Source organism: Vitis vinifera, chromosome 13 (genome assembly GCF_030704535.1).
Source record: "Vitis vinifera cultivar Pinot Noir 40024 chromosome 13, ASM3070453v1".
Classification (NCBI taxonomy): domain Eukaryota; kingdom Viridiplantae; phylum Streptophyta; class Magnoliopsida; order Vitales; family Vitaceae; genus Vitis; species Vitis vinifera.
Window position 1 is genome coordinate 25329434 of NC_081817.1, and position 60948 is coordinate 25390381.

General features: G+C 33.0%; 3 protein-coding genes and 1 pseudogene across 3 annotated transcripts; 2 read left to right on the forward strand and 2 right to left on the reverse strand.

Annotated features, from left to right (window-relative positions):
- Nucleotides 1–1962: 1962 nt before the first annotated feature.
- On the reverse strand, nucleotides 1963–14515 carry LOC100255058 (annexin D4-like; annotated as a pseudogene).
- An 11788-nt stretch (nucleotides 14516–26303) lies between these two features.
- Nucleotides 26304–32806, forward strand: LOC100853064 (annexin D3). The gene is made up of 4 exons (XM_003634918.1): nucleotides 26304–26405; nucleotides 31789–32001; nucleotides 32093–32182; nucleotides 32600–32806. The coding sequence occupies exons 1-4, from the start codon at nucleotides 26304–26306 to the stop codon at nucleotides 32804–32806; spliced, it is 612 nt and encodes a 203-aa protein (XP_003634966.1).
- A 4990-nt stretch (nucleotides 32807–37796) lies between these two features.
- LOC100244780 (annexin D3) lies at nucleotides 37797–46170 on the forward strand. Its single transcript, XM_019217948.2, has 6 exons — nucleotides 37797–37872; nucleotides 38068–38213; nucleotides 44752–44979; nucleotides 45159–45371; nucleotides 45459–45548; nucleotides 45927–46170. Exons 1-6 carry the CDS (start codon nucleotides 37797–37799, stop codon nucleotides 46134–46136), a joined length of 963 nt encoding a protein of 320 aa, XP_019073493.1. The 3' UTR covers nucleotides 46137–46170.
- A 7894-nt stretch (nucleotides 46171–54064) lies between these two features.
- Nucleotides 54065–60608, reverse strand: LOC104878019 (flavin-containing monooxygenase FMO GS-OX-like 2). The gene is made up of 7 exons (XM_059742003.1): nucleotides 60548–60608; nucleotides 60318–60493; nucleotides 55602–55684; nucleotides 55321–55459; nucleotides 54824–54997; nucleotides 54425–54586; nucleotides 54065–54133 (listed from the first exon to the last, which is right to left on the reverse strand). Exons 1-7 carry the CDS (start codon nucleotides 60606–60608, stop codon nucleotides 54065–54067), a joined length of 864 nt encoding a protein of 287 aa, XP_059597986.1.
- Between the last annotated feature and the right edge of the window lie 340 nt (nucleotides 60609–60948).

Sequence of the window (60948 nt, forward strand, 5' to 3'; positions counted from 1 at the left end):
CTAATAGGTATAAGCTTAATTTAACTGTATCACTATTATACCCCTCACATGCTAAACGATGGTACTAAGTGAAAGCTTGTTACACAGGAAAAGAAAACGAGAAATAGACAAAGGCTTAGAAAAGACATTAATTGTTTGCTCTTTGTATGGAATATAACAAACATCCACTTCATTGTTGAGCACTTTCTCAAGCATGAATTGAATATCAATGTCGATATGTTTAGTTTTGGAATGAAAAATAGGATTTGAAGTAACACAATAACACCAATGTTATCACACCACCACATGAGGGTTTTTCAAGAGAAAGACCCAACTCATGAAATAGAGATTGAATCCAAATCAATTTTGTAGTGGTAGAAGCTGAAGCACAATATAGGAATAGAGACTTTTTTTATTGAAGAATTGACTGACACACTTTGACAACTAGATTGAGAAACACTAGGCTCTTGTAGCAGAGAAAGCAAGGCCTTGAACTTAGAATATGACTTGGACTATGAAGATTGTGATTATGTGAGATCAAGTTGATAGAGACCATTCCTAAGAGCTCGTTCCACCATAATTTTCTTTGAAGCTTTGTCCTTGCTTAGACAATAGTCATGACAGAATTCAATTAAAACATTATTATATTTTGTAAATTAAGAAATATTGAAAAGATTTTTGGTTATGAGTGGAACATGTAAGATGTTATTAAGGAGAACGGGTTTAAAAGAATTTTTGTAAGGTAAAAAGGAATTTCCAAAATGAGAAATGACAAGTTTAGAACCATTACCAACCATAAGCTTCTCATTGCCTATGTAATCTACCTTGATAGTCAGATTGTTCATATCGACAATGATGTGGTTTGTCGCGCTACTATCGACATACCACTCGTGACCTGCAAAGTTAGAGGTGAAAGCAATATTTTCCTGATAACCAGTCAAATCAACACTTGAAAATCTAATATCAAACATTTTGTAGCATTTAGCAACCACATGACCAATCTTGCCACAAAGTTGACAAATTGGCTTGTTGCCATGACTAGAACCACCATTGTCAAGGCCATGATGACCACGGAAATGAGAGTTACCACCATGATTGGCATTACTCAATACAACAAGAAAAGATCTGCAATAAGCAACATTAGTAGAGGGAGAATTTTACAAATCAGTTGGCAAAAAGACCAATTGATGTTGAATCATCATTTCATGAGTCTATATGACAAATTGAACCTCTTGAAGAGTGAGAGCATCATTTCTTGAAGTAAGATTAACAATGATTGACTCATATTCAGGATAAAATCCAACAAGAATATAAAGAATAAGATCTTTATCAATAATGACCTGACCAATAGAGTTAAGATTGTCAGTCAAACCTCACATCTTAAGAATATACTCCTCTACACTAAGAGCTCATTTCTTCAGTGTTTATAGCATCATACAAAGCTGCATCACTTTGGCCTTTGATTGAGACCAAAAAAGTTATTCACGTGTGGACCAAAGTTGAATAGTGGTAGCACAATGATTGACATGATTGAGCATTGATTCGCTCATCAATAAAAGAATCTAGCTTAGAAGAAACTGATCATGCCTCATTCAAATTAGAAAAAGATTTTAAACCCTAGTTGGTGGAGAACTAGGACTATTACAAGGAACTTTGACAAATTGAGGTCGAATTAGAATAGATCCCAATAGAAAGCCTTCAAATCCTTAAGCTCGTATAGTTGAAAGCACTTGAGCTCGCCATTAGTAGCACTTATTGTGATCCAACCAAAGAGAAAAAACATTGAAATTTGGAACAAAAGAGGCAAGAGGCAAATTAGGAGCACCAAAGGAAGTAGAGGAGGTCAAAGACATGTTTCTAGAAAAAATTTCGAGAAAAAAAATGGAAGAATTTAGAAAGAGAAAGAAGAGAGAGAGAGAGAGAGAGAAAATAATTCTCAAATGCAAACTTGCTCTGATACCAACTTAGAGAGAGAAAGGATTTGGTGAGAATGGCGACACTCACTTAAGTCTATTATTGATTATGATATATATAGCTATTACAAGAGGGTTCAGTTAATTACTTACAGTCTGAGCTGGCATAACAAACTCTTAACAAACTTCCTAACAAATACAAGCTTAATTTAATTATATCACTAATATCATCAAATGTGTTTGTACATGTTTACAAGAATGGAAAAGATTGTTAAAATATTGACTAAAGAAATGCAAGTTGTATTCTTATTAGGCCACTCTTCTAATCAAGCTCACTAAGAAATCCTTATAGTTTCCAAGAGCTACATCTTCAATCTTCTGGGTTAAAGGAACTTTATATTGCTTATCAAATTCTTCTATGATTTCCTTCATATCAACATTGCTCCGTGTCACTATTACTCGAGTTAGGGCTTCTTTGGTATTCTCATCTGCATCATCTTTGAATGCATCATTTAAGACCTAAAAGAATTGAAACAATCAATCCAATACATGATTCTACAAACAAATATAAGATCATTTCTAAGATGTTGTTCATGATGAATTAATCTTACCTTACTGAAATATGCTTAGGGATTGCATAGGCACTGAAGTGTCTCCTTCAAACTCATTAAAGTGTCAAGATCCTAAGCAGATTAATGAGAATCATACTAAATTGGTCATTTAAGATGATAAGAAAAGTAAATCAAAGAAACCCTTCATGTGATTTTTCGTTGTTTTTCCTACTTAATTCGTTCACTTTTTAATAAAAAGAAAAAAGAAATAAAATATGAAAATATTAAATTGTTTTCCTTTGCTACATTTCTTTTTTATATATATATTTATAATTTGGTAGGTATGTTATACTCCTTCCCCAAAGATTTAGACTTAATAACTAGAGCTCTCTCGGTAAAAATCTTGGCTCTTACTCACCATGGTTTTTAAAATAGATGACATAATTAAGAAAAGTTTACTATATAAAAAACACCGAAAACCTCTCTTCTAACTAATATGGAATATCATATTACAATTTCAATTTTATTATTATATATCTACTAAGAGGTTTACTTATCATTGTTATTCTTTCAAACAACTATGGTACCTTCCTTTTTTTTCTTTATTTAAAATTTATTTTAATTACAACTGTTGTTGAATTAAAGTTTAAAGAAGAAAAATCAAGGTATATTACACATTTATTATAATATCATTCTCGTTCCTTACCTCATCTATATTTTTGCCATAAATCTCTTTATAGTACTTCACCACTGCCTTGAGATGGAGCTTACTCCTTGTTGTTAGAATCCTCACTATACCATCATCTTCAATTGGGTTCTTCTTATCAACATTCTTAACCGCAATTGCAAGTGTCGTGGCCTCTGATCTAGCAATACCCTCATTAACTTGCGACCCTTCATATCTATATGAACTCACAAGGGCTACTAGGAGCTATCAATTTAGGAAAACAAATTTTCGTTATACCATAATTTACATTAATTATGGAAGTATTTAACCTTTATTAAATACCTTTAAAATCAAAGATTTCAAATAGGGCCTTAATCTATCATAAACAAGTTAGATTTGTGTTCTTTTGCCCTTGTACTAATTCAAATTGGGTCAAACATAAGATGAGGCTAGAGAGGGAAGAACTTTGGTGTTAGCCAACTATATTGTCATGCGTTTGAGGCTTAATTTTTAGGTTATCAACAAAAGAGCCATGCATATTATGGCACAATGATTGGGCCACATTGCTTGGGCTAGCCCAATCTTGAAACATATGAGTTGGCCTAGTTTGAGCACAAAGTGGGCTCTTGTCTTCATATAAAAATCAATCCCACAAACCATAATAAATGCTTTTAATTTTATAAAAATATTATAATATATTTTTAATCATATAAATAAAACCGTTAAGAGGAGTATTTGAAAATTTTAATATTTTACAAGAAGTAATAAAACTATCATGAAATGGATTCTCAAAAGATTATAAAGTATAACAATTGTGTGATAAAACTGTTATTTTTCATATAAAAACTATGCTCATGCTTTGAATATCATTCATTTGATGCGATAACCTGACTGAAGTGGCACTAACCTTGCGTTCGATGCCTTCAAGTCGGGAAGCAACATCCTCGATCGATTGGTTGAAGAGGGATTGATAAGCTTTCCTAGCTCCAAGCAGCTCTTCTGATGATCTTGTGCATGCAATCTCAATGAGCAAGCCATATGCTTGAGGACCCTTAGTAATAGCCTCATGCACCAAACGAGCATCCCTTTCCCAAGGATGCATGATCCATTGCACCACAATATCCTGACCATAAAAAAATTCAAAAGAGTCATAAGATTGCAAAAACTTCAACCATTCATAACTAACATATTATCACATCCTAATATATGTGCCTTGGCAAAATATAATACAATACTCTTAGGAAAATACTAAGATGCTAAATTAATGCCTCTAAAACTTCGAATTTCGATTTCTAGAAATATACGATGAAATTTGGATCATTGAATAAAAGTACAATTATAAAGAAAGAATCATGGTATAAAAACAAATTAAATTAAGGCATAAGGGAACAAAATTAAGGTATAAACAAATGAGACCAAGGTATAATGGGATAGAACCAATATACAGAGTAATGAGACCTTGAAATATGATACAAATGAATGAACTTGGAATACAAAATAATGAGACTTGAATTACATATGCGACACCATTTATTGGTGGTGCCTTTGAATAGGTTCCACAAAAAGTATATTTGGATATTGTACTAAAATGTGTCATCGTGTCAATTAAAAGCACTTAAAAAATAAGTCGATCTAAAAATAAGTCAATTTGATTGATCCATGAGTATAAATTGGGCATGAAACGATGATATGAAAGGGTAAGTGTTAGCAAACAATAACAAGTTTATGAAAAGAAAATTTTATTTCATTTTATTTTTCATTATTTGAAGTAATGGTATTATATCATATATATGATTACTACTCAAAAAGTGCAATTTCATAGCTTATAATTAACTCTTTTAAACACTTTTGAGTAGTAGTTATTGCCTTTTAACCCAATTAACATGTTAAGGACCCTTGCAATCATTTCTAATCAAATTGTGTAAGTTTTGGTGTTTTTGTTAGTAATTTGATCACCAAAACAATCCAAGAATGAGGGAGAATTGTATATAGTTCATGGCAAAGCTATTGGAAGCTCAAATTCATGAAGAACCAAGCTTTGGAGCTCCATAGCCCTTTGCCAAATTCGTTCAAAGTATGCAAGGAGAGAAGCAAGGAGAAGAGGAAAACAGAGTGAAGAAAATAGAGGACAAGCAGCTTCAGTCTTCATGCGCACTTTTGGAGCACTTCCCGAAGTCCATTTTCTACATTCTATATACCATTTCAAAGCTCAGGAAGTCAAGAATCCAATGCTTCAAACGGTGCGCGATTCGGAGTTGAAACGAAGGAGTTACAGCCATTGCAAGCAGATCACTCCAAAGTGTTGCGAAATCAGCCTTTTGTTGCGAGAATTTCGCAGCCTTTTTGTACAGTGCTATGGAATTCCTCCTGAAGCTACCCGATACATGCCGCAAGCTGGAACACTGAGAACCTCAAGGTGGAAGCCAATTTCGCAGCCCTGCGAGTTTAACTTGTTGTTGCGAAAATATTTCGCAGCCCTCTTGAGTGTCTGCGAAATCTCGCAGACACCATTTTCACCTGCGAAATGTCCTTAGTGCTTCCTGATATTTGTGCACCGACTCTTTTAGATCTTTTCTTCAGATATTTTTGTATAAATTTCCATTCTTCTCCTTGTAAGCCACCAACCACAAGATTTCTTAGCTAGGAAGGTTGGAAAAACTCCTCTATATATAAACTCTCTTGCATCCACTGTAAAAAGACGCTCGGAGAAGTATGTAATATATAGAAATATCATATATAGAATATACAGAGCCTTGCTCTGTTTTTCCTTCTCTTTCATTTTTCATTTACTTTTCTTTCTAGCCAACCAAACTCTGAGGATTTTTCCACAGAGGATGAGAGGCTAAGCTTTTTGTCTCTTGGAGTGAGGAAAGCCGGGTAAGTTTCCACATGCATAATTTGGAAGTTTTGTTGTTTTAGTTTTTAATGAAGAGAAAGTGTGACCCGTTAGTGATTTCTATGTTTTTAAGTTAACTTAAAACGCCTTTAAATCACCTGGGCCAACACTTGGTAAGGCAAGTGATTTCCAACCATGGAAATGCACTAGTTTACCCCTTGCGAGCCTTTGGGAGGTGACTTGAAGGTAGGATTTTCTAGAATAGCCAACACTTGGTAAGCTTTTGGACTCCTAGGAGACATCCATTAGTTATCTCTTGCGAGCTTGAGAAGGGAAGTCCAAGGTTAAAGATCACCTTGAATGGTAAGTGCTCGTGAGAGGCATGAACCATTGCAAGTTGCATCAGTGAGAGGGATTTAGTGTTTGAACCCATTGATGGGAAGCATCTGTACAACACCGGTTGGAGAAGGAACTATATGTTAATTCTCTAATGCGAGGAAAATAAACAAGTGACCGGAACTCTCCAGTTTGTATGAGGAACGAGCCTAGTGATCTGAACTCCAAGAAACATCTTTTCTTTGTAGTTAAAATCAGTTACTATTTTTGGTTAGCTTAAAACCAACTTTTTCCATTTAAACAAGTTTATGTTTTCTTTTAAAGCTAACCTTGGAATGAAAAGGCACCAATTCAGCTTTGAATTAATATCATTTGCAAAGTGAAAACCCATCCCAGTGAACGATCCTAGAGCCACTATACTATAGTAGCTTTGTCTTTGCTACCCTAGTATATGGTGTAATAGGTTATAAATTTTGTTGATTACTCCCTCAATCAAGGAGCACCAGCTGGACACGAATCAGCTGAGACACCAATTGGGCACGAATCAAATGGCGCCGTTGCCGGGAATCGAACCCCGAATCAAATGGTGCCATTGCCACTTCAGCTGCTAGGGACGAATCAAATGGCGCCGTTGCCGGGGATGGTGCCACTTTACAGTGATATCACCTTTTCAGAGTACTTGTGATCTTTATCACAAGTTTGGTGACTTTTCTGTTCCTTTTACTAACTCTTTTTATTTCTTTATTGTTCATATTTTAGTATACTTTTTATTTAGTTTTTAGTTTACCTTAATTTTCTTTCTTTGAATTGTTTTTCTTTTGTTTTCTTTTGTGTTCTCTGTTTTTAATTCACAAATTGCTAGTTGTGCATGCCATATTGAATACGAGATAGCAGAGGAAGCCATGAACTTCATGAGTTATGTGGCTGAAGTCTCAAGAGAATGGGATGAACCAAATGCTAGAGATATGGAAAGAATGATGTCTCAACCTAAAGCTAAGGGTGAGATGTATATTTTGAATGACAGCATGAACATGAAGGCAGAAATTGCAGCTATGGAAAGGAGATTGGAAAAGCTAGAAATGACGAATATGCAACCAGTGCAAGCCATCTCTCAAACACCATTGCAAGCTATGCCTTGTGCCATTTGTCTATCATATGAGCACTTGGTGGATGAGTGTCCTACCATTCCAGCCAAGAGGGAAATGTTTGGTGATTGCAACACCTACAATTCCAATTGGAGGGACCATCCAAATTTCTCTTGGAAACCACAGCCACCTCAGTATCAGCAACCTGCTCAAGCACCACAGCAAGCCTCAAACCTTGAACAAGCTATGGTGAATCTTTGCAAGGTCGTGGGAGATTTTGTGGGAAAGCAAGAAGCCACCAATGCTCGAGTGGATCAAAGAATGGACAGAGTGGATCAAAGAATGGACAGAATGGAGAGTATGTTGAACAAAAGAATGGATGAAATGCAAAATGATATGGCCCAAAAGTTAGATATTCTCCAAGATTCAATCTCAAGGTTAGCCAACCTCAACACAATGCAAGAGAAAGAAAACTCTCCTTCTCAACCTTATCAAAATTCCATGAGTATCCATGAAATGGAGGCTAAGGAGGGAGAACCTTCACAAAAGAAGGAAATTGAAGAAGTGATCACTCTGAGGAGTGGTAAAGAGGTTGATCTGCCCACATGCAAGCTAGAGCATAAGGTAGAAAGTGAAACAGAGAAAGAAAAGAGGGAGGAAATCAAAGGAAAGAAAAAGGGGAAAAGCATAGAGAAAGATGGCTATGATGTTAATGTACAAAAAGAATCACAGAGGATAGTCATCAAGGAAGAATTGATGAAAAAACACATGCCTCCACTTTTTCTCCAAGCTTTGTATGAGAAAATCATACAGAGAAAGCCCCAAGTGAGAGATGCAAGCTTCATATGGGATCCGGGCAAGCTAAATCAGGATCAAATTTTTTGATGGACTTAGTTTTTTTTAAAGACTAGCTAGTCCATATCTTTTTGTTTTGTTAATTTCTTGTTTTAATTTTGATTTCAATGCTTTAATTTTGATTTCAATGTTTTAATTCTAATTTGTTTTGATGTAATATAGGTTTTTGGATGATCAAAATCAAGAGGAATTGCAAAGAAATTGAAGAAAAAAAATCGGAGCAAAATCGGAGCAAAATCAGAGTCAAACGGAGCGAAAACAGGGGAGAAACAGGGGAAAAACAGGGGTCTGCGAGATTTCGCAGCCTCTGCGAAATCGAAATTTTGCTGCGAAACCAGTTCGCAGCCCAATTACCCTCTCTGCGAAAATTTTCGCAGCTGCGAAACCAAATTTGGCACACGAGTGCCACTTCGCAGCACAGGAGCCCCCATTTCGCAACTGCGAAAGCGGCTGCGAACCACCAAAGCACGAAATCCTCCATTTCGCAGGGAAAGCTCCATTTGGCAGGGTATTTGGCAGCTGCGAAACCATTTTTGGCACACGAGTGCCACTTCGCAGTACAGTAGCATCCATTTGGCAGCTGCGAAACGCATTGCGAAGTGGTAAAACCTGATTTCGCACCAAAAGTCCCATTCCGCAGGGTATTTCGCGGCTGCGAAAGCACTTTTGGCACACGAGTGCCATTTCGCAGCACAGTGACCCTCATTTCGCAGCTGCGAAATGGCTGCGAAATGGCTGCGAAGTCCCAAACAGTGAAAATTCCCAATTTCACAGCCGCACCCCCATTTCGGCAATTGTTGGACACATTTCAATCACTTCCTGAAGTTCAAATTATGCATGAAATATCTCGTTGGAAAGCTTGGGAAGTCACGAGTCCACAGCTTCAAACGGTGCTCGATTTCGATTTGAAACGGAAAAGTTATGGCCGTTTGAAGATGACTGTGCAAACCATGAACGGAAATGTCGTACCTCCATTTTGCTACTGTTGGACACATTTTTGAAGCACTTTCTGGAGCTCAAATTATGCATATGATATCTCGTTTCAAAGCTTGGGAAGTCAGGAGTCCATAGCTTCAAACGGTACTCGATTTGGATTTGAAATGAAGAAGTTATGGTCGTTTGAAGACAAGAGTGCAAAGCTGAGCGAGAATTTCGCAACCGAAACACCATTTGGAAGGGTGTTTCGCAGCTGCAAACCAATTTTTGGCACACGAGTGCCATTTGCAGCATAGTTCCCTTCATTTTGAAGCTGCGATACACCTGCGAAATCACTTTTGAGCTTTGAAATGGCTATGAAATGATCTCTAAGCTTCGATATGGCTACGAAATCACCTATGAGCTGCGAAATCACTTTTAAGCTACGAAATGGGCTGCGAGAATTCCCCTCCTCTACGAAATCCACCCCCTGCTGCGAAAATGCTCCAAGCTTCAAAAATGGTCTGTGAACATGCCACTTTTCTGCGAAATGATCTCCAAACTTTGAAATGGCTGCAAAATCACCTCCAAGCTTAGGAATGACCTTCAAATTGCAAAAATTGACTTGCGAGATGGAGGAAGGTTTGCAAAAACACTTTGCAAAGCCAAAGGAAGTTGCTAAAATGCCAATAGAGCCCTGCAACCATGCATATGAAGAGGAGAGCCCCGCGCACCCTGGGATCACACACACCAAGCCTCTCACTCCATTTCTGACCTCCTAAAACCATCAAATCCCATAGCTACCAACTGAGAGCTCCAGTTGAGGATACTATGCCACCAAAGGAGATTACCATAACAGAGGTCAAAGTCCTGATCCAACCCATTCAAGAGGCCACCACAGACACATCAGCTCCACAGGACCCTACCATTGCTTGATCATCTCTTTACTTTTTGTCTTTACATATTATATTAGTGTAAATAGCTCCATATTTTGATATCTTCTGGGATTGGATGTATTACTGATGATACATCAAATGTAGACATCATGTTTGTTTAAACTTGGCAATTTTTCTATTTCCTCTACTCACTAACTCTTATGTTTTCTTTGAAACATGTGGTTTCTCCTATATGACTCAAACTCCATGTCACTAAAGAGGTACCACTTCCTCCCTATTTTTTAATCGCTTTTGTCACATTGAGGACAATGTTCAGCTTGGTTGGGGGGAGAGTTGAGGAAGTAAGTATTGTTAATAATGCTAAGTTATTTTGGTAATTTAGTTGTTTTTTGCTTAATTTAAAATTTTTTTTTAGTTTTTATTCTACTCTCCATGGTTATTAAGGAAAAATTTTCAAAATGAAAAGGGAGAAATTGAATTTTTGTCTTTTTACTTGACTTAGATTTTGTATTATGCTTATTAAAGTTGATGAATTGTCGAAACTTCTATTGAAGTCAACCTTAGTTCTTCCACTTTAAGCTATCCACACACTGTGCACAATAGGTTCCGAGTATAAGATGAAAAACTATTTCCCTCTTGACTTAGGAAAGTTTTAGACTTGGTACCTTTGACCTCATTTAATAGTGTTGGGACACCTTATAAAAGGCCAATGAGTCTTTGAAGAAGAAAAAAAGAAATAAAGAAAAAATGTTTGCTTGCCTTGAAACCCGAGCAAGGTCTGAGGGGTATATGATGAAAATCTTTAAAACCTGGTGCCCTAAGCCTTCATTGGTTGGGAGTCACCGACTTCAATGCTCGTTACAAGGGTGAATAGGTGGAGTTTAACATACTGTAGGTGCTTGGGTATTAAAATTCATTCTCAAAAGTCCGGGGTAAAATCCGAGGAGTTAGTGGTTGAAAGATCCTTAAAACTTGATGCCCTAAACCTTAATTGGTTGGGAGTCATCGATGGACCCCCGTTACATGGACAATTTAGAAAAGAATACCTTTAAGCCTTGTACTCCTACAATGAAAAAAAATTGTGAAAAAAGAGGTGTGTTCTTAGTCTATTGGAGGTTGATTAGTTTGCTAAGCTTTGAAAAAGAACTAGGTTGGGGGGAGAGATTAGTTTGACATACTATATTCGGAAACTAATAAGTAACACTTAGACTTTTGTGGAAGAGTAAGGTTTGACCATTTGGGAGTGGAAACTCTTTTAAAGCTTAAATTTGCATAATGCCTTCTCTTTAAGAATTGTGATTAGACAAGTTATTTGATAACTCTTGTTGAAGTTTGAGTTTTATTTCTTTAACGTTCCATGTGAGAGTTAGATCATCATGCCACTTGAAAATTGTTTTTTGATCAGCATGATGTTGTAAATTATAGTAATGTTTATTTTTATTTTTCTCTCCTTCATTGCTAAGGGACTAGCAATATGTCGGTTGGGGGGAGTGATTACTACTCAAAAAGTGCAATTTCATAGCTTATAATTAACTCTTTTAAACACTTTTGAGTAGTAGTTATTGCCTTTTAACCCAATTAACATGTTAAGGACCCTTGCAATCATTTCTAATCAAATTGTGTAAGTTTTGGTGTTTTTGTTAGTAATTTGATCACCAAAACAATCCAAGAATGAGGGAGAATTGTATATAGTTCATGGCAAAGCTATTGGAAGCTCAAATTCATGAAGAACCAAGCTTTGGAGCTCCATAGCCCTTTGCCAAATTCGTTCAAAGTATGCAAGGAGAGAAGCAAGGAGAAGAGGAAAACAGAGTGAAGAAAACAGAGGACAAGCAGCTTCAGTCTTCATGCGCACTTTTGGAGCACTTCCCGAAGTCCATTTTCTACATTCTATATACCATTTCAAAGCTCAGGAAGTCAAGAATCCAATGCTTCAAACGGTGCGCGATTCGGAGTTGAAACGAAGGAGTTACAGCCATTGCAAGCAGATCACTCCAAAGTGTTGCGAAATCAGCCTTTTGTTGCGAGAATTTCGCAGCCTTTTTGTACAGTGCTATGGAATTCCTCCTGAAGCTACCCGATACATGCCGCAAGCTGGAACACTGAGAACCTCAAGGTGGAAGCCAATTTCGCAGCCCTGCGAGTTTAACTTGTTGTTGCGAAAATATTTCGCAGCCCTCTTGAGTGTCTGCGAAATCTCGCAGACACCATTTTCACCTGCGAAATGTCCTTAGTGCTTCCTGATATTTGTGCACCGACTCTTTTAGATCTTTTCTTCAGATATTTTTGTATAAATTTCCATTCTTCTCCTTGTAAGCCACCAACCACAAGATTTCTTAGCTAGGAAGGTTGGAAAAACTCCTCTATATATAAACTCTCTTGCATCCACTGTAAAAAGACGCTCGGAGAAGTATGTAATATATAGAAATATCATATATAGAATATACAGAGCCTTGCTCTGTTTTTCCTTCTCTTTCATTTTTCATTTACTTTTCTTTCTAGCCAACCAAACTCTGAGGATTTTTCCACAGAGGATGAGAGGCTAAGCTTTTTGTCTCTTGGAGTGAGGAAAGCCGGGTAAGTTTCCACATGCATAATTTGGAAGTTTTGTTGTTTTAGTTTTTAATGAAGAGAAAGTGTGACCCGTTAGTGATTTCTATGTTTTTAAGTTAACTTAAAACGCCTTTAAATCACCTGGGCCAACACTTGGTAAGGCAAGTGATTTCCAACCATGGAAATGCACTAGTTTACCCCTTGCGAGCCTTTGGGAGGTGACTTGAAGGTAGGATTTTCTAGAATAGCCAACACTTGGTAAGCTTTTGGACTCCTAGGAGACATCCATTAGTTATCTCTTGCGAGCTTGAGAAGGGAAGTCCAAGGTTAAAGATCACCTTGAATGGTAAGTGCTCGTGAGAGGCATGAACCATTGCAAGTTGCATCAGTGAGAGGGATTTAGTGTTTGAACCCATTGATGGGAAGCATCTGTACAACACCGGTTGGAGAAGGAACTATATGTTAATTCTCTAATGCGAGGAAAATAAACAAGTGACCGGAACTCTCCAGTTTGTATGAGGAACGAGCCTAGTGATCTGAACTCCAAGAAACATCTTTTCTTTGTAGTTAAAATCAGTTACTATTTTTGGTTAGCTTAAAACCAACTTTTTCCATTTAAACAAGTTTATGTTTTCTTTTAAAGCTAACCTTGGAATGAAAAGGCACCAATTCAGCTTTGAATTAATATCATTTGCAAAGTGAAAACCCATCCCAGTGAACGATCCTAGAGCCACTATACTATAGTAGCTTTGTCTTTGCTACCCTAGTATATGGTGTAATAGGTTATAAATTTTGTTGATTACTCCCTCAATCAAGGAGCACCAGCTGGACACGAATCAGCTGAGACACCAATTGGGCACGAATCAAATGGCGCCGTTGCCGGGAATCGAACCCCGAATCAAATGGTGCCATTGCCACTTCAGCTGCTAGGGACGAATCAATATATATATATATATATATATATTAGAATTTTCTCATATTATATTTTGCAATTTTTTTATACAAAAAAGTATTTATAGGCTATATCTAGTACCAAAATACATTAAAACTAGGTTAAAAAGAGAACATTTTTCAACCATTTTCCATGTGATATCTATAATTATGACTTTCAGCTAACATTTCTATTACAAGAGGAAGAACATGAGTACCTTAAACCGCAGAAATTCTTTCGTTAAGCATGCAATATGGTGATCATCCCACCTCTCAAAAAGACGTTCATCCTCCAAGAAGAATTTAGGAGTTCTCTTTCTAAAGGATTCCAAGTGCTGCGAATGCCACTTTCCTAGGATCGATACCATGGAATCCTCATCAACTCCAAATCCTAAAAATTACAAATTAAGGTTGCTTCAAATAGATGGACTACATATAATTCCTAGTAAGCCTGTATAAAATAAAGCAAATAGAAAATAACAAAAGCCTAAAAAAGTTGAATCTCACAATTTAAGACTATTATACCATAATTTAGAGTGTGATAGATTGTGATTTTAAGAAGTATTTTTAATATTTCTTACATTTGAAAATTTCTATCTTTCGAGTATTAAAAATGTTAGAAACACTTCCTAAAATCACTATCAGATACATTCTTAAAGTTCGTTTGGTTGTAATTCTAAAAAATGTTTATAACATATCTAATGTTTGAAAAATTTTATCATTCAAGTACTAAAACAACGAAAATCATTTCTTAAAATAATTGTTAAACACATTCTTAGTGTCCAACTAAAATAAACAAAATTAAATGAAAAAAAATGATAAGAAAAATATAAGGGGCAAACCTGAGAAAGCCTTGGTGAGAGCTTCAAAGTCATTTGGAGGATCCATTTTGGTTGTTTTTCTTTTCCCGAGTCACGCAATAAGATGAAAGGCTTCTCATTCATACATGAATATGAGATGATGATTTAGTAAGCGATCCATCCAAGGGGATGGATGCAGTAGAATAAAATGTACACAAAAAATGGAATGACTTGTGGGAAGAGGAAAGGCATCTGTCCTCAAAGGACTGCAAGTCAATATCATGGAGTCCTTTCACTGATTATGAGATTCCGACTATAGTGTTTGAATTTTGCTTTTAAGACTTGATTTTCTGATCAAGACTTTGACCTAGGTTTGGGTGATTTTAGTTCATGGAATAATGATTTTGAACAATTTGAATATGTTTTGATCTATATCTCTTGTGGGCCGCCGGCATGGGAATTGAATACTAGTACTGGTACAGTGTTGGTCAAAGCTGCTTTAGAATTTTGTCGTGAAAAGATTCATGGAAACTTAGGCACTCATCACGGTGCTTAATGTTCATGTGCCTCTTCTATGGGGGTCAAATTATGATAAATGTATTGTGTGATCAAGTCCTTATGTATATACATGATCCTACACAAAAAAAAAAGGTTGATTAGCATTTAAAGTCCGTTTGATAATGATTCTATGAAACGTTTTTAATCTAAAAATACTAAAAATGTTTTCTAAAATGACTCACAGACGCATTCTTAGACTCCATTTGATAGTGTTTTCGAAAAACACTTTCAACCTACAAAGTATTTCTGAAAAAAATAAATTTTTTGATAAAATTTAATAAACACTTTTAAAAACCATTTATAGTATTAAAAAATAATTAATAAAAACACTTTCAACCTAAAAAGTATTTCTGAAAAAAATAAATTTTTGATAAAATTTAATAAACACTTTTAAAAACCATTTATAGTATTAAAAAATAATTAACAGTGTTTTTTAAAAAAAACATTTGATAATTGATTCTCTTAAAAAACTTTTAGAAAAAAAAAACAATTTCAGTAAAAAAAAAAAAAGGGGTAAAAACACTATCAAATAAACTCTTGAACCTGTTTGATAGTACTTTTAGGCGAAGTGTTTTTATTGAAAATGTTTTCTCTATAATATTTCTATGAAAAACTATCTTATGAGATTATGGAAAAATGATTTTAATAATGTTTTTGACAATATGTTGCATAAGTATAAAAATATTTTAATATTAATAAATTATCAAAAAGGACATATAATTTAATTACAAAAAGTAAATATTATAATAAATCCAAAACTTTTCATTGTAAAAGAATGTATAAACATTTATATTGTTAAAAAAACTAAAACTAATAATTTTTATAATTACAAGAAAATTTTGGAAAATATATATTTTTAAATGAATTAATAAATAAACATCAATCATAATATAACAATTTTTTTAACTAAAAAATGAAACAAACTATTTGATTATATATTAAATTAAAAATAATATAAAAATAATAAATTTTTATTATAAAATGATGGGTGGTAGCTACTTAATATTCAAAAGTTTTCTTAAATTGTATTTGTTTAAAATTAAAAGAGTCAAATATTAATTCTTACCCCGTTGTATTCCTATGTGGAGTGGAGAGTTGGGTTATAAAATATGGTTAAAATTATACCTTTTATGATGCCCACATAATGTCCATTATAAGCATATGCGAGTTTCTTTCCTTTTGTGAGGTAGGAATGCCTAAAAGCATTAATTTCCAATATATATTTGCAATGTACACATTATTCACTTTATAAAACTTGCTCATCTAGAACGGAGAGTACTTTGGAGTAGATTTCAACTATATTGAACGAGAGTGATAAAAGCCTTCGACTGTAGAGTCTCCACTCGGATGGAGAGGGAATGAGGAAGAGAAAAGTGAAAGGGAAATGGAGGGTATCAGAAAACACTTGGAGGTATTTCAGAAATATTTGTAAACTTTTAAATGATTTTAAAAAAAATCACTTCCTAAGTGCTTCTCTAAAAATCGCTTCAAGTATTTTTCTAAATTTTTAAAAGTGTTTTTTTTTAAATATTGTCAAATACCTATTTTTTACCTTAAAAATGCTTTTAAATATTTTTAGGACTAGAAACACTTTTAAGAAGCATTACCAAATGGGCTTTTAATTATTTTTTACATAAAAGTTTAAGACATATTTGGATGTATAGTATTGTTAGACACCTTAAGAGCTATGTGAAGATATAGGATCTAATATTAAAAGCTTCAAAAAGCATCCATCCCTAAAATTGGAAACCCTTTTTATGACCCCCTCATTTTTTAAGCTCTTAAATTTATTAAAAAAAATGGTAAAGATCCTATATCTTCATTTCTAATATTATCGGAAATGATTTTTTTTTTATTATTCTAAAATTATAATTTTTAGAAAAAAAAAATTATTAGAGTTATGAAAAGATTAAGGCAAAAAAAAAAAAAAAAGTGGGACAATGATCTGAATTAATTTGTAAAAAAATTTCAATCTTTTCACAAGTACTTTTATCTTTAAAAAACCTATAATTCTAATGGATATATAGAAAGTTTATCCTTGAAAACTCATAATTCTAATGGATATATAGAAAGTTTGGTAGATGCCAATATAATTTCTCTTTTAACACTTCTAAACAATCCAATAAATTGGTGCTAGCCTACTAAGCCTTGAGGCCCAAAAGAGAGCGGGCTTGAACAGTGAAGGGATACTGCCCAGCCCGTGTAATTACATGGTCATACTATTTGGGTCAGCCTAGTCTTGAGATCTATGGGCCATCATGGTTTTGGCTCACTAAGGTATCTCTTAGGCAAGCTCAACATGCTTGATGCACTTCTCTTCTTGGAATAAGCCCAGAGTTGGGACGACCCAATCTTGGTAAAGCCCATGTAAGAGCATCTAGGGTTACTCAGTGTACTAATGCATGTGGCAAAATTCTAGATGAGTGAGAAAGACATAAATTTTAGTGGGTTCGGGTCACACATAATCACGTTTCTCATTCAATTAGTCATGTTTATGAGAAAAGACATTTATGATTTGTTTCACCCAATTTATTAATTTTAAATATTTAAAAATTCTAAAAATTTAAAGTACCTTTTAATTATGAATAATATCATATAGTTAAAAAACTTAAAGAACTAAAGTATAATTTCATTAAAGATTAAAAATATTTTATAATTTAATAAATAAATAAAATTATAAAGAGTATATAATTAAATTTTTATGTTATAAATGTATTATAACTTAAAATAAAGAATTAAATTAATTAAAAGTTAAAAAATTAAACTTAGAAGTTAAGAACAACTAAAAATATATATTTTAAATTAATATTCTTATGAAATTAAAATTTTAAAAAGGTTAATTAAAATACAATCATATTAATGAGTTTAATGAATTAAAATTATATTAATCAGTTTAATGGGTTATAACCATGTTAATAGCTAGGTTTCATAAGAATTAGTCTCACCCATTTACTTTGAAATTCTTCGATAGCATGCAGTACAATTTGATTTGGGAAAAAAAAAACCAAACATATCATTGTATGATAAGAGTATTATTTTCCATGCAAAAATTATGCTCATATGCTTTGAATGTCTTCTAAGTGGCACTATCTCTTCCATTTGATGTCTTAAATTTGGAAGTCAACATTCTCAGTTGATACGTCAAAGAGAGATTGACAAGCTTTTCCAGGCTTTGTGCATGTGATCCCGATGAGCAAGCCATATGATTGTCGACCCATGCATGGTCATAGCTTCTCAGCATGTCAAATGGGCATCCCTTTCCCAAGTATGTGTGATCCATTGCACCAAAGCATTCTAACCATGACAAAACTCAAATCTACCACAAGATCGCATTGACATCTTGTCACATCCTAATATGAATGTCATTTTTTTTTTTTTAGAGTTGTGCAGTTCTCTCACTAAAGAAGTATAAATACTCTGAATTCCATTTTCCAAATATCATTGTCATTCATTTCTCATCAACTTCAAATCCTATAAAAGCAAATTAAATTAATATAGGAATTAAATTACTTATGATTGGGTCGAGAACTTTCTCTATGTTGCTGCTTATGATGAAAGCTATTAGAGAATTGCTAAATGAGGGGAATGAGGAGATCTATGACATGCCAAAACCTAGAGGTGGGCACTTGTAGGAATCTTCTCTGCATAAGCGTTGTGAGCAGAGAGGGTGTGGGGGCCATTTTGAGAGAAAATAGAGGGAAACTCTATTGAAATTTTCCTAGTCAAACATTGTTTTAAGATTTAAGTTCAGTTAAACTTTTGTTATTAATTTCCTTTTTTAGAAGATGTTTGGTAAATCAATTTGGTGAATTAATGATTTAATGACTTAATTTAAGTCATTAAATATATTTGGTAAAATAACTTAATATCAAAATTTAAAGTAAAAAATAATTTTAAGTATTAATTCAAAATAATGAATTTATTTTTAATCTTAAATCTCTTTTATAACATTTGTCCATATTTACTAAGAGTATATTTTACAATTATGGCTCTATATTTATAACTCATTTTTTATAGTAAATATTTTTATAGTTAATTTATATATGTACAATATTTTAAATATGAATGTTTAACAAATAAATTTATTATTTAAAATTAGTAAAAATTTAAATATTAATTAAAATTAATAAGGGTAAATATGTCAATTTGATGATTTAGAATCAATTTTAAATTAACCTTATCAAGCAACCTTAATACTTAATGTAAAAAATAAGTGATAAGTTTTAAATTAATAATTTATGAATAATTTAACTTAAAGTCAATTTAAGTCATTATTAAGTAATAAGTATTAAGTTTTTACCAATCACCCACTTACTAAGTTACTTCAATTAAAAGATATTGGAGTCATCATAATTTGTCTTCTTTGGTTCTTGGAATCTAGTAAAAGAATGAGAGTAAGAATGGGAGAGGATGCATTGGGTAAGAATAAGCATTGTAGAAGTTTGGTTACAATAGGAAACCAATAGAAGAGTAATGACTAGGGAAATGAAAGGGAATAAGATATAGGATTGATAATGCACGGGAAAATGGGTAAATGGTAGTGCTATTTACAAAAAAGTGGATTCTATGCTTTTCATTTTTTTTTTCAATTTATTATAACCATTTTTAAATTGGATTGCATATACTAAATGCATACCTAATTGTTAGGATTTTAGCTAGCTCAACCTCAAGTAATCATTGTAGAGAAAGGGGAAGGGTGAATGGGTGAAGGTCAGTTTTAGCAAATTTAAGCTATGTAAGGCAAGTGACAATTATATGTAAATGTATAACAAATTTAAGCTATGCTTCAATTGAGCCTTGATCGAAACTCGGCTAGTCCTTGATTGCTCTCAACTTGTTGAACACTTGCTACTAGAAATCAAGGGTGCATAAAATGCCCCTCGATTGATATAGTCCACTTGGCTCAACCAATTTCCTAGACCCTTAACATGTCACATTGTGAAGTGCTCAAATAATCCGATTTTGAGGTTTGGAACCTCTAAAAACTTGTGTAAGACAACTTAAAACCTTTAAAGCAAGTTTATACAGAATTTGACTTAAGGTTTTGATTAAAAACATGAAATCATCCAAATATAAAATATTTTAAGGCAATTTAACTCTTGGATGATTGTAGGTGCATCAATAAAAATACAACGTATAATCCTAATGTATCAACAACCTTACAAAGAGATCCTAAGGAATGGGTTTTCAGTGATTTCCTCTTTGAGGTCTTCATTTTCTTTTTGAATTTCTTTTGACTTATTTTATCTTTATGATTACCACTTTATAATCTTCTTGCCTAAACACATTTAAGATAAAATATTAGTTTCAAGCTTTATTTTCTTATCATCAAAATGTAGATTAACCAAATCTTGGTTTAACAATCTCCATTTTTTTTATGATGACAAAATCAAGGTTGCTAAAATGTCCCTCCTCAATATATGATCCTTGATTTTAGAAAATATTTAAGTTTAAAAACTTTGAGTATATTAAAAATGTTAAAAATAAATAAATATATATACCCAAATATAAATAACATAAAGGGAAATTAAGAATATGACGAGATATAGACATTAAATATGATGCATGCATATTTGACCAATTATGCACATAACATCAATAATTAAGATTACGAAATACAAGATTGTTATTTTACTACAATGACAACCTAATATTGATATTTCATCGTAATTACATCCACTCATAACTGGGGGGAAAATCAATCATAATACCAACTCTTAAAATTAGCAACCTTTAATTTTTTTTAATTATTAAGAGAAGACATTTTGCTCCTATTTCTCTCTATATGCTTGTGGGCGTTTGAAGCTATCTTGGATATATTTGTGGATAGTAGAGAAGAAATTCGTTAAGCAAAATACAAGGAAAGTAAAAACAACTATTGAAAAAGAGAGCTCCAAAAGTATCGTTTTTAATTAATACGATGTTAATTTTCCTTTTTTTTTATTTTTTTATTTTATGGCATAGAGTTTAGGTGTAAATAAAATATTTTGAATTAAATAGATTGCATTTTGTACCCTTTCCAATTCTTGCCATGAGATATTGGTGATATCTTTACCATGATGATCAATTATATCAATTATATAAGAGGGTTATTGCTTTAATATATACTATAGCACAATGAAATTGGACTTGAGAATAACCAATTTATTTAATTGTATAAATATATAGGTCCTCGGTACAAACAAATACGAGCATGATACAAAAGCAATAGAACTTTAGTACAAAGCTATAAGAATAATGGTTCAATTGCATTGGTCCAAATGCATAAAGAAATGGGTCCAAAATGAAAGGTAATAAGACCAAAGATACAAAGCAATGGGACCATAGTACAGGCTAATTCAACAAATGATTTATAATTCTATCATTGAGAGTGAAATTAGGGATAATAGAAGATGAGTGACTAATTTAGGGGTGGAATGATCAATTTCTAAATTGGAATGACTAATTTCATGAAGACAATTAATAATTATAGGAGCACAATGTGCCTCAACAAAGGGTGAAGGGAGAAGGCAATAGAGTTTTTCATGTACCCTCTCTTTCCATTGATGGTGGAGTGATTTTTCTCTCTAAATTCGTGTGTCTAATATCATTCAATAATGTAAATGTGGTACCTCTTGCATATAGTTGTTAACAAATAATTTTTTTTAAAATTTAATGTTGTTATATTAGCTAGATGTTGAATTTAAAAATTAAGAACAAACCAAGGACATGGTAGGACAAATAAAAAATGAGTCTTCACATTGTGTGATTTGTTAGGGAACATGGGAAATAAAGCTGAACCTTGAAACTTAAGTCACTTGCTTCACTATTAATAAAGAACTAATGGAGCTATTAATTGAAGATTCCCTTAACACATGAAAGCAAGATGCTTAGCTATTATTGGTTCATTTTTAGGACTAAGACAAGGGTTGATTTTGGGAAACAACACATTAAAGGGTGTCTCCACGGTTCTAAAAATTCTACGTTTTAAGTCAGAAAGTTAAGCTTTCTTTGTTGGCTTGGAGGATAGAGCATTTTTAGATGGATACGGTTACATATTAATTTGGTGTTATAATTTTATGTGTTTTTACTTCAATTAAAATTGAAATTGAAGTTGATATCATGATTTCCAAAGAACAATGTTGATATATATTATGAAAGTTCACACTAAACAAAGCATTTGCTTGCATAAATCAAGAAATGGTTTTTCCTAAAATCAATATAGTTGGAAAGCATGATATTATCGGCTCAAATTCTATAAACTTAAACTCTTAGAAAATATGATTGTCCAATATGATATCACAATCTCATTTGATCAGAGATCATGTGTTCAAACATTACTACAAGGACATTTATTTGACCGTACTTAAGAGGTGTTAAAGACTATAATTTACATTATAAACGTAAATTATAAGCATCAAACTCCTTGAAGCAAATTATTCTTATTCAAAGAATTTTATATTCTTAGAGGTTATCTAATTTAGGTCTTACCAAGGATTGAAATTTCAGATTTTATTGGCGATATTTCACCGACATATCAGATATTGGATGACCCCAAAACGATTTTGAGAACTGATTATCGAATGGGAGGAATTTCGGGAAAATGTCAGAAATATCATTGAAATATCAGTGATATATCGGTTTGGAACCAATAAATCGAAGATTAAATCAGCCATGGAGCAGCTCATGGAGCAATGGGAAGAAATGGAAAAAATTGCCGATTTTTTCGAGCGTTTTTTTTTTTGAAAAAATTGAAAATTCATCTAATGATCATATTTGAATTTTTGATGATCCAATGGCCCAGATTTCACCCGTGCTTTTATAAAGGCATCCAATGGTTAGATTTGTGATCCAATGGTGGAAAATCAATATTGACTTGATCCAACGACTACGAAATGTTTCCAATGGTTATTTGAATATCTAATGGCCAAATTTGAACCAAATTTTGATCCAATGGTTAAAATTAATTTATGACGACTATTTAACCATCCAACAACTAGTTTGACAAAAAAAAAATCCTATAAATACTCACAATCCACTCCATTTCATACATAAAAATTTAATTTTATTCTATTGCTTCAAATTTTTATTTTTTTGATCTCTACCAAAATTTTTAAATTTTGAAAATTTGGTGGTGAAGGGGAATAACTCCAAGTCAATGCTAATTAAGGTATGTTTTACCTTTCATAAAATTTATTTTTATTATGCATAATTCAATTTTATTTTTTATTTATAGTTTAATTGACATTATCTAATTTTAAAATTTATCATATTAACATTAAATTTCATATGGAATGGAAATTGATTTGACATCTATGCATATTTAGTTTCATTTTTTAATAATTTTAAAATTAAATTTCATTCATATGGAAATTTAATTGTAATGTTTATCTATTTCATGCATAATTCAATTTTAATTTCAATTTTTATTAGTAATGATTCTTATCAATTTCATGAATGTGGAAATTTTATTTAATTCAATTTAATGTAATTTAATTTAAATTTAATTCATATGAAAATTTAATTGTAATGTTTATCTATTTCATATATGCATAATTCAATTTTAATTTCAATTTTTATTTGTAATGATTCTTATCAATTTCATGAATAATATTAATATTAAATTTCTTAGATGTTTTATCTTTAATAATTTTAAATTTGATATTAGTTTCATATAGGAATTTAAAATACATGTTTAGAAACTGGCTAGTGGAAGTGGTATCATGGGTCGAGATCCTTGTTGGAAATCTTGTACAATTATGGAAGAGAACAAAAATTGAATAGTATACAATTATGATGGGTTGACAATAAAAAGTCGTGAGATTACTTGTTTTTAATTTTACCTATCACATACAGACCTTCATTCAAATACAAAAAAAAATGTCCTAACGTGCCTCCAGAAGTGAAACAAGAAATAAGATGACTTTTAGAGGGAAAAAAAAGGCAAAATAGAAGAAACTTGTAGATATAGAAGAGATTCGAGCTTAATTGTGAGACACAATGGGAGGAAGACATAGACATATAACTGATGAGGAGGATGACTAGAACCTTGATGATGATGATGATGATGGAGATGATGATGATGTGTATATGTATTCAACCGACATGCACCTTGATGAGCAGCATGCTTATAGAGCAACGGTTTGAACATCAAAAGCTACTGAATGGAATCGCCAACAAGAAAAACATTTTGTAAGAGGCAAAAGAAAAACAAGTATAATATTAATTTGAATTATTACTGTTTCTTATCAACTTTATCAATAATATTAAATTAACATATATGTTTAATTTTAATAATTATAATAGGTGAGTCTTCACATCCAACTAATCCAACAAGGCATATGCGAATATCGCAAAGTGTTCGATATTCGGATCCATCACTACCTAGTGCACCCTCATTGTACAAATCTTTATCAGCAAGACAGAAAAATGTGAAAAATCTTTTCAAAGGTGGTGCCATCAAGGAAACCATGGGAAGTTTGATAAGTAAGTTCTTCATATATGAGATTGTTGTGCCCAATGAAGCAGACTCTCACCATTTCAAGAACATGATTGTTGGTGCACAATAAGCAAGTAATTACTATAATTTTAAAAATTGTATTCATTTTAACAATATCATTATTATTTATAAAGTATGATTGCCACAAATGTTCTTATATGCTTTAATTATATATGGATGATAGGTATGGGTATAAAACCACATCTTCTTATGAAATCAAATACAAGTACTTGGATATGGAGTACAAAGACATGGAAGCTTATGTCAATATTCAAAGAGAAAAGTGGAAGACTTATGGATGCACAATTATGTGTGATAGATGGACTAAGCTAATGAAATTAAGCCTAATTAATTTCATGGTATATTCAAAAGGTAGCACAATCTTCTTCAAATTTGTTGATGCATCAAATTATATAAAGGATAAAAAATACATATATGGTTTATTGAAGGATGTGATCAAGGAAGTTGGCAAACAAAATGTGGTATAAATAGTTATGGATAATGCATTAGCATTCATGAAGGCGGGGAAGCTGTTAATGAAGAAATACAATCTTTATTGCACTCTGTGTGCAGCATATTGCATCGACTTAATGTTCGAAGACATTGGTAAAAGGCCGAGTATTGCAGACATCATTACAAAGGCTTGAAAGATAACCAACTTCATCTATAACCATAGTTGGTTGCTTGCACATATGCAAAAGGTGTGTGGTGGAGACATAGTTGGCCTTGGAGCAACAAGATTTGCAACCAATTATATTGCCCTCGACAGTTTTTTGAAAAAGAAAGTGAGTTTGAAGAAAGTGTTTATCAGTGATGAGCGGGCACAACACAAGTTAAGTCATACTCATAGCCTCAAAGACCCATGAGGGAGCCTCCTTTTACATTTATAATGGGATTCAGACCTGTTCTCATTTCCACCGCCCCCTCTAAGCCCTTTAACACCATTCATCCGTCTTCCCTAAATTCCGAGCTATCCATAATCTAGGTTTTTTTTAAACAAGCCAAGATTTATCGATCGATAAAGAGATTGAAAAACTTATGTTTGACCATGTGTACTAGGAGAGAGTGGGAAAGCTAGTGTCAATCTATGAGTCACTATACATGGTTCTTGGCATTGTCGATTTAGAAGTTATTCCTACAATGCCATTTGTGTGCGAATTGATTCGAGTTATGAAAGAGAACTTCATTGACTTAATGCTAAAGAATGGATGTTAGAAATAATCATAAATTGTTGGGATAGAACTCTTAAACATCATTTTCATGTAGCAGGTAACTAAGTATTATCCATCTTCAAAAGTTACTGGTATTTAATATGTTTCTTTCATAACATTCTAATTCTACATTTCTACTTTACTATTGTACCAATCTTTCTTAATCCAAGGTTTCAATATAAACGTGGAGTTGGTATTAATCCTGGTCTACTTCAAGCAGTTCATGAAGTCTTTGCAAAATTAGATCCTGCAGCAGAAGGTCTTAGTCAATTTGGAAATGAGGTAAATGATTATAGTTATAATATAAATTAAATAATTGAATTTCATTTACTCAATTTTTGACTTTCAATTATTTAATATGTAGCTTATACTATTTCGAGATGCAAAGAGAGGATTCAGTGATCGAGCGACGATTATTTCAAGGTCAAAATTGGTTCTCGATGAGTATTATTTGTGAATTAAGAATACATTACATTAGCATATTATTGTAGCTTTCTAATATAAGTATTGATATCATTTATTTGGTTGTAGTTGAATGGTGGTTCATGTATGGAAACCACACTCCTACATTAAGAAGGTTGGCCATCAAGGTTTTATTGCAAATTGTGTCATCTTCAACTTGTGAAAGAAATTGGAGCACGTTTGCCTTAATTCATACAAAGCAAAGAAATCGATTTGCTTACCTGAGGCTCCAACAATTAGCTTTCTGTTATTATAACATGAAACTAAAGATCCGTGATATGGAGGCAGAAAATGACAAATTTGTGGAGAAAGATTACCTAGATTTACTTGACATTACAACTGAGGCCGGTGAAGAAGAAGATAACCAATTGTTTCAATGGGTTAGACCTCTTCATTTAGATGATGAAGATGGAAATTCTGACCCACGAATTGTTGCACATGTCTAAGAAACAAGTGTTGATGTTGAACGACTGTTATTCGATAAAGTTCATACTAGTAGTTTCAACCAAGACACGAGAGATTCATTTCTATAAGGAACTTCTCAGTCGATAGTCACTTCTCGACCTTCTTTTGACTCCACGAGTGTTGAACATAGTAGCCGACCTAGTGCTACTAGTACTTCTGCTTCCGGTTATGATGGTTCAAGAGGAGAGGAGACCAATGATGGTAGTGACCCTGGAAATGATGGAAGGGATGTTAGACAATAGCAGCAAAGTGAACAACCATTGACATTTACTTATGAAGATGATTTCACACTGTACTTAAGATGAAGACCACGACTCTAGAAGAGTTAGTCTAAGTGTTGGAGCCATTGGAAAGCCATATAGAGGAAGACGACGAAGGATGACGCCATACAACGAGGACTCATTGTCGGCCAATTTTGAGTCAATGAGTATAGAGACTCAATTCAATGACTCGTCAAATGAAGCCAACATTTATGCCCCTTATGCAATGAGTTATGGTCAACTTCCTCCAAATCTTTCAAGTTCCATTAATGGAGAGTATGAAAGATATAACTATCCTTCTTCTACACAAATGTCGTTCTACCTTCCATATCAGATGCATGATTACTACTCAAAAAGTACTATTTGATAGCTTGTAATTAACTCTTTTAAAACACTTTTGAGTAGTAGTTATCACCTTTTAACCCAATTAACATATTAAGGACCCTTGCAATCAATTCTAATCAAATTGTGTTAAGTTTTGGTGTTTTGATAGCTTTTTGATCATCAAAGCAATCCAAGATTGAGGAGAGTTCTTTGGAATCCATGGCAAGGCAATGGAAAGCTTAGAAACATGAAGAACCGAAGCTTTGAAGTCCTTTGCTAATAAGTAAATCCAGAATGCAAGGAGTGTAAGATGTCCGGACAGGACATCCGGACACACCATCAGAGGGCATCCGGACAACATATCCATCCGAACACACCATCGAAGGCCATCCGGACAACATATCCGGATAGGATATGCTGTTGTCCGGGTGTGATAATCGTGAGTGCCGCGTGGGCTGTGGCAGGCTGTCTTTTTCATCCAAACACCCTATCCGGATAGGATATGCTATCATCCGGGACAACCTATTCGGATAGGATATGCTATCATTCGGATATTTCAACTCCGCCGACATTTCCACCCGGATGTCTCACATCCGGAAATATGCTTCGCCGCCATTCCACCCGGATGTCTCACATCCGGAAATCTGCTCCGCCACCATTCCACCCGGATGTCTCACATCCGGAATTCAGCTCCGCCGCCATTCCACCCGGATGTCTCACATCCGGCACATTCCATCCGGAGGCGTTTCAACTTCCCCGGACGGGCATATCCGGATGCTCTGATAGCGTCTACCCGGAGAGTTTCGCAGATATTTTGCACAGTGCCACGGTGTTCTCCTGAAGCTTCCCGATATTTGCGACCGACATTTTGAGATATTTTGCTTTAGATATTTGATGTCGGTGTTCTCCTGAAGCTTCCAGATATTTGCGACCGACACTTTGGGATATTTTGCTCTAGATATTTTATGTCTAAATTCCCAAAGTCTCCTTGTAACCCACCAATTATAGGATTCCTTAGTTATTAAGTTTGGAAAAAATAGGGTAAATAACCTCTTATATATAGTTTGTAATTTCCTTTACAGATGATATCGGATCCTGGGAGCTTGTTCTCAGAATATCTTGGGAGTTTGTTCTCAGAGATCAATCCTTTGTACAGTTTTGGAAGGAAGTAAAATACAGAGCACTTGCTCTGCTTTTGTTTTCTCATTCCTTTTCTTTCTAGCCAATCAAACTCTGAGGATTTTTCCTCAGAGGATGAGAGGCTAGGCTCTTTGTCTCTTGGAGTGAAGAAAGCCGGGTAAATTTCCACATGCATAAATTGGAAGTTTTGTTGTTTTAGTTTTTAATGAAGAGAAAGTGTGACCCGTTAATGGTTTTTATCTTTTTAGTTAACTTAAAACGTCTTTAAATCACCTGGGCCAACACTTGATAAGGCAAGTGATCTCCATCCATCGAGATGCACTAGTTTATCTCCTACGAGCCTTTGGGAGGTGGTTTGAAGGTAGGATTTTCTAGAATAGCCAACACTTGGTAAGCTTTTGGACTCCAAGGAGACATCCATTAGTTATCTCTTGCGAGCTTTTGACGGAAAATCCAAGGTTAAAGATCACCTTGAATGGCAAGTGCTAGGTGAGAAGTATGAGTCATTGCAAGATGCATCAGTGAGAGGGATTTAGTGTTTGAACCCATTAATGGGAAGCATCTGTACAAAACCAGTTTGGGAAATAACTATATGTTAAATCTCCAATGCGAGGAAAATAAACAAGTGACCGGAACTCCCTTTTTGTACAAGGAATCTGAGCCCAGTGATCTAAACTCCAAGAAACACTTTTCTTTGTAATTAAAATCAGTTATTATTTTTGGTTAGCTTAAAACTAACCTTTTCCACTAAAGATTGTGTTTTCTTTTAAAGCTAACCTTGAAATGAAAAGGCACCAATTCAGCTTTGAATTAATATCAATTGTGAAGTGAAAACTCATCCCAGTGAACGATCCTAGAGCCACTATGCTATAGTAGCTTTGTCTTTGTTACCCTAGTACATGGTGTAATAGGTTATAAATTTTGTTGATTACTCCTTGAGGACCAAAATCAAGGGATACCAGCTGGACACGAATCAGCTGAGACACCAATCGGGAACTAATCATGCAACAATAAGAGTTTCAAATGAGCACATGGGAAAACCCTGGATTTCCCATCTATGGACAGGTTTTGGGTAGGACTCAAGAAATTTATGCATGACATGTTCGTACTTACAATCAATACTATCGAAACTCCATGTCCTAGTATGAATATTGTTTTTAACAGGATGGACTCCCTTCATCTAACAATATGATGAAACCACATCGATCTTCATTTTGATATTAAGGATTATTATAATGTCATATGTATTATGTTTATGTATAGATTGTTTTCATTTAATAAAATCAAATATTTCTTAACTCAATTCTAGCTTTCTAAGTGTGCAATTCCAAAATTCATATTTTATATTCTTAAAATCCAAGTATTGAATCTATCGATATATCTCTATTTACTGATTTTTTTTTACCATATTTATTTCAATTACACTTACAAAATAATTTTAACATCTGTATTCTTGCTTATTTTATCATTCTTTGAAGTTTTCCAAGCATTCCCATCAATTTTGAATAATTTTCGTCTCACCAATATTTGTGTAAAAATATCCACTAATATTTATGATATATCCATAAAATCCAAATACCGATATATCCATGTTTACTGATATTTCAAACAATGGGTCTTACTCAACAATGGAAAAATGTATATCGCTCCTATATATGGAACAAAGAAACTTACCATATACGAAAGTAGCCCACTAATATTTTATAAGATAATATTTTATCTCATGACAATGATTGACGGACAGTCTATACTTGTGAATGTAGCATTAAATCAATACCAATACTAATAATTGAGAAAGGATTTAGAAAAGAAATATGGATTGTACTACTGCGTACAGAAGGAGCACTTTTACTTTAAGTCATTTCATCAAATGAAAATTAATCTTAATCAATAAGATTTATAATGATCTTGTGGGAAGCGCGTGAACAAAATTACTTCTCAATGTAATCTAGTTACTTTTCAATTAGATTTAATTATCTTCTTGATTGATCTAATTTAAGGGAAAAAATTACTTCTTTCAACTCCAATTTTCCTTTAGATATATTCTTTTTTCTAGTACTGAAATCTCAAAAGAAGTAATATATATAACAATGATGCTTGTTCACTAAAGGAGTGTGACGTTTGGAATTTATTCAAATATGACTTCTAAGTGGGTCTAGAAAAAGAATAAAGTTACAAAATTATAAAATTGAAAAAGAAGGAACAAAAATTTTACGCACCCAGGTTGTCAGAACAAAGACTTGTAAAATTAACCATAAACATTGCTTTAGATGTTCTCTTATGGGTCCTTAAAGAGGTTTTTTTTTTCAAGCTAAATTAAATATTCCCTTCCAACCCAATGAAGGGAAAAGGAAAATGGAATTATCTTGTCCTCATTGCACCTTTATGATATCCATTCACCTTTTCTTTTTTATAAAGTTGGTGATATAAAATGTTATTTGATGGTTATAAATACTAGATCTTGAAATAGCTTGTGAAATGAGTCTAATACACTTGGAAAGAATCCTCTAGAAGCCCTTTCTTAATTAAAAAATTAATTACAACATAGTTAAAGTGCCTATTCTCATATCTTATTCCGCAAAATTTTGTTATAGTTTGAACATTACTACTTGTCTAGAGAATCTCACATCAACACTAAAAGGTGTTTGATTATTAACATTATAAAATCTTTTATATTTGTAATTGAAGTGTTTTATATATCCAAGTGAATATGATACGGAACCTCTAAGCTAATGAAAGGTAGAGTACCTCCGCAAATAAGGCTCAATCAATGTTAGCGACCAGCCAATATGGGACATTGGACTTTTGTTTGTAAATTGTTGATGCCCAATCTCGCTTTGAAACCAAATGATGCGAGCCCATTTACACTCCCTAAAGCCTAAGCTAATAGGAGGTAAAGGTAGCTCCACATAACAGGTCCAACCAACATTAATCAGTTGATGTTGGAAATAGATAAATGAGGTTCTAATGCAATGAAAAAAGCAAATAAGCCAAAAGAAATAACCATTCCAGTAAGTAGTAACACCTAACATATTTCTTTCTTCTCAAAATTTTTAAGATCCAAGTGAAACTACTGAATTGCTCCTCTGATAGTGTAAAATTTCTCTTTATAAATTGAAATTCTCTTAATGGTATAAATGTGTTTTAAAGCTCCAATAACTTATTAAACCCAAAGCAAACAATATGTATATGGGAGCATGTTACAGACTAATATAAAGGTGACTCTTTAATCCTGGTGTGTGACTCTGTTTGTCTGACTCTACAAGGGATGTCCATTTATTTGGCTTGACAAACTCGTGCAAATGACATAACAAGGACATTGTGTCTACCAAGGTGGTAGGGTGATTATAATACCACACATCCAACATAGGAAATTTTTTTAGACATTATAGATATAGTAGACTCCTTTTAGTGTAGACACGTTTTAAAACCGTGTGTATTCATTAAGTACAATGCAGATACTATTTATATGGGAGGAAATGGGTTGGTATAATTTATATATACCATTGTTATAATCTTCTAGCATTATACGTTTTCACTCCCTAGATTGACTTGTATTGTGGGTGATGCATAGCTTCTAGTGGGTCTAGTGAGCTCATACAGGCATGATAGAGAATTGGTGGACTTTAATCTTGCAAAATTTGAGGCAGCTAAACTACATGAAGCCATTGAAAAGAAGCAATTAGATCATGATGATGTTGTGTGGATACTGACAACAAAGAATTTCTTTCAACTTAGAGCAACTTTTGTGTGCTACAAGCAAAGCTACGAAGTTGCTATTGATCAGGTTTGACTTCTAGACAATCAATAGGTAGATTAATTCCTTTCTTTTCCTTTTTTTTTAATACTAAAAATTAACTTTTATAAATTTTTGACAGGCCATTAATAGCAGTGGAAATGGTGATTTGGGCTCTATATTGCGAGGAGTAATTTGGTGCATTGTTTCCCCAGAGAAACATTTTGCTGAGGTGATGGAAAAATAGTTAAGGGAAGAGAAGAAAAACTTTGGACCTTAGAACTTTGGATCTTACCTTTGATGTTGTATTGGTTCCTGAAAAAAATAGAAATCCAAGTTGTTAGTCTTGTTCCAAACTATTGTTAGGCTAAAAAATTCTCTTCTCTTCCCCTTTTTTGTCTCAGCAAACCAAACACATCAAGATTAATGTGGTTTTGCCATTTGTGAGTCAATTCAGGTGTGCACATAAGCAACTTCTAAACGTTTGTTGAAGTTGCTTTAATGCATGCCATTGGATGTTCAAGAAGGTCTGAAACTATTCCAATGGAAGACTTTCTTCTTCCATGAAAGTTCGTATTTCTTTTATTAAAGCTTAATATGTAACCTTCTCATGAGCATTATCTTTCTCTATTGCATGATCCATCATCAGGTCATTAAAGCCTCCACTGTTGGGTACTGGACTAAAGATGAAGATTCATTGACAAGAGCAATTGTGACTTGGGCTGAAATTGATATGACAAAGATCAAAGGAGATTACTTCAAAATGAACAACACCAATCTCGATGATGTAGTTAGACATGATGCATTAGGGGTTTACAAAAGCTTCTTGATGGCCTTAATTGGAGCAAAAATTTGATTCTCTTGACCAAGTGTTTGCTGTTGTTCTAAATCACGGAAAACTGGCTTTATTCGGGATATATTTCCGTAATTCCCCATTGTACCGCAAAAGTTGAATTAGAAGAACCTTCTGAACGTTTATCTTAAAAGTTTGACCGTAAACCCAAGTATATATATGGTCTTAATCAGCTAATCAAACTAATTAAGCAGCCATTTCCAACCTTCAAGGCCTTTTGGACCATGAAATAAAATAATTAATTTACTCTTTTAATGTTGATTTTAGTCAATCCATATTTGTCATTCACTTTTCCTTATGAGAGGGTCCGATCCTTGATATCCTCCACTTCAATTCATTCTTTTTTAATTAAAGCTCTTTTGGTCTCATCAACTTGAATGATCTCTTTGCCCTTACAAATTGTCTAAAAATCTAAAACTCATTCAAAAGTCAAGCCCTTCACATGGCAGGTGGTAAATAGAAGGTTAATACAAAAGAATTGCAATAGAAGAGGAGACTTTACAAGAACCCCAACTCAGAGTGATGCGTTACATATAAGAAGAGAAAGGAATTAATGGATCATCTATGTCTGCATTGCTCAATGCGGTATTGACATTATGGCATTGAATGTTGAAACTTATAGGGATTGATTGAGTTCCAACTAGAAGCGTTGTGGAGATGTTGACTACTTTTGATCAATTCTTTGGAATCTTTCCTAGATGTATAAAGTTATTTGGTGCATTGCTAGTACTATCTTATTATGGACTAAAAAGAAATATAATTTGAAAAGTTTTTATGATAGACTAAGCACTTTTAAGTCATTGTGGAATTTATTCTATTTTTCTTCATCCTCTTGGTTGACAACTTGTGTGATATTTGAGTGAACTCCTATGTGCATACCATGAATCATGTTGGAACACTAGTACTAACCCTCTTGAAATATGTTGGAGAAGAACTAGCCATTGAGTAAGAGACTTTAGCTTTATTGGAAGGCTAAACAATAATAAAAGTTGAGGACCTCTCTAACCTTCTAGTAGAGGAAGATTCGAGGATAGTAATATCTTTACTAAAGAAGAAAGAAGAGTTCTATGAAAATTATATGAGAGGTCTTCCTAAGTATTTGATATTACCTTAGAGATGTGATGCTTCTTTTATTGGATTCTTTACTTAGTTAATCAAGTGGCGTAATCATTGATAGAGTAGTAAACAAAATATTTGATCTCTTTTTTTAGAATATTCTACTTCTAGGAGGAATTGATGGTTGTAATATATTTCTTACTTTTAATAAAGTGTTACAAGATTATTACAATGGGGAAGACATTTTCATGGTTCTTTATCTAATTAATAATTAAATGTTTTTGTTTTTTATAAAAGAAATCTTTCAACCACCAAAATATAACATCTAGAGGTCTATATTCTTAATCTTTCAATAAGTGAAATTCATTTTCATTTTATGATCTTGAACCCTATATCTATTTATATGATAGAAAGATTTTATTTATAGTTAAATGAATCACGGCCAAAAATATAATGTAGTTATACGAAGCAGCTTTGCGATTTCATCTTTTAATGTTATGTTCGATATCTTGATTATTGGTATGTGTATGCAATGGAATGTGACAACAAATTTTATTGAATTTTGGTGAACCAAAGTCCTTAATTTCTTTTAAAATATTTTTAAAAAATCAATGTTATCACCTTGTATTGTAACAAGTGGCTGTAACCTTTATAAAAAAAATTTCATGGTCAATACTATGGTTTTGATTCTTAATTAACTTCAAGTGGGACTACCCACACTTGCCCTCGACATAGATATTAAGTTCACAAAAACCAAAGATTACACCAAATTTTAAGAAATGTATGTTGTATAGAATGTAACAATATTGATTTTTTAGAAATTGAAAATTAATTTTAGCCAAATACTAAAATAAAATTTCATCCAAACCAAGAGATCTTCTCACCCGGTGCTATCACAAGACTCCTTAATTTGAATCAAAGGTATTCCAAGCAAAGGCACCTTGGTCTGTCTAATCTTGCTTCAATGACATTAATCCAAAATCATAAAATTTTTATTTTCATTTTGTATACAAAAAGATTTAACATAGTTTAATTCCCATGTTTTATTTTCCTTCAACCAATCAATTCAATTTGTTGATATTTTCATGAAGTTGCTAGAAATTTATTTTAGGTCGTGGAATATAGTTTGTATTGAATTTATTCTCCAATACATGACCATGTTAATGAAAAAATGTTGATTTGATTTTGGTTCCATATAGATAAAGTCTTACCACATGAAAATTGTTTTTTTCTTTCAAATAATGAAAATTATCTTTAGGTGTTGTATTAATTTAATTAAATTACTTATTTATTTTAAAAATTTATTTTAGAGTTTTTATAATTCAATTACGACTATAATCCTTTCTTATTTTTTTCTTCTCCCCTTAGTTCTTAGTATTTTCTTTGAAAATGATTGTCCAATTATATTTCCTAGGACATATTGCTTCCAAGTGGAATTATAGGCTAAACATTGGTCAAGTATTCATAACTAAACTATTTTAAAAAAAATTATCATTAAAGCACTATGGAGCAATTGTAGAAAGACCTAATTAATCCTAATGAGGGTTCCATGATCCTTCCAAGCGTTCATATTCACTTTTTCAAAGTTAGAAGACCTAAGCTTTCTTTTCTTGGGTTAGAAGAAAGAGCATTTATCCTAATGTCTATATTTATTCCATTATTAACTCATTTTCTTGGGAACTAAGTAACTCTATACCTCCTACATATAGCTTTAGTAATGATAAAAAGAAAAAGGAATAAAGTGCATGTGAAAGTAGCTATAATACCTTTCAAACGACAATGAATTTTATTTTACTTTATTTTTAAAAATTATAAATTTGAAAGTGTGTAAATTAAATAACAGCTTCATGTACCTAGATTTATGATACCCGTTTTGATTTACATAACATTCTTTGGGACCCTTAAAGATTTTCTAAGCCAAAGGAAAGGTGGAAACAATCTTCCCATACATTATTGCACTCGCATAAATCCCATCACCTTCTTTGAAAATGTTAATCTATCTTGGATCTATTTACTTGGAAGACTTAAATCGTGTAAAAATATCCTTGAAACAAACAACTTAGAATAAGAATTAAAATTTCAATAATTCTTTCATATATATATATATATATATATATATATATATATATATATATATATATATATTCATTTTATTATGGAACATCAACCTACCTAAAATCCCTAGGTTGCTTTAAAGACTTCTTTGATGCTATCACACGATGCAAAGAGTGGTATTATTGCACCCCAATAATTCCTATGATGCTCACATGACCTTTAATTGTGATACCACTTGTCGAATCAAGTTTTGACCACTTTATTTGAAAATAATTTAGTATTTGGCAACATTAGGCCAAATCTTTTTTTGCATTCGATATCATACCCCACAACTTGTTCTAAGAGCCATCATTTGAATAACTTATCTCCGAACTTAATTATATTTGCATACAATTGCTTTTGATTCAGACATTACATTTGTTTCTGCTACTCTATTTTACAAACAATTACTCTTTAGAATTGTGCAAAATATTAGTCTCCCTAGCTTGGATTTTTTTTTCTTTCAAAAATCGAAAAGAAAAGAAAATAATTTTTTTTTCCTTTTATAATTTTATAAAACTAATATAATTGAAACTATAAACAATTTTTCCTTTCCACATCATAATCTGTATAATAAATTCACTTCTCATGCATCTTCAAAACCAATTTGATTTGGAAACTTAAGTTGCAACTATTTCAAAGCTATGCATTCCATTTTTTTTTTTTAATTTTTTTTTTTGTTTCAGTCCCCCAAACAAATTTTTCTATCTTTTAAAGGGAAGCAATATACTTTTATCATGCTCTGTCACAGGTGTATACTATGTTGATTTGTCCGATTCTCTTTCAACTTCAATTGGATTTCACAAATCCCAAATGGGGTTAGGCCTAGTCGTTATATTAAGTGAAAACATATACAATAAAGCTATAAGGTGAAAGTTGGTCCATTTGGAAGTCAATTCAAGTCTCATCAACCTCATATCGCAGTAGAGATTTTCCAACCAAGCTTTATCTGATCGGATTTGAACGATTCTTCCTTAACCTGCACGTCAAATGTAAGACTAATTCCTTCTAGATTTTATATATTTTATAATTATCACCACATCAATCACATAGTCAATTTATTAAACATGAAATGAAATTAATAAAGTAAGAAATTGCTTTGATACACCAAAAGCCTCAAAAGTCTCTCAAATGGGCCCTTCTTTCTTTGTGAAGGCTCATGCAACTTGTTTGATGAATGCCAACTTTTGACATTACTTTCTTTGTAAAGTCATTATTTTATTTTTTGATGAATAGAAAAATTTATAAATTGTAACTTTTGACATTAGAAATTTTGGGCATTTGTATTTTAATGGGCAAATTAAATTATTTGACCTAGCAAAAAAAATGACCAAAAAATAGATGGAATAGATTTTTTCTCCATTTATTTTCTCGTTGAACAAGCATTAATTTCAAATAATATTTTTCTCAAATTATCATCATATTTGCAATTTTTATATTTTTTATACATTTTTCTTCCATCCTCTCGTTTTGGATTTGCAAACCTTCAAATTGTTTCCATGATGTCAGCAATGGCATATCCTACACATCATATAATGCTCTTGTAAAATAAAAAGTATTCGTAAGATATGAATCTCATGGGGAATCCTCTTTTAAGGATTTTGTTTGATGAGTTGTTTACATTGCGACGAAGATTACTTGTTGGTTTCCCATCAGAAGTGAAAAGGAAAAGACAAGAAAGAAAGAGAAAAAGAAAAAGAATAAAGAAGGGAGAGAAAGAAAGAGGAAAGAAGAGGTTGACACAATAGATCTTTCTAAAAAAGGTGAACAAATAAGTAAATGAATAACACAAGCTTTTCTCTATAAAGAGTGGTTCTCATTTTGGTAAAGAAAAATATGAAAAATGGCCACACTTACACTGCCTGCTGTAGCCCCTTCTCCAACCCAAGACAGTGAGAGACTTAGAGTAGCTTTACAAGGTTTCTATCCCTCTTCTTTTTCTTCTTTCTTTCATTTCTCGCATCTTCTTAGGTTTTTTCATTTTTCGTGAACAGTTTTAGAAGGTATATAGTTCAGAATGATATATATATATATATATATATATATATATATATATATAGCAAACTACTTTATTATTATGATTATTTTTTATTTATATGCTTATTTATACGTAGGGTGGGGAGTGGATCAGGAAGTGATAATATGGATATTGGGACACAGAAATGCAGTTCAAAGGAAGAAGATCAAAGAGACTTATCAACAGCTTTTTAAAGAATCCATCATTCATTGTCTACAATCTACACTCTCTGGTGTACTTGGGGTACTTTGTTTTCATATACTTCTCTGTTTTAATTTTATGAACAAAATATTTTTAACCTTCAACCATCGCTAGCTGTTAGGAATTAAGTTAGGTGAAATTAGATGGCTCCATAGCATGAAAAACAATATCAAGTATCGGTAATCAATTAAACGGGGACACATCAAGGTAGACTCCAGATACATAATGATCATTCTCATATATAAAAAATAGAATTAAGGATACATTGATTAATGAAAACTAATAATAGGAGAAATACAATCAAAACACTGCCAAGTTCTTTAATGAAATATGTACTTCATTCATACATAATAATAAGAGTACAATCTGGCCTTTATAGGCTTTTGGATACTATTGAATCTAACTATTAGAATTAAGGATACAAATATTTTCCTAACAACTAGATAATAAAGAGATATTTACAACTAAATATATAAATTTTCTAAATATTCCTACACTCCCCCTTAAGATGGATTGTAGAAAATTGTACATCCCCAACTTATCTATCAAATTTTCAAATAGTGGCCTACTTAAGATTTTTGTCAACACATCAGCAGCCTACTTAGTTGTAAGAATATAAGTTATGCAAACAACTCCTTCATCAATCTTTTCCTTGAAGAAGTGATGATCAACTTCAACAGGCTTAGTACTATCTTGATGAACTAGACTATGTGAAATATTTATGGTTACTTTATTGTCACAGTAAACTTCCATTGGCTTCTTGACCATAACTTTTAACTCTTCAAGTATCATTTTTAGCCACAAAATTTTACATATTGCATGTGCGATTTCTCTTAGTTCTACTTTGGTATTACTCCTAGCAACCACAATTTGCTTCTTACTTCTCCATGTTACAAGGTTTCCCTATGTCAATGAGTAATAACCTAAAGTAGACCTCCAATCATCCATTAAACCTACCTAGTCTGCATTAGTATAGACTTCAATGCTTCTTCCCATTGTCTTCCTAAAGAATAAGCTTCTTCCAAAAGTTCCTTTTATCTATCTCAAGATTTTGTGAATAGCTTCCATATGCTCACCTAATGGTGGATGCATGAATTGGCTAACATAACTTATTCCAAAGGCAATATCCGACCTAGTATGGGATAAATAAATGAGTTTTCCCACCAATCTATGGTATCTTCCTTTATTCATGGGTCCTTGAGCTAATTTGGTACTCAACTTGGTATTTGGATCCATTGGTGTATTAGCCGGTTTGCAACCAATCATGCTTGTTTCCTTTAAGAGATCAAAAACATACTTCCTTTGAGATATTGAGATTCCCTCACGGCTCCTTGCAATTTCCATTTCGAGAAAATAATGTAAGCTTCCTAGATCCTTCATCTTGAACTCCAAAGCTAGTTTTTCCTTTAATCGTTCCCTTTCTCCCTTGTCATTACTAGTTAAGATGATATCATCCATATAAACTATGACAATGGTTACCTTCTCATTTCTATGCTTATAAAATAACATATGGTCTGAGTTAGCTTAAGTGTATTCTTGATAATGTAGAGACTTTGAAAAACGATTGAACCATGCATGAGGAGATTGTTTCAAGCCATAGAGTGACTTTCTGAGTTTGCAAACTTTTCCAACTTTGCTTTCCTTGTCAAATCTAACCGAAAGGTTCATATAAACTTCTTCCTCCAATTCGCCATTAAGGAATGTGTTTTTCACATTCATCTATTAGAGAGTCCAATCTAGATTTGTTGTAAGTGAGAAAAGAACTCTAATAGTGTTTAATTTGACAACAGGAGCAAATATTTTCTAATAATCAATCCCCTAGGTCTAAGTATACCCCTTTGCTACAAGCCTTGCTTTGTATCGTTCAATTAATCTATCAACTTCGTATTTAATGGTGAATACCCATTTAGATTCCACTGTTATTTTCTCTTTAGGCTTTTAAACTATGTCCCATGTTCTATTTTTTCTAGAGCTTCCATTTCCTCCATGATAGCTTGTTTCCATGTTGGATTCTTCAATGCCTTTTCCACATTCTTTCGAAGATCTTCATCTAAAAGATTAGTGAAAAGTGCCTAAACTAAGGAAGATAAGTGTTCATATGCCACAAAGTTCGAAATTAGGTGAGGCGTACATGATCTAGTTCTCTCCAAATTTCCTTCCAAAAAATTCTTTTCGTTCAAAAACTTTCTACTTGAATTCTCCCCCTGAATTTTTTCTAAAAAAAAGTGAGTGTCTTAAAAAAAATGTTACATCTAGAGATATGAAATATTTTCATTTCTCACAAGAATAACACCCATATCCTTTTTGAGTGGTTGAATATCCAAGTAAATACACTTGTATTCTTAGGATCCAATTTTGAACGGGATGGATCATGATTGCGGACAAACGCTAAACACCCAAAAATTTTGAGATCAAGACTTGAGAACATGCAAGACTTTGGATAGGACTCTTGAAGATAGTTTAATGGAGTTTTGTAATTTAAAACACAACTCACCATGTAATTTATTAAATAACATGCAATAAGAATGACATCCCCTAAAGATATTTTGGAACATCACATTGAAACAATAACGACCTAACAACTTCTAACAAATGACAATTGCTTCTTTCTAAAATCCCATTTTGCTGAAGTGTTGATTTAAGAACTTTGATGAATTATGTCATGTTTGATAAGAAACTCATTCAATATAGAATTAAAGTATTTTGTACTATTATCAGTATGAAAAACCTTGATGTCTTTGTTGTATTGAGTTTTTACCAAACTATGGAAGTTTTTAAGGACTTTTTATTTTTCTTTTTTATATTTATCTTTCAAAAGATAAACCCAACACAATCTGAGTATAGTCATCAGTAAATGTAATAAACCAATGTTTGTTAGTAAGACTCTCGGCAGGAGGGGGACCTCAAATATTGCTATGAATCAATGCAAAAGGTTTTGAAGCACGATATAAATGAGAAAGATAGGAAACATGCTTGTACTTTGCTAATTGGCAAGCTTCGAATTGAAATGAGTCATTATTTTTAAACAATAATGGAAAAAGATGTATTAAATACAAGAAACTTGGATCTCCTAGCCTGCGATGGAAAAGCATTATTTCATCTTCACAGGAGAGAGAGAGAGAGAGAGAGATTGCACACCGTAGTATGAGCTTGACCATTCACCAAAAAATTCTTCTCAAAGTGGTATAATCTGTTAAACTCCTTACCATTGCGAACCGTCTTTCCCAAGATTCGGTAATTAAAAACAACACAATCAGTGGGAGAAAATTTTATCAAACAATTCGACTCTTTAGTGAGACAAATTTGACACATGAAGAACTTCCTTAAGTGAGATCATAGGACTTATCTCAATGTTGCCAATTCCAGCTATAGTCATATAGGATCCATTTGCAAATTGAACTCTGTGATTCCTGGAGCTTGGAGTATAAGATGAGAATAATTTCTCAAAACCCTTCATGTGATCTGTAGTCCAAAGTTTATGATCCATAGTTCACTTTTCCTAGTCAAACCACTGAAAGTAGTTAGGGGAATACCCTTTTACACCATTAGTAAGGTACTAGATATCTGATTTCCATATATTATTTTGTTGAGATACTACATTTGTTCTTTGGTGAGAGTGACACCAAGTGTATGTGCCTTTTATAACGTTTCTAGTTCTTGACTTATCTGGAGACCTTTCGTGTCACATCGTCCTCTTGCACTCCTTGGTACCTAATCAACTAGTTTACCATGAATTTCTCAACAATTATCTTTGGTATGATGTGGTTTTTTACAATGATCACACCACAACTATCCATTCTTTTGGGTGTTTGACCCACAAACAACAAGAGTAGAATTTTCCATGACAGGAGCTGATGAATTTCCTAGCATAACACGTTTGCGAGTTTCTTCATGTTGAACTGTTGCAAAGGCTTCTTCAATGGACGGAAGTGGTTTCATTCCAGCAAGTCTCACTTGAAGTCCATCTAGATCCTTGTTAAGACTACCAAGGAAATTGTAGACTCAGTCTTTCTTTATCATCTTCCAATACATCACCACATTTTCAGGGTTGCGCCACTAGCAAGTGTTGAAGAAATCTAATTCCTGTCACAATTTGGTCAAGGAATTAAAATATTAAGTCACGTCTAGCTCACCCTATCGTAGGTCACAGGCTTTGTTTCGTAGCTCAAGCATTTGAGACGAATATTCAAGGTCTAAGTATGCCAAATTTATAGCACCCTAGATTCCTTTGGTGGTCGGATAAAATAGTTATGAGTCTCTAATCCTGTATTAACCAAGCTATAACCATTGAGTTTTGCGTATCCCAATTGGAGAATGAGGGATTGTCACTCTTTGGCTAGGACATGGTACCATCCAAGGATGAAAATATCGGTAATCACGGATATATCGGTACTTCGATTTTACGGATATATCGGATATATCGGAGATATATCGGCGGATATTCTGGAAAAAAATATCGGTAGACTTAAAATTGTTAAAAACTCATGGAAATGCAAGGAAAACCTCATAATAATATAATTAGAAGTATAATTGACATTTTAAAGTTGTTTTATTGAAAAATTTGATATATATATGATATAATTTGCAATATTAGATGTAATTATATCATGTCGATTGATAAGAAATGTTAATTTTGTCATTGTTCTCATTATAAAGTCACATAAAATATTTCATTTCATTAAATATCAATAATTTGTACACATTAAATTCATTAAATAAACATATTTCATATTCAAAATATACTAGTTCATGTTAATTAAATTAATTAAATAATTTAGCATGTTAATTAAACTAATTAAATAATTTAGCTAAGTTAACTAGTTTAATTTAATTCTAAATGTGAAAATAAATCACAGATAATCATCTAAAATAAACATATCAAATTATAATTAAATAATCAAATTAACCTAAGTTAATTCAATAAAAATATAAAAATTAATTACAATTGAATGTAAAAATAGCATTAAATCATCCATATTGCAAACATACTAATTAATTGAAAATACATGAATTAATTACAATTGCAAACAAAATTAATTATAATTTAAAACAAATATACCTTAAAATGATTAAATAATTGAGCAACCTTAATAAAAATTGGAGTAATGAGAGAGCAAATGAAGAATGAAAGCAAAAATGGATGAAATAGATGAAATTTGGGTTATTTATAAAAGAAATTTGGGCCAAAATAGCCGTTGGAACATTAATTTACTGTTGAAAATCAATTTTGGCCGTTGGATAAAAAACTGGGAGCAATCGGGCCGTTGGATCGCCATATTACCATTGGAATCATATCTAGGCCGTCAGATCAACACGGGCGTGATCTGGGCCATCAGATCACGTTGCATGAAGGAGGGGAAATATCACCAAAAAATCAGCGATATATTGCCGATATATCATCGATATTTTGCCACCAAAGGCGATTTTTTCAAAACATCTCCGATATATCTCCCCGAACCGATATATCACCAATATATCGCCGATATTTTGGCGATATTTATGGAAATATCTGCTCTCGATTTTTCTCCACGAAATATCGTGTCGACCCCTCCCGATACACGATATATCGGTGATATATCGCCGATATATCTCGATATTTTCCTCCTTGGTACCATCTAAGTAGCCACTCTTTCCTTTACCACAAATTACTATTTGAACGGATCACAACCATTAAAGAAAAATTCTGTTCAATTTATGTGTCATGATTTGCAAGGTCAGATTGTCAGAAAGGCAGTGGGAATAATTTTAGAGGTTGGCTAGGAGTCATCATCATTGCTTGTTCCTGTCATCGATCGTTTTCCTCAACTAATTGTTAGCTTCAAAAGCTCTCATACCATGAAAATTAACAATAAGAGAAATACAAGCTAAAACACTACAAGTTGTTTAATGAAATATAAATTTCATTCATACATAATAATAAGAGTACAATCGGGTCTTTATAAGCTAATTAGTCCCACTATTTTTGGTACAATTGAAACTAACTCCTAGAAATAAGGATACGGATATTTTCCTAACAACTAGATAATAAAGAGATATTTACAGCTAAATATATATATCTTCTAAATATTCCTAATTTTTAGACAAAAAAAAAATGTTCTGCAAGGATACTAAACAAGGCTGTTTAAGCTGAAGATTTTGATGTTTTATGTATCATATTGTGAAGCACATGCTAATTTGTTGATGACAGTTGATATATATTATCATAGATATAAAGGGCATTGGGCTAGTTAGCTTCGCAGAAATTGAGTTCTCTCTCTCTCTCTCTGAAAGTGGCAGTCCTTTATTCCTGTCAAAAATTGAAGGAAGGAATGGTGTTCTATACAGCCTGACCTTAAATCCCATACCATTTTGCATCTGTCTATGCCTTCATTATTTTTCTTTAAAGGCAGATTAGGGTTCAATCCCTAGTTGAGTATAGGAGAGTATTTCTGGTAAAAGATTGTCCCCTTCATGCATATCTACATTGGCATCATCTAATGATGATTATGAGCCTAAAATATTTAATTCGCAGAAGCTAGTCTTCCCCATGTGAAACCCCATGCATATGGGACCATAATAGGTATTAAATGTTTCATAATAGAAAGCAATGTCCTATTGGATGGAAGAACCGCCTGAAAGGGATGCCAAGTTGGTAGAGAAGACCTTGAAGAGGGGGAAGGCGGGCATCACTCAACTGCAAGTCATTGTCGAGATAGCATGCGCATCATGTCCTAACCATCTAATGGCTGTCAGGCAGGCCTACTGCTCTTTATTTGATTGTTCCCTTGAAGAAGCCATCACATCCAAAGTTTCATCGTCTCTCCAAAAGGTGGTACACTCTCTCAGATATACAAGTCAAAATATATATGGATTTGTGATATCATTGTCATTTCTTTATTTTGTCCTATTAATAATTAAGAAAATATGTTTCAGTTTTAGGGTTTAAACTTAAATTTATGCACACCATTTGCATTTCTATGAATGACTTGCAATGTGGGTCATGCACAGCTTCTACTGGGCTTGGTGAGCTCCTACAGGTATGATAGAGAATTGGTGGATTTGAATGTTGCAAAATCTGAGGCTGCTAAGCTACATGAAGCCATTGAAAAGAAGCAATTGGATCGTGATGAAGTTATGTGGATACTTAGCACCAGGAATTTCTTCCAGCTCAGAGCAACTTTTAAGCATTATAAACAAAACTACCAAGTTCCCATCTACCAGGTTCAGTTTTTATATATGGTTAGTTAACAGATCTGTTCTAGCCATTTTCTTTTACTGAAAGTTGACACATATATACCTTCTTGACAGGCTATTATGAGCTCAGGGAGTGATGATTTGGGATCTCTATTGCGGGTGGTAATTTTATGCATTGATGCTCCCGAGAAACACTTTGCCGAGGTGATGGAAATATATAAATAAAGAAAATAAAATTTTTTAAGCTTACCCTGACTTGGTATTATGCATAGTGTTTCTTATGGTCTCAAATTGTGTGTCATGATGGTTAAAAATTTTCTCACCATCCAAACAGAGTGATAGGATGCTTTTTGGAGTAATCTTAAGGAAGATTGGCAGTAAACTTGCTTGAAGTTATTAAATAGGAACATGATTTTGAAACTTATAAAAAGGTTCTGGTTGGTACAGAACTTCATCTTCTGAATGAAAGTCATTTTTCTTAAACTGCTTCCATCAAAAGATTTTCTTCGTACTTGTCAGAGATAATATTAAACTTTAAGCTTCTCGTGAAATTTCTTTTTCCTTTGTTTGAACCATCACCAGGTTATAAGAGCTTCCCTCAGTGGTCATCGGACAGATGTTCATTCATTAGCAAGAGCCATTTTGGCTCGAGTGGAAATTGACATGATGAAGATCAAAGAAGAGTATTTCAACATGAACAAGGTAAGTCTTGATGATGCAGTGGTACGCAAAACATCAGGGGGCTACAAGGACTTCTTGACGACCTTAATTGGAGCAATCAGGCCTTTATAAGCTAATTAGTCCCACTATTTTTGGTACCATTGAAACTAAGTCCTAGAATTAAGGCTGCAGATATTTTCCTAACAACTAGATAATAAAGAGGTATTTACAGCTAAATATATATATCTTCTAAATATTCCTAATTTTTAGATAAAAAAAATGTTCTGCAAGGATACTAAACAAGGCTGTTTAAGCTGAAGATTTTGATGTTTTATGTATCATATTGTGAAGCACATGCTAATTTGTTGATGACAGTTGATATATATTATCATAGATATAAAGGGCATTGGGCTAGTTAGCTTCGCAGAAATTGAGTTCTCTCTCTCTCTCAAAGTGGCAGTCCTTTATTCCTGTCAAAAATTGAAGGAATGGTGTTCTATACAGCCTGAACTTAAATCCCATACCATTTTGCATCTGTCTATGCCTTCATTATTTTTCTTTAAAGGCAGATTAGGATTCAATCCCTAGTTGAGTATAGGAGAGTGGTTCTGGTAAAAGATTGTCCCCTTCATGCATATCTACATTGGCACCACCTAATGATGATTATGAGCCTAAAGTATTTAATTCGCAGAAGCTAATCTTCCCCATGTGAAACCCCATGCATATGGGACCATAATAGGTATTAAATGTTTCATAATAGAAAGCAGTGGCCTATTGGATGGAAGAACCACCAGTGGAAATTGACATGATGAAGATCAAAGAAGAGTATTTCAACATGAACAAGGTAAGTCTTGATGATGCAGTGGTACGCAAAACATCAGGGGGCTACAAGGACTTCTTGATGACCTTAATTGGAGCAAGAATTTGATTCTCACCGCACAATCTTAGCCTATTATAGTTGACTATACATTGCAAACTAGCTCTTTTTGGGAATTAATTAACTCATAATTTATTATGGTAAATAAGAGTGTTAGCTTGATATTCATTATTTTACTCCTTTTCTGGCCTATTCAGATTTGGGGGCATGAATCCATTTCCCTCGCATCCTAATTACTGGTTTCAGTTAGACATAGAAAATAAGTTTTATTATAGCCCAAAGTTTACCAAGTTTTGTTTTTTATAATTCTTTTAATAAGTTAAAAAACCTATCCAAAACTTCAACCACACACAGGGATGCATGATTTACCTGGATAACCACACACAGGGATGAAGTTTCTCAGACACTTTGTGTATGTAAAAAGTATGTGGTTAGAGATCGTAAAGCTATGATCCACTACTTCGAAAAATGGTACACAAATTTACCTAGTGGTAATTACTCTTAAGACTTATGTCCTAGAACCTATACGGCCAAATCTCATGTCTAGGACTTAATTTTTGGAAAACCCAAACCCAAACATAAATTATGACCCAGACTCCATTTTTTTTTACTCCATACCTTGATCGGGTTCACTTTAATGGTGGACTTAACCTTGCCTTGGATTGTAGCTAGAGGTTGGGATTGCAAGGTCAAAGATGGAATTTGAAGGGTCTTCTTTAATATCAAGTGTTATGCCTATTGTGATCATTATTTTATGATTCCTTTTTCTCTCTTGTTCCATTTTTATGTTTCATTCCTTTACACGTGTCTTTATTTTATTAGTCTAACTGTTTAAAGGAGAATCTTAGCAACGATTTTTGTCTTCTAGTAAGTTCATGATGAGAATTCGGCCATAGCTTGATTCTTATGTTCACCTAGATCGTGTTGACTAGTACATGAGACATGACTGAATTCATTATGAGGTTTAGTTTCGTACACATCTTTATACAAGAGCTAATTTGTGTTGACTTTTGGACAAACTTATCTACAGTAGATAGATTCCTAAATCATCTACTTCACTTGCCCATTTTTTTCTCATGTGTATGCTCCATCAAGGAGTTTTTGGGTGAGAAAAATGTTTTATCTATATCTATTTTATTTTGGTAGAGTCATTTGCTCCCTAGGAGGGTTATCTGCACAATGATATTAAGTGGTACAAGAATTATAGTCCGTGTTTTTTTTTTCAAATGTAGAAGAGAAATGGTTAACTTCACTCCTTCTAAACCCCACCCATTATACTTCCGTATTATTAGGTAGACAATCTTTTTAGCTCATGTTCTTAATAATAAGGGTCATTTTACCCTTCTTATGGTATTAAAAACTTGAGTCTTCATCCTTTGATTTTTTACTCATGTGTGTTCGAGTCCAGTGGATCCTTTTACATGGGTGGTGGACGAGTCTATAAACTAAATAGACTAATAATCTCTTAATAAACAATGCTCTATTTAATGATGTGACAATGGTTTTTGTTTTGTGAATTTGTTCTTGTTTAGATGTTTTCTTGAATGTTGGCATGGGTTGCCTCTTGAATGTTGGCATTGCTTGCCTTTCATACTTTTGCATACTTGTTAGATTTACTCTATTTTGAATGAATATTTCATGTTACAAAATTCGTTATTCTTGATAGGTAATTTATGTTGATTGTTCTTTTTATTTATGATCATTTAGTTTATAGCATGCATTTTGTTCTAATGGTACTTCATCTTGATGGGTATGTTGTTTGGACGAATGTTTATTTTATATAACTTCTAATGCACTCAAGTAATGTACAGTACAAAAGATGACATGTCTCAATGTCTATAGAGTATAGTGCATAATTAGAATAGATAGTATAGGGAAACTAGAAATTACTATTGAATAATAAATCCAATTATTATGACATCATGTCATGCTTTTAAGCGTTCTATCTTAACATCCTCAAACTCAAACAATTTTCTTATTTTCCTTGAAAATGATTTCAATTTGTTTAAAATTTTGAGATGATTTAAGTGTGAAAATTCATTCTATGGCTACCACCTCCTTATATTCAAGTCCTCCTAGCCAATTATATTATTTAAAACCATGTACTTAAACATAGGTTCATCACTAGTTTTCCATCTAGACAATTCAACTATATAAATCACATTTATCTTAATACAAACACAAATCTATACACTATAACTTTAATTTATAGAAAATATACAAAGAATGATATAAACATGAAAATATAAGGAAAAAAATGATGTTGAATCAGTTTAGCAACTAGCTCCCCAAGTATAGATATAACTCCAAACTTTGAACTCCATTCTTGGACCTCTCCTCCAAAACTTAACTCTCCAACTCAAGAGAAAAGAATATGAAGCAGAGAAAAAACCTCAAGCCAAAAGAAGGAAAAATGATCCAAAACACTCCTCCCCCACTAAAGAGATCTAGTTGAAAAGTCCCATCCTCCATGCATATTTGCTTACATGGGCAACAACATTGGTTTTTGTTGGAAAGTGTTCTGAATTCCTAATTAATATAGATTCATTTTTGTAAAGAATATTATATAGAATATTTGTCACATTCACTTGTCATTATAATATTAGATTTTTTTTTTATAAAATAATAAAAGTTATTAGGAATATCTCTATAAATATACTTGATCATAAGGTAAAAGGTTATAAGATGAAGGTGGGTTTGTGAAGGCAATACATGGTGTATAGAGATGTGAAAAAGAATAGGAGACACCCAATGAAGCAAGCCGCGCTAAAACCCCTTCTACCTTTGCATGAAATATTTTACTTTTATGTTATTGAACTAATATTGTTTACATTAACGCTTTTGTTGACATAACAAATTGGTATTAAACCCTAGGTTAAAGATTTCTTAAAAAAAAAAAAAATAGAGCACACAAGATGATGACAAAAGGAATTTTAGTTGAAGGTGAAGTCGATTGTTCCCTCCTTGAGATGTGATACAAAAAAAATGCACCATGAAGAGATGAAAGATTGACTTAATAAAATTTGATCAAATGTGGAAATTGTTGGAAAGTGTCTTAAATTCCTAATTAGTATTGATTCATTTTTGTCAAAAACATTGTATAGAATATTTCTTATATTTACATGTCATTGTAATATTAGATTTCCTTATAGAATAAGGAAAATTATTAGGAACATCTATATGAATACGCTTGGTTATGATGGAAAAAGCTATGAGGTGGAGATGGGCTTATGAAAGTTATATGTGGTGCATGGATATGTGAGGAAGAATGGAAGACACCTATTGGAGCAAAGAAGCTCATGGTTCAGGGTGTAGATACAAGGATTAGGGAAATATATGATATTTTGGGAACCCAATAGTTGAATTTGGTTTTTATCTTTTGTAATATTCTCTATAGTATGTTAGAATGATTCTCTCCCATCCATTGATGTAAGCATATTTGATCAAACCATATTAAAGCCTCATGTGACTTTATATGGATTGTTATATCTTTGTATTTTTTAACTAATATTGTTTACATTAAAGCTTTTACTAGAACAACAATTTTATTTCTAAGAAAATACACGCTCCAAACTCAAATTGCACCATTTTTTATCCTCTAGATTTCAACACGTCAGCTACTCACATTCTCTATATCCTTCTATTTGCTTTCATCACAAGCAAATGAAATATGGTCTTCAAGTTTGTGCCAAGTGTCCTCCACTAATCCTTAGGTACAAACTAAGAAGATCCCTTCACTTGCTAGCATTTGTAGTGGAGAAGCATACGTAAACCCCCATCAAAGTTGAAATTTTTTATTTATAGACACAATTGGGGAATTGATTTGAGCATACCTTAATATGGTTTAATATTGAGTTGTCACAAGTACAAGGATGAACTACTCAAATAGTGGTAATGACATTCAAGGAAGGGTTTCTAAAGGGGTCATAACTATTTAGAGCCCATGAGTACCCTATGTTGGAAGAGGAACTTAAGGTAAGACAATCACAACAACCAACCATAGTAGTAGTCTCATTCACCATAGGGCCTTTAAATGGGACCTAAAAAAACTACTCCACTAGGAGAAGAAAAGGACAAAAAAGAGTGGTTGTCACCTTTGCTAGAGAAGAGAGTTATAGTGTGTACATAATATTGGAAGAACCTTGCAACTAGTATTTGAGGGTTCATAAGATAGGATATTTCATGTTCATCATATACGAAAAGTTCCACCATACCAAGATGCCACACTATGATCCCCTACTCATCACTCTTAGGCTATATTGGGTTCTCGAAAAATTTGAAGGAAAATGTAAGGGAAAGAAAATAGAGAGGAAAAAAAAGAAAATAAATAATAAATAAAAATTAGATTTAAAGTAAAAAAATTATATATATTTGCTATTTCAAATTCATTTTACTTATTTTAACTCTTCAATATAAAGATTAAATAATTCAAAAGTATATTAGTTTTGAATTAATTTTAATTATATTTTATTTTCTTTTGTATTTTTCTTAGTATAACCAAACATGAAAAAAATGATTTTTCTTTACTTTTTTTTTTTCTTTCCTTAATACTTTTGAGAACCAAACAAAACCTTAAAGTATTTAATTTCAAGGTTAGGAGGATCTTGTTCAACTTTAATACTATAGTTGACCTCTTATACTTGTCAACCTTTGAACACAGAACTACTAACAAACATGTTACAGGCTACCTTGTTTAACTTGTGAGTCTTGATGTACCAATGATAATAGGATTTTTTTTTTCTTGTATACTAATTCCTTTCCTACCCTTAATAGGTTGAGTTTAGAAAAAATACAAATAGATTAGGGACAAGTTTGAGATTTTTTTAAAAAAACTTGAATTAGATTTGGGTACATTCCAGTATTATCTTACCCTACGTCACTCTATCCACCCAAATTATAAATAGAATTAAATAAAAAAATATTTTATTAATTCATTTTTAATACATATAAAATAAGAAAAATACTTTTCATGAAATTAAATAATAATAATAATATATAATATTTATTTATTTATAAGTTCTATTTATATTTTAATATAATAAAAACTTTAAAAGATAGAAACAAAAAAAATTATAAATAGAATGGGAAATGTTGTTACTCATCTTGACCCATCCGCTAACATTATTTTATTTTATTTTATTTTATTTTTTGGCAGTTGAGGGGAGGGACATAACTTGTCTTGAACCTGTGCCTCTGTCATTCCTAAGTTGATGACATCCTCTATAAACCCCTTGGCAAGATCATGCTTCCCATGATAAGGCACCCTTAAATCCATGAAGTAGAAGCTACGCTTTCATCTTATGACCATAACATCAAAATTCTTAATTTGAAGGGATTACATGATTTAGGATGATCAATCATCATCTCGAGTTTGTTATTCCATGGCCATGTGGGCAATGAAAAGATTAGCGTGAGCGAGGTATCTAGAACTGCTCCTATTCCCACTCCCTAAATAATAATTACCAAGTGACTCTAAAGTCAATGGAAAAAGGAACACCAAACCTAGGAATAGCTAATGATGGAAGAATTTATGCTCATCGCCTTGGGAGAGAAACATTGATAATGATAGGAAGCCAGTTGAAAGCCTACGAAAAAGAAATGTTCAAAAAACTTTTTGTAGGAACATAGGGATGTCTTTCCCTAGAATAGTGAACACAATTGGGATAAATCTACAACTAATATGGCATAACCTAAAAATGGAAATGTGTAACAAGTCAATTAAATAGAAAGTTTGATTATTCACTCTTCAAAAGCAATTTGCCATAGTCAAGGAAGATCCTAATTCATTAAGGTTGGGTTTATTGAAGAAGTACGATACTATGATTGGCTAGCCAATACGATTGTTATTCCAAAAAAAAAAATTGTGGGGCATGGAGGGTATATGTGATTTATACTAATTTAAAACGTGCAAACTTAAAGGATAGTTACACACTCCCCAAATATAAACCATTTGGTTAACATCATGGTACGTAGGTCACAGCTTATTTACCTTCGTAGATGCATATATAGATCAAGTATAACCAAATACCCATGTATGATCTTAACTAAGCAAAGATATTGCTCATAAGAGAAAAGTGTTTAATTGTTACAAAACTATGTCATTTGAGATAAAAAATAAACAAATAACTCCAATACCACCCATCAATGGATCGTAGAAAGAGTTTTTAAGGTACAAATTGGTGACACTACAGAGATATATGTAGATGATACATGGTGAAAACATTGAGCAGACTAACCATTGTAACCATTGTAACCATTTGGAGCATGTCTTTGGAATTCTAAGAAAACATCACATGACATTAAGCCCTAGTAAATGCACCTTTGGGGTAATGTCCCAAGCATTTATAGGGCTCTTTGTCATGCAGCATGGAATTTATGCTAACACTAAGAAAATTTAAGCTATACTTGAAATGTCAATCGAGGAACTTAAGGAGGTACAATGTTTGGTGAAGCAACTCACAACCCTAGGACAATTCATTGTCAAGTTAATCAATCAATATCATCTAATCCTTTCCTTATTAGAAAAACGTAGATAACCATGACTAGACCAATCATTGTGTATATTCTTTGTGAAGCTTAAAAGGCACCACTCATCCCTACTTATATTTTGACTAAAGTAAAGATAAGTGACATTTGTTGCTATATCTAGCAACTTTTGTAGTGACAATGAGCATCACCTTAGTCCACAATGACCAAAAAGATGCATAGAGACTGGTTTACTACATCAACAAGTTCTTGCCATCAACTTGAGCCACAAAGAAGAACTTGAGCCGCAACACTTCATCTTTGCTCATGAATGTAGTCTTTAGACCATATCACGTAAATTGTTATGTATTTTCTATTTTCATTCTCTTATTTTCTTTTCCCTAGCTATTATTATTCTTTGTTATGGTTTTTCACAACATGATCAATTGTGCATAATTAAGTAGAAAAATACATCTAAGTTGAAGAGACTTGTAGTTAATGTCTTATTGGCACCAAGTTTTCATTTTGTAGAACAGGAAAATTGCCTCAAATTTATACACTTCTAGTTCTATACGGACAATAGTCCATATCAGCTGTCAAATGCCAACTATAATTTTGCTAAGACAATAAATGCTTAAAATTTGAAATCTTGAATTAACAAGATGCATGTAAAGTACTAAGATTTCTACTTATTTTGTCGATACAACTGATAACTAGGCTACATCTTCAGCAACCCCAACATCTTCTCCACCCCAACATCTTCTCCATTTGCCAGATGGTTTACTTCCTGTCAAAAGGCAGTTAAAATTTTTTAGCACCTAGAATTTCATTAGCAGCTAAAAACTGTTCTTAGGGAAGTAATGTTCATTGAATTTTCTTTTCTTGAATTTAAATGGATTAAGAAATTCTATGGCAGTAGTACTTCATATCATGCCAACCTGAATCTAGGTAAAAGAAATGCAATAAGGCAGGTTGATTCAAGGAAGAGAGAGAGAGAGAGAGAGAGAGAGAGAGAAAGAGAAAGAGAACACATTAGTGCAGAACTGAGATATCAAATTTTTGGGAGAGTGGAATCAACCTGTGATGCGATGACTGCATCCCAATAATCATCATCCCATTGATCCCTGTACCCATCTGGCTTGGCATTTGCAAACTTGACACACTCCCTGTACATTCTTCCTCTCCACTCCTTCAATGGTGGCATTTCCACCTGAGCCAGTAGCCAATTCCTGTACTCAATCTGACATCAAACCATCCAAAGAAAAGGGGGTCATCTACATGATAATGGAAACAAATGAAAATGTTTTCACCAGAAGTCGATAGCCTTATTACCATATAGATTATCTAAGGAGCTTCAAACATTTGATATTGGATGTAAAACCCAGTTAGATTTTCTACATCAGAAAAGAAATGGCTTCATCAAATGTTGAGTTGTTAAGAAGATTAAATTTGAAAGATAAGAAAATAGATGGAGCACCTCATTGGGGGGAAGGACATGGGTGAAGCTCTTGGGCACTCCAGTTTCCTCCATATGATGATAGTAATTTTCGACATCAGACATCATCTCCTCTTCTGTTGGCAGCAACACCTTACCAGATAAAACATGAGCCAACCACTTGGATTGTAACTCGGTTGTCAGAAATGGTGTATCCTGATTGTAAAAACCAACTTCCATTGTCAATTGCCCAAATCTAAAGTAGTCTGGTTTATAAACAGAAATTTAATCTATCACAGACTAAAGAATCAATCAAATGTGCACTAGCATACAGAAAACAGAATCAAGGAAAGGGGCGTATTTTAATCACCTTAATGAATTTTATAGCAAGATCCATTTGGTTTTCTTAGGCCAGAAAATTGATAGTTCATATATAATGCTTAGTGGGTATTCCATGGATTCTCTAAAATGAACGAAACTGTTTTCCTTTTCAAATTTAACACACCACTTTGTGGGAATATGTGGTTGAAACAACAGACCTGCTTAGGCATTCCAATGAAAGAGAGCCAAGGAGCTAAGTGCGGAGGGAAGACATGTTTATACAGTGGCCCAACACGGTTATCGTCATCAATGGTTACAATTCCATTTGTTTCAATAAATGGAAAATGGTATTTGTACCTGCAAAAGATATAATTCAGAACTTGAATGACAAAACGAATATGCTGAACCAGCAGGAGGAGCAATAAAGGTAGGAATGGAAGATAAAATTTGCAGGGCTACTAAGGAAAAATAAATGAAAAGTGGACCATTTGATTCGTACTCAGTACAATAAAAAATGGTATCTGCATGAACTGAGGATCCATCTTGAAAGACAGCCTTACCATCTTCATAAACAAATTCTATCTGTAAATATAGGATTGAGAATAAGTACCTCACACCTTGAAACACTCTGGTAAGCTTACTATTCAACCAAAAAATAAAACCTTGAATATGACAGTTTTGATTGAAATACAAACCAAGTACTCTTGGGAAGCACCCTTTTAAGTCTTGATCTAGAGGATGTTGAGTAAATAACTTAATAACTTAATATGACTTAATAATTTAATTTAAATCATTAAATAGATTAACCATATTTGATAAAATAACTTAATAAACCAACTTAAAGTTAAGATCAACTTTAAATATTAAATCAAAATAGTTAGCTTACTCTTAATTTCAAATCTTTTTACTTCATTTGCCTACATCTAGTAATAGTATATTTTATAACTATAGCTCCACATCCATAACTTATTTTTTATAATAAATATTTTGTAGTTATTTTATATATTTACAATACTTTAAATATAGATGTTTAACAAAAAAAAATTATTACCTAAGATTAATAAAAATAAATATTAGTTAAAATCAATGAAGATAAATATTAGTTAAAATTAATGAAAGTAAATACTTTAATTCGATGATTTAAAATAAATTTTAAGTTAACTTTATCAAACAACCTTAATTATTAAAGTAAAAAAAAAAAAATAAGTTTTAAGACAAATTAAGAATAATTTAACTTAAAGTCAACTTAAGTCATTAAATAATAAGTATTAAGTTTTACCAAACACTCTCATGTTTGTAAATAAATAGGAGAAATAATTTGAGATATGAAAAAAAAAAAAAAAAACAAAAGGAAGGCTACCATTTTATGTAGCCATATGTTTTCATGGTTGTCTGATTTTCCAACTGTCACATTAGGGGCTCTTGTTGTGATGTGAACTTCCTTGGCTACTGTTGCAACCTCTCTTGAGATATCAAAAGCGCTAGGTCCCAATCCGATTAAAACCACAACCTATTGGGTATAGTAAATCCAATAAATATTCATGTTGAACTATCAAACATAAGAGTGATTTAATCCAATTTAATAAAAGAAAAAATAAAATATAATTAAACAAATTAGAAATGCAAAGCAAGTGACTCACTTAAATCCCCAAAAAGAGTACTAACTAATGTTAGAAAGTGTCCTAAATTCCTAGTTAGTAAAGATTCATTTTTGTTAAGAATATTGTATAGAATATTTCCTAAGTTGAATACTATTGTAATATTAGACTTCCTTCTAGAATAAGGAAAGTTGTTGGAAATATCTCTATAAATATTCTAGGTCATGAGAGGAAAAAATCATGAGATGGAGATGAGCTTGTAAAGACTATACTAGGTGGATAGATATATAAGGAAAAATGGGAGATACCTTATGGAGCAAGAGGACTCGTGGTTCAAGGTGTGGATACAAGGAGTGAGGAAACATGAGATGTTTCAAGAACCCAATAATTATATCTGGTTTTATCTTATGTAATGTTTTCTATTGTATAGTGAAAAGATTCTCTCTCATTCGTGGATGTAGGCATAGTTGGTTGAACCACGTTAAAACCTCGTCTACCATGTGTGTGATTGTTTTATCTTTGTGTTCTTGAACTAACATATTTGCATTAAAGCTTTTGCTAGCACAACGATTAATACATAGTAAACTGCTTTGGGCATTGGCCATGGAGCAAAGTGGTAGTTTAGAATCCCAAGATTAAAGAGTACATAATTTGAAATTTCAATCCATAAACTAACCTGCTTCCCAAGAGAAGTTGAAGGGCCATTACAAATGTTAAAAAGGAAATGTGTTATCTTCTGAGAACCTTAAAAACACAAGAACCGCATAACCCTAAATAAATGCTCCTAAAGCCAGCCCATATACAATACTCCACAACTATAGCAAGCATGTCTTTGTTCCATGACCTTTAAACTTAGGGACAAGTTTCAACACCTTGACCTCATTGTTGCAAGACCAAGGCCTCTTGTGATAACAACTTAGACCCATGAGTGCCTATGGCTTGCGAGGTGACGCTTTAAAAACTCTTTAGGGTGGGAGAGGTGACTCTATAAAACTATGATGATAGAACATGGATAGCAATGGGTATGTCACCCCAACCTAGTTCAAAATCGTAGTTTAGGTCATTGACTCAAGAGGTCTCGAGGTATATCAGTCTCAACATTCCAACTTAGTATCAAGCCATAAGGAAAATAAGTTAACTAAAAAGTTCAAAAAAGTTATGAAAATTATTTTAACAATTGGTATGATTAAATAAGTTAAAAAATTAATAAAAAACTTGTATCGCTTTTAACATTGTTTAAATAGTTATAAAAGTATGTGCACATGTTAATAATTGAAAATTATTTTATTTTAATATAATAATATTTTACTAAAAAGACATACAATTCAATATCAATTCTACATTGCATGGCGTGGGGCTCAAAATCATCATCATTAGTCCTACGACAAGTATATAAATAAGGTGGTAGTTCCCACGATGAGGATATAGTTGCAAGAGTTGCCCATAGTTCAAATAGGTTGGTTGAGATTACTAGCTTGATAATCGGTAATCAGAACCTAGGGTGATAGTACCCAAAACCTCGATACCCAATGTTGCTACTAAAACATGATTGATCATATGCATAATAGTCATTAGTTAGTGTTTTAGTATCAAAACACTCCTCAAGATGCATCCTTAGAAATAGATCAAAGTAGTTTCTACAAGAAGCAGTACAAAAACTATAATGTTGAACTCTAAATCTATGAGATGTGATTTATCACCTACTCCTCTAAAATATTGTCATAATCCTACACCTAAAATCTAGATATGCTCATCAATACCTTGATAATTATGCCTATGACATGCTTGGATTTGCTTAACTAATATAATCACCACCTCCCCCACTACCCTCACCATCTTCATTATTGATAGTCTATTACCATTATTGTTGCTCCTTCTATCATCATCATCATCAATATCATCATCATTAGAACTTGAAAAACTTTTCTAACAGTCTTACCTTGATGAGGAGAGTCATTCTCTCTTCTTTATGTAGTAATGCTTGTGTGCTAACTCTATGACATGCATACCCTGTTGAAAGAGCTACATGTTTGTTTTTTTAGCTATGTTTTTAAACACTTTGGGTTACCAAAGGATATAGTGAGTGACAAAGATTCTCACTTCATGAGTAGGTTTTAGGTTGAGTTCTTTAAGATGTTGGGATTAAAACCAAAATTTTTAACTAAAATCACCCTCAAATAGATAATCAAACTAAAAAGATGGATGCAAATGCTACGAAAGTATTTGAGGCACTGTATGATTTCTAGGCAGCATAATTGTTTGGAATTTCTAGAAGTGGCTCAATGTTGTTATAATCTACACAAGAGTTCTTCTATAGGATTGTGCCCATTCGAGGTGGCAATAAGGTGACAACTTCACATGCCTTTGGATGCATTGTTAGGATGTAAGTTGGGCATAACATAAGTCCTATGGCCTTTAGATTCTTGAAATCTTGTTAAGAGATGCATGAAAAGGCAAAAAAAAAAAAAAAAAGTTTGGAAAAAGACAACAAATTAATGAATGAAAAGGTATGATGATAAAGGGAGGAAGCCCATAAAGTTTCAAGTTGGCCACAAGTTTGAAAGGACATCAACAGTCAAAAAGTATAGAGGGGGTTTCATCCTAAGTGTGATGGTGTCTTTGAAGTAATGAAAAAGATTGGTGCAATTACAAATAGGTTAAACCTTCAAATAGACTAAAAATTCATCATTCTTTTCATACTACTTTCTTTAAGCCATTTCTTAACAATCAATATCCCACTAAGATATACAAAAATCATGCACCTCTTATTATCCAAAAGTAGTTTAAGTCAAAAGCTTATAAGAACTTGGATCATAGAAATATGGGGCTAAGTAAAAAAGAATAGAAGGATTGTTTACCCAGTCCATTGAAAGGGGACTCTTGAAAGTGAAGCTAGGTGGGAGAGAGATACAACCTTGTGACAGTGTGAAAATGTAGTACAAATTTATACGCAGCTAAGTTGTTGAGGGTGCAAATTCCACTTGGTGTGGTGGTTTTTTTTTTTTTTTTTTTGATAAATAAGCAAGGAATATATTAACAAAAGGCAAACAACCACAAAGCATACAGAGGGTATACAAGGTAGCTAAAACCTCAAAAACAAGAAAAGAAAAAAAAAACCAAAAGGCTCACCAACCCTTAAGTGGATGCTAACCACTCCAAGAAGTCTATAAGAGAAAGCGACTTCTCTCCAATATACAATCTAGCCCAACTCCATAAATTATAGACAAAAGAATTTTTGAGTTTCTGAATTGCTAAAGAATCCCCCCCCCCCCCCCTCCCTCCCCTAAAGGCTAGCTTATTCCTCTTCTTCCAAACCGTCTAAAAAATGCACAACGAGATGGATTTCCAAATCATTTTCCTTTTTTCCCACAAAAGGGCCTCTTTAGCTAATTAAGACCTCCTTTACAGTTTTTGGAAAGACCCATTGAACACCAAACAAACCTAAGACGATTTCCCACAGAACTCTAACCACTGTACAGTGTATAAGAATATGATTTATAGTTTTTTCTTCAAAACCACACAAAAAGCAACGATTAGGGAGCTTCCACCCTCTTTTTTGGAGCTTATCTAACATAAGCACCTTCCCTCACATAGCCTCCCAAGAAAAAAAAAACGACTTTGGTAGGAACTCTATCCACCCATATGCAATTCTTCGGGAAGGCGGTGTCATTGGGGTTAACTAGTAAACTATACGCTTCCTTAACTCCAAAATACTTGTTTCTTCCACCATTCCGAGAGACTGAGTCATCCTCCAAAGTTAGCCTGTAGCCCCTTAGGACATGGAGCAAATTTCCTACCAAATCCAATTCCCAATCATTAAAAGCTTTAAAGAACCTTAGATTCCAACCTCCCTGACTGAAATTCTGGTCCCAAACTTCCTCCACCATGGCGTTCCTATGTGTAGCCATGGCAAATAATTGTGGGAAACTTTGGGACAGCGTTGTATGGCTGCACCAATGGTCAGTCCAGAATCTAATTTTATTGCCATTTCCAACTGTGAACACTATATTTTCTCAGCACCAATTTGTTTCCTTCAAAATCTCCTTCCAAACCCCTACTCCAAATGCCCTATTAGCCTTATTTGTCCTCCAACCAAGGCCCTCTTGCCCATATTTCATTTAAATCACCTCATTCCAAAGATTTTCCTTGTCACAAGCAAATCTCCATATCCATTTGCCAAGCAAGGCCTTATTCAAGAAAGCTAGCTTCCTTAAGCCTAACCCACCCTTCTCCTTATCCGCACAAACC

What these genes read in the sequence shown, in the direction of transcription:
- LOC100853064 (XM_003634918.1), top strand. Translation starts at nt 26,304, where the DNA reads ATGGAGGCAGAAAATGACAAATTTGTGGAGAAAGATTACCTAGATTTA. An exon ending in ATAACCAATTGTTTCAATGG is followed by an intron (nt 26,406 to 31,788) that starts GTTAGACCTCTT and finishes GGTGATGCATAG; the next exon opens with CTTCTAGTGGGTCTAGTGAG. An exon ending in ACGAAGTTGCTATTGATCAG is followed by an intron (nt 32,002 to 32,092) that starts GTTTGACTTCTA and finishes AATTTTTGACAG; the next exon opens with GCCATTAATAGCAGTGGAAA.
- LOC100244780 (XM_019217948.2), top strand. Translation starts at nt 37,797, where the DNA reads ATGGCCACACTTACACTGCCTGCTGTAGCCCCTTCTCCAACCCAAGAC. An exon ending in ACCAAGTTCCCATCTACCAG is followed by an intron (nt 45,372 to 45,458) that starts GTTCAGTTTTTA and finishes CCTTCTTGACAG; the next exon opens with GCTATTATGAGCTCAGGGAG. An exon ending in CCGAGAAACACTTTGCCGAG is followed by an intron (nt 45,549 to 45,926) that starts GTGATGGAAATA and finishes AACCATCACCAG; the next exon opens with GTTATAAGAGCTTCCCTCAG.
- LOC104878019 (XM_059742003.1), bottom strand. Translation starts at nt 60,608, where the DNA reads ATGGCTACACATAGGAACGCCATGGTGGAGGAAGTTTGGGACCAGAAT. An exon ending in CCAGAATTTCAGTCAGGGAG is followed by an intron (nt 60,494 to 60,547) that starts GTTGGAATCTAA and finishes TGGATTTGGTAG; the next exon opens with GAAATTTGCTCCATGTCCTA. An exon ending in TGGATAGAGTTCCTACCAAA is followed by an intron (nt 55,685 to 60,317) that starts GTCGTTTTTTTT and finishes CTATATTTACAG; the next exon opens with ATAGAATTTGTTTATGAAGA.